The sequence below is a fragment of the Leptodactylus fuscus genome, chromosome 7, assembly GCF_031893055.1.
Source record: "Leptodactylus fuscus isolate aLepFus1 chromosome 7, aLepFus1.hap2, whole genome shotgun sequence".
NCBI classification, from domain to species: Eukaryota; Metazoa; Chordata; class Amphibia; order Anura; family Leptodactylidae; genus Leptodactylus; species Leptodactylus fuscus.
In genome coordinates, this window is record NC_134271.1 from 533,386 (window position 1) to 585,885 (window position 52,500).

Here is a 52,500-nt window from a genome sequence, read left to right on the forward strand (position 1 = left end):
TCGGGCAGAGGTGACGGTCACTTAGACATCAGGTGTCTAGAGAGATCTGTGCAATAGTTTTAGGCCATCAGAATGCTTCCAGAAACAGAAGGGTTAATGGTTTATTCTCTGGAGTGAATGAAGACAAGTAAATGCCCATCAGTATTTGGTGTGACCTTTGCCTTTTGGAGGAGGAGTCTTGGAAGTGATGACCCCGCCCCCCCCCCCACAGATGGAGCCCTGATCTCCCCACCATCCAGTCTGTCTGGGATGACATGAAGAGACAGACGGATTGGAACAAGTAACGTCCACAGAAGAGCTGGGCTTAGTCCTCCAAGATGGCGGCGGGAACAACCTCTCAGCCATTGTATGTTAATGTAGTGTGTACAAATACCTATGCTAGACTGTATAGACAGTGTGCTAAGCCTCTATATACCCCACCTGCTATATATATATATATATATATATATGTTATGTCAGGGGGTAAGTACACTGAGATGTTCTGGTTTCGCCTCTCCTGCCGGTCTGTCCTCTGAGGTCCCTGCACTGTCCAGTCAGACTATTAGGACACGCCTAGTTGTCAGTTCTCTCGTACATTTCCAGGAGGATTGTGCGATGCAGCCTTGTAAGTGCAGATGCTCCAGCGAGTTATATGGGGTTTGTGAGCGTCCTGCCGGGTGATTTATACCCCAAATGGTGTCCAACCCCCCACGTCTACCTGTCTGGGCTATGACCTTCCCTGTGTGAACAAGGTCTTGCAGATAAGAGGCAGTGAGAAAACAAAGGGCAGAAAATGGCGCATTGTGTGAGCGGGAAATGTCAGCATTCATCGTGGCGAGTGCAGCTGGACGGACGGGACATCTGGCACAACGGAAAGGTCATGTTGTCTGTTTAGAGGGTTCCTGTGAGGGGGACGGCGGCTGCTTGTCTATTTCTCTAAATTCTCGTCTCCAGCAAATATCACGGAGCTGATCTAAATACCCGGCGGGCACAGATGTCTGACTACTACCTGCCGACCTGTGTAATGGCAGTCTAATACAAGGATTACACGAGCCGTCTCCTCCTGTATACAGCAAAGTCACCTGAGAGGGAGGAATGGCTGAGATTCTCTAACGGGGTTGGTGGGATAAGGCAGCGCTTTATTTGGTGCAGGAGCAGCAGTAAAGTGCAGTCTAATATCTGCAGGGCTGGGGTGATATGCTGGTTCTGGTGACGGTAACCTATCTATCTGCAGGACTGGGGTGATATGCTGGGTCTGGTGACGGTAACCTATCTATCTGCAGGGCTGGGGTGATATGCTGGTTCTGGTGACGGTAACCTATCTATCTGCACGGCTGGGGTGATACGCTGGTTCTGGTGACAGTAACCTATCTATCTGCAGGGCTGGGGTGATATGCTGGTTCTGGTGACAGTAACCTATCTATCTGCAGGGCTGGAGTGATATGCTGGGTCTGGTGACAGTAACCTATCTATCTGCAGGACTGGGGTGATATACTGGGGTCTGGTGACAGTAACCTATCTATCTGCAGGGCTGGGGTGATACGCTGGTTCTGGTGACAGTAACCTATCTATCTGCAGGGCTGGGGTGATACGCTGGTTCTGGTGACAGTAACCTATCTATCTGCAGGGCTGGGGTGATACGCTGGGCCTGGTGACAGTAACCTATCTATCTGCAGGGCTGGGGTGATACGCTGGTTCTGGTGACAGTAACCTATCTATCTGCAGGACTGGGGGTGATACGCTGGTTCTGGTGACAGTAACCTATCTATCTGCAGGGCTGGGATGATACGCTGGGTCTGGTGACAGTAACCTATCTATCTGCAGGGCTGGGGTGATACGCTGGTTCTGGTGACAGTAACCTATCTATCTGCAGGGCTGGGGTGATACGCTGGTTCTGGTGACAGTAACCTATCTATCTGCAGGGCTGGGGTGATACGCTGGTTCTGGTGACAGTAACCTATCTATCTGCAGGGCTGGGGTGATACGCTGGTTCTGGTGACAGTAACCTATCTAGCTGCAGGACTGGGGTGATACGCTGGGTCTGGTGACAGTAACCTATCTAGCTGCAGGACTGGGGTGATACGCTGGGCCTGGTGACAGTAACCTATCTGCAGGGCTGGGGGGATACACTGGGGTCTGGTGACAGTAACCTATCTATCTGCAGGACTGGGTGATACGCTGGTTCTGGTGACAGTAACCTATCTATCTGCAGGGCTGGGGTGATACGCTGGGCCTGGTGACAGTAACCTATCTGCAGGGCTGGGGGGATATACTGGGGTCTGGTGACAGTAACCTATCTATCTGCAGGACTGTGGTGATATGCTGGTTCTGGTGACAGTAACCTATCTATCTGCAGGGCTGGAGTGATATGCTGGTTCTGGTGACAGTAACCTATCTATCTGCAGGGCTGGGGTGATATACTGGGTCTGGTGACAGTAACCTATCTAGCTGCAGGGCTGGGGTGATACGCTGGGCCTGGTGACAGTAACCTATCTATCTGCAGGGCTGGGGTGATACGCTGGGCCTGGTGACAGTAACCTATCTATCTGCAGGGCTGGGGTGATACGCTGGGCCTGGTGACAGTAACCTATCTATCTGCAGGGCTGGGGTGATACGCTGGGCCTGGTGACAGTAACCTATCTATCTGCAGGGCTGGGGTGATACGCTGGGCCTGGTGACAGTAACCTATCTATCTGCAGGGCTGGGGTGATACGCTGGTTCTGGTGACAGTAACCTATCTAGCTGCAGGACTGGGGTGATACGCTGGGTCTGGTGACAGTAACCTATCTAGCTGCAGGACTGGGGTGATACGCTGGGCCTGGTGACAGTAACCTATCTGCAGGGCTGGGGGGATATACTGGGGTCTGGTGACAGTAACCTATCTATCTGCAGGACTGGGGTGATACGCTGGTTCTGGTGACAGTAACCTATCTATCTGCAGGCTGGGGTGATACGCTGGGCCTGGTGACAGTAACCTATCTGCAGGGCTGGGGGGATATACTGGGGTCTGGTGACAGTAACCTATCTATCTGCAGGACTGTGGTGATATGCTGGTTCTGGTGACAGTAACCTATCTATCTGCAGGGCTGGGGTGATATACTGGGTCTGGTGACAGTAACCTATCTAGCTGCAGGACTGGGGTGATACGCTGGGTCTGGTGACAGTAACCTATCTATCTGCAGGGCTGGGGTGATACGCTGGGCCTGGTGACAGTAACCTATCTATCGGCAGGGCTGGGGTGATACGCTGGGCCTGGTGACAGTAACCTATCTATCTGCAGGGCTGGGGTGATACGCTGGGTCTGGTGACAGTAACCTATCTGCAGGGCTGGGGTGATACGCTGGGCCTGGTGACAGTAACCTATCTATCTGCAGTCTTATATGTATATTATAGCAGTCCTATATGTTGCCATCTGCCCCCTTTACCTCCCCTGATTCCTGAGATTAGGACATGGACCCCGGGCCCTCCCGTCCAGGCTTCAGCAGCTCCGGAAAGGGCCCGGAGTCGGGGAGAGGTCTGGTTTTTGGATGAAAGGCTCAAACATCTGCAAATTCCAGTTTATCGATTTATTCAATAAATTAGGTTTAAAAAAAAAAAAAAAAAGTCTATCGGCCGATGAGGGTTTTATGTGCTTTCTATCATTTGTGATGGGATCGCATGACATTATTACATCCCCCCTCCCACCCCTCACAAGGCTTTGAGTCCTCCTGGTCTGCTGGAGCCTCCGATCGGGAGCTGATGGTTGGAGCGTTGTTATAGGATTCCCAATATTTCGTCGTCCTTGTTCCCAAGGCTTGGCGGATGGAGCCTGAGTTTGCAGTAGGCTCGAGCGGCCCACCCAGAAGGCACGGCAGGAGGTCTGTGTGTTATCTCGAGTGTCCCTGTCCCGGGGTTGTGCCAAGGCACTGAACTCGGGGTGCAATCTGACATGGGCGCTGTAACGGGGCAGGGGGTGGATGTGTAAGGCGGTTTTGTGGATTGTATTAAAACATGTAAAAATCAGTTATATTACTATATAGGAGTGTATCCAAAATCCCAAACACTGAACCCTTAGGCAATGGCCATTTAGCTGCACCAAACTGATGAATGTCTCTGTACAAGGAGGAAAGCTTCTTCTCTAGCAGGCTGGGATTCCCGGAGGACGTCTTAAGATGACTCCTGACAATATTGTCACTTCCGCCTGTTTGTTTGGACGTTTCCCACGTAAGCACCTGAAGGTTGAACTTCATTTGAGGTGTTTCCCAGTAGAGTCCCCATGATTCCCTTCTGGCCATGTAACGCGTCCCAGAATTCCCACTTGTTAACACTAAGTTCGAACCTCTGTAATTTTCACGAGCAATCACATGGTCAGACACACAAGTTGAACAGAACAACTTCCTTAGCAGGATACGAGGACCTCAGTCCGGTGGCATGTCCCTTTTTTTGTTTCGAGAGGGTGTTCATATCTGCTGCCATCTGTAGGTCACACTGCCCCATTCTCCTGCCGTGGTTTGTGGACGGCAGACTGGGAAGCGCTAAGTGATGGAGCCAAAGTGCAGAGGAATCCGGAGAGAAGAGTAAGCCCAGCCCGCCCCAGGCACAGAACATTGACCAGCCATACCCGTGACTGATGTCTTCTGGTAAACCGTAGACTGAGCGCGGATACCGAGACAGCTCAAAGTTGATGCCGGCGACACAGGTGCAAAGCGAGATGATGCAGCAAGTTCCTGTGAGAGATTAATAGACAATTAGGTGCAGAATGTACAAAGGTCCAGAAACCGATAAGGGGCAGAAATCAGGAGGAACTTGGAGAGGTCTCTGCCCCTGTAGACCCTGCAGTGGAATCTCAGCTGCTTTGCCTCAAACCTATGGGATTTATCGGCCACATCTTGTGCTGATCCAGCTGATCATTATCTGATACTATAATCTGATGTGGAGCGAAATGTCGTCTCACCTCCCATGAGGAACAGCAGCCCTGCCACGTACTGCATTAGGTCGTGCTCCTTGCAGCATCCCAAGACGCCTATGAACCATCCAAACAGGATGATGGAGACGGCCATCCCTACGAAGCCAGCCGTCATCCGCCGCAGATCTGGGGAGGAAAGGAAGAGAGGATCATGTGATAGCAGATGGAACTTTGTAGACAGGGTATCAGTATCCAATAGGTGGGGGTCCAACACCAGGACCCCAATGATTACCTGACCCAGCAGCTACTGCACAGGACAGGATCACAAGGGGCTCTGCCCTCCACACAGAAGCGTCCGCAGCCAACTGGGTGCAGTGTCCAGGTGTCGGATCCTGTGGTAGGTCATCAGTATATAAAATGTCACCCCCATGTAAGAAAACACCTTTAAGGCATTCCAAGTTGACCCCATTTCCAGCCAGACATGCTGTGTACCAGGGCAAGCCTCCATCTATACGAGTAGCCGGATTATCGGGACCCTCACACCACGTACTAGACGTCCTTTGTAGTCAGACCTAATCTAATGCTAGAAGCCCCAGAGCAGCAGCATTCAGGGTCCGAGCTGGAGATACTTACGGAGAGCGTGCCACTCGTCTTGGCGGATAGTCTTGGTGACATTGATTGGCAGATTAGATGGCAGCGAGGAGGACGTGTAATGATATCGCACCGGGATACAACGCTGAACGAGTCCTGTAACAGAAGGGAAGGGACAATGGTGAGAACAAACCACAAGCCAGGACCCCACATGGTATAAAGAGGAGACGATTTACCCTATAGAAGCTTTCCTTATGGCATCAATCTGGCAGAACGGGCAATGGGCCATATATATATTGCTACATGTCCAGTGATGTCATTGACCTCATGTCACATAATAGAGAGACCATCACTGGGGTTACGTGGGGGGGGGTCGACCTTTTACATTGGGCCCAGACACGACACCAAAGTGTCCACTATAAATCTAAACAAGGTGACTTTCTAGTTCCATGGCCATGAGAAGCTTCTAGAGGTTCAGCCACATTCCGCAATACAACACAATAGCGAGAGGAAGACGCTGCGAGCCCGCACTGGTGGCAAATGGCGATTTATCTACTGTGTGAACAGAAGGATCAGGAATAATAAAACTGAACATCTCGAACTGACTCCCCACATTGGTCATCAGAGGAGTCAGGTGGCCCCATGTGAAGAAAATGGGGTGTTCAGCCCCAATAATCCAACCTCAGATATGTTTGGTTTCTATTCTAAATCTGATGGAGTCACAAACTGCTCAGACTTAGGACTGACGCCTGGCAGAGAAGGGAAAGATTTCCATAGAGGGGATGTGAGGTCTAGAATAGTATAGTCGCCCAATCATATCCATAACCCAAGCTCTAGAGCGGAGGAAGGGTCAGAGGAATCCCAATATGTCTATTCTAGAGCACGGCCAGAACTACATCCAACGCAACCGTCCATCTACACTATAGAACAGTGTCCTCTAAAACCTATAGATAGGACACTACAGTATATACAATCTGCTCTATAACCTATAGATAGGACACTACAGTATATACAATCTGCTCCTCTATAACCTATAGATAGGACACTACAGTATATACAATCTGCCCCTCTATAACCTGTAGATAGGACACTATATACAATCTGCTCTATAACCTATAGATAGGACACTACAGTATATACAATCTGCTCCTCTATAACCTGTAGATAGGACACTACAGTATATACAATCTGCTCCTCTATAACCTGTAGATAGGACACTATATACCATCTGCTCCTCTATAACCTGTAGATAGGACACTATATACAATCTGCTCCTCTATAACCTATAGATAGGACACTATATACAATCGGCTCCTCTATATCCTGTAGATAGGACACTATATACAATCTGCTCCTCTATAACCTGTAGATAGGACACTACAGTATATACAATCTGCTCCTCTATAACCTGTAGATAGGACACTATATACCATCTGCTCCTCTATAACCTGTAGATAGGACACTATATACAATCTGCTCCTCTATAACCTGTAGATAGGACACTATATACAATCTGCCCCTCTATAACCTGTAGATAGGACACTATATACAATCTGCTCCTCTATAACCTGTAGATAGGACACTATATACAATCTGCTCCTCTATAACCTGTAGATAGGACACTATATACAATCTGCTCCTCTATAACCTGTAGATAGGACACTATATACAATCTGCTCCTCTATAACCTGTAGATAGGACACTATATACAATCTGCTCCTCTATAACCTGTAGATAGGACACTATATACAATCTGCCCCTCTATAACCTGTAGATGGGACACTATATACAATCTGCCCCTCTATAACCTGTAGATAGGACACTATATACAATCTGCTCTATAACCTGTAGATAGGACACTATATACAATCTGCTCCTCTATAACCTGTAGATAGGACACTATATACAATCTGCCCCTCTATAACCTGTAGATAGGACACTATATACAATCTGCTCCTCTATAACCTGTAGCTAGGACACTATATACAATCTGCTCCTCTATAACCTGTAGATAGGACACTATATACAATCTGCTCTATAACCTGTAGATAGGACACTATATACAATCTGCTCTATAACCTGTAGATAGGACACTATATACAATCTGCTGCTCTATAACCTGTAGCTAGGACACTATATACAATCTGCTCCTCTATAACCTGTAGATAGGACACTATATACAATCTGCTCTATAACCTGTAGATAGGACACTATATACAATCTGCTCCTCTATAACCTGTAGATAGGACACTATATACAATCTGCTCCTCTATAACCTGTAGATAGGACACTATATACAATCTGCTCTATAACCTGTAGATAGGACACTATATACAATCTGCTGCTCTATAACCTGTAGATAGGACACTATATACAATCTGCTCTATAACCTGTAGATAGGACACTATATACAATCTGCTGCTCTATAACCTGTAGATAGGACACTATATACAATCTGCTCCTCTATAACCTGTAGATAGGACACTATATACAATCTGCTCTATAACCTGTAGATAGGACACTATATACAATCTGCTGCTCTATAACCTGTAGATAGGACACTATATACAATCTGCTGCTCTATAACCTGTAGATAGGACACTATATACAATCTGCTGCTCTATAACCTGTAGATAGGACACTATATACAATCTGCTCCTCTATATCCTGTAGATAGGACACTATATACAATCTGCTCCTCTATAACCTGTAGATAGGACACTATATACAATCTGCTCTATAACCTGTAGATAGGACACTATATACAATCTGCTCCTGTATAACCTGTAGATAGGACACTATATACAATCTGCTCCTCTATAACCTGTAGATAGGACACTATATACAATCTGCTCCTCTATAACCTGTAGATAGGACACTATATACAATCTGCTCCTGTATAACCTGTAGATAGGACACTATATACAATCTGCTCCTCTATAACCTGTAGATAGGACACTATATACAATCTGCTCCTGTATAACCTGTAGATAGGACACTATATACAATCTGCTCCTGTATAACCTGTAGATAGGACACTATATACAATCTGCTGCTCTATAACCTGTAGATAGGACACTATATACAATCTGCTGCTCTATAACCTGTAGATAGGACACTATATACAATCTGCTGCTCTATAACCTGTAGATAGGACACTATATACAATCTGCTCCTCTATAACCTGTAGATAGGACACTATATACAATCTGCTGCTCTATAACCTGTAGATAGGACACTATATACAATCTGCTCCTCTATAACCTGTAGATAGGACACTATATACAATCTGCTCCTCTATAACCTGTAGATAGGACACTATATACAATCTGCTCCTCTATAACCTGTAGATAGGACACTATATACAATCTGCCCCTCTATAACCTGTAGATAGGACACTATATACAATCTGCTCCTCTATATCCTGTAGATAGGACACTATATACAATCTGCTCTATAACCTGTAGATAGGACACTATATACAATCTGCTCCTCTATAACCTGTAGATAGGACACTATATACAATCTGCTCCTGTATAACCTGTAGATAGGACACTATATACAATCTGCTCTATATAACCTGTAAATAGGACACTATATACAATCTGCTCTATAACCTGTAGATAGGACACTATATACAATCTGCTGCTCTATAACCTGTAGATAGGACACTATATACAATCTGCTCCTCTATAACCTGTAGATAGGACACTATATACAATCTGCTCCTGTATAACCTGTAGATAGGACACTATATACAATCTGCTCCTCTATAACCTGTAGATAGGACACTATATACAATCTGCTCCTCTATAACCTGTAGATAGGACACTATATACAATCTGCTCCTCTATAACCTGTAGATAGGACACTATATACAATCTGCTCCTCTATAACCTGTAGATAGGACACTATATACAATCTGCTCCTGTATAACCTGTAGATAGGACACTATATACAATCTGCTCCTGTATAACCTGTAGATAGGACACTATATACAATCTGCTCCTCTATAGCCTGTAGATAGGACACTATATACAATCTGCTCCTCTATAACCTGTAGATAGGACACTATATACAATCTGCTCTATAACCTGTAGATAGGACACTATATACAATCTGCCCCTCTATAACCTGTAGATAGGACACTATATACAATCTGCTCCTCTATATCCTGTAGATAGGACACTATATACAATCTGCTCCTCTATAACCTGTAGCTAGGACACTATATACAATCTGCTCCTCTATAACCTGTAGATAGGACACTATATACAATCTGCTCCTCTATAACCTGTAGCTAGGACACTATATACAATCTGCTCCTCTATAACCTGTAGATGGGACACTATATACAATCTGCTCTATAACCTGTAGATAGGACACTATATACAATCTGCTGCTCTATAACCTGTAGCTAGGACACTATATACAATCTGCTCCTCTATAACCTGTAGATAGGACACTATATACAATCTGCTCTATAACCTGCAGATAGGACACTATATACAATCTGCTCTATAACCTGTAGATAGGACACTATATACAATCTGCTCCTCTATAACCTGTAGATAGGACACTATATACAATCTGCTCCTCTATAACCAGTAGATAGGACACTATATACAATCTGCTCCTCTATAACCAGTAGATAGGACACTATATACAATCTGCTCCCCTATAACCTGTAGATAGGACACTATATACAATCTGCTCCTCTATAACCTGTAGATAGGACACTATATACAATCTGCTCCCCTATAACCTGTAGATAGGACACTATATACAATCTGCTCCTCTATAACCTGTAGATAGGACACTATATACAATCTGCTCCTCTATAACCTGTAGATAGGACACTATATACAATCTGCTCCTCTATAACCTGTAGATAGGACACTATATACAATCTGCTCTATAACCTGTAGATAGGACACTATATACAATCTGCTCTATAACCTATAGATAGGACACTACAGTATATACAATCTGCTCCTCTATAACCTGTAGATAGGACACTATATACAATCTGCTGCTCTATAACCTGTAGATAGGACACTATATACAATCTGCTCCTCTATAACCTGTAGATAGGACACTATATACAATCTGCCCCTCTATAACCTGTAGATAGGACACTATATACAATCTGCTCCTCTATAACCTGTAGATAGGACACTATATACAATCTGCTGCTCTATAACCTGTAGATAGGACACTATATACAATCTGCTCTATAACCTGTAGATAGGACACTATATACCATCTGCTCCTCTATAACCTGTAGATAGGACACTATATACAATCTGCTGCTCTATAACCTGTAGATAGGACACTATATACAATCTGCTCCTCTATAGCCTGTAGATAGGACACTATATACAATCTGCTGTATAACCTGTAGATAGGACACTATATACAATCTGCTCCTCTATAACCTGTAGATAGGACACTATATACAATCTGCTCTATAACCTGTAGATAGGACACTATATACCATCTGCTCCTCTATAACCTGTAGATAGGACACTATATACAATCTGCTCCTCTATAACCTATAGATAGGACACTATATACAATCTGCTCCTCTATAACCTGTAGATAGGACACTATATACAATCTGCTCCTCTATAACCTATAGATAGGACACTATATACAATCTGCTCCTCTATAACCTATAGATAGGACACTATATACAATCTGCTCCTCTATAACCTATAGATAGGACACTATATACAATCTGCTCCTCTATAACCTGTAGATAGGACACTATATACAATCTGCCCCTCTATAACCTGTAGATAGGACACTATATACAATCTGCTGTATAACCTGTAGATAGGACACTATATACAATCTGCTCCTCTATAACCTGTAGATAGGACACTATATACAATCTGCTCTATAACCTGTAGATAGGACACTATATACCATCTGCTCCTCTATAACCTGTAGATAGGACACTATATACAATCTGCTCCTCTATAACCTATAGATAGGACACTATATACAATCTGCTCCTCTATAACCTATAGATAGGACACTATATACAATCTGCTCCTCTATAACCTATAGATAGGACACTATATACAATCTGCTCCTCTATAACCTGTAGATAGGACACTATATACAATCTGCCCCTCTATAACCTGTAGATAGGACACTATATACAATCTGCTGTATAACCTGTAGATAGGACACTATATACAATCTGCTCCTCTATAACCTGTAGATAGGACACTATATACAATCTGCTCTATAACCTGTAGATAGGACACTATATACCATCTGCTCCTCTATAACCTGTAGATAGGACACTATATACAATCTGCTCCTCTATAACCTGTAGATAGGACACTATATACAATCTGCTCCTCTATAACCTGTAGATAGGACACTATATACAATCTGCTCCTCTATAACCTGTAGATAGGACACTATATACAATCTGCTCTATAACCTATAGATAGGACACTATATACAATCGGCTCCTCTATATCCTGTAGATAGGACACTATATACAATCTGCCCCTCTATAACCTGTAGATAGGACACTATATACAATCTGCCCCTCTATAACCTGTAGATAGGACACTATATACAATCTGCCCCTCTATAACCTGTAGATAGGACACTATATACAATCTGCTCCTCTATAACCTGTAGATAGGACACTATATACAATCTGCTCCTCTATAACCTGTAGATAGGACACTATATACAATCTGCTCCTCTATAACCTGTAGATAGGACACTATATACAATCTGCTCCTCTATAACCTGTAGATAGGACACTATATACAATCTGCTCCTCTATAACCTGTAGATAGGACACTATATACAATCTGCTCCTCTATAACCTGTAGATAGGACACTATATACAATCTGCTCCTCTATAACCTGTAGATAGGACACTATATACAATCTGCTCCTCTATAACCTGTAGATAGGACACTATATACAATCTGCTCCTCTATAACCTGTAGATAGGACACTATATACAATCTGCTCCTCTATAACCTGTAGATAGGACACTATATACAATCTGCTCCTCTATAACCTGTAGATAGGACACTATATACAATCTGCTCCTCTATAACCTGTAGATAGGACACTATATACAATCTGCTCCTCTATAACCTGTAGATAGGACACTATATACAATCTGCTCCTCTATAACCTGTAGATAGGACACTATATACAATCTGCTCCTCTATAACCTGTAGATAGGACACTATATACAATCTGCTCCTCTATAACCTGTAGATAGGGACACTATATACAATCTGCTCTATAACCTGTAGATAGGACACTATATACAATCTGCTGCTCTATAACCTGTAGCTAGGACACTATATACAATCTGCTCCTCTATAACCTGTAGATAGGACACTATATACAATCTGCTCTATAACCTGCAGATAGGACACTATATACAATCTGCTCTATAACCTGTAGATAGGACACTATATACAATCTGCTCCTCTATAACCTGTAGATAGGACACTATATACAATCTGCTCCTCTATAACCAGTAGATAGGACACTATATACAATCTGCTCCTCTATAACCAGTAGATAGGACACTATATACAATCTGCTCCTCTATAACCAGTAGATAGGACACTATATACAATCTGCTCCTCTATAACCTGTAGATAGGACACTATATACAATCTGCTCCTCTATAACCTGTAGATAGGACACTATATACAATCTGCTCCTCTATAACCTGTAGATAGGACACTATATACAATCTGCTCTATAACCTGTAGATAGGACACTATATACAATCTGCTCTATAACCTATAGATAGGACACTACAGTATATACAATCTGCTCCTCTATAACCTGTAGATAGGACACTATATACAATCTGCTGCTCTATAACCTGTAGATAGGACACTATATACAATCTGCTCCTCTATAACCTGTAGATAGGACACTATATACAATCTGCCCCTCTATAACCTGTAGATAGGACACTATATACAATCTGCTCCTCTATAGCCTGTAGATAGGACACTATATACAATCTGCTGTATAACCTGTAGATAGGACACTATATACAATCTGCTCCTCTATAACCTGTAGATAGGACACTATATACAATCTGCTCCTCTATAACCTGTAGATAGGACACTATATACAATCTGCTCTATAACCTATAGATAGGACACTATATACAATCGGCTCCTCTATATCCTGTAGATAGGACACTATATACAATCTGCCCCTCTATAACCTGTAGATAGGACACTATATACAATCTGCCCCTCTATAACCTGTAGATAGGACACTATATACAATCTGCTCCTCTATAACCTGTAGATAGGACACTATATACAATCTGCTCTATAACCTGTAGATAGGACACTATATACAATCTGCTCCTCTATAACCTGTAGATAGGACACTATATACAATCTGCTCCTCTATAACCTGTAGATAGGACACTATATACAATCTGCTCCTCTATAACCTGTAGATAGGACACTATATACAATCTGCTCCTCTATAACCTGTAGATAGGACACTATATACAATCTGCTCCTCTATAACCTGTAGATAGGACACTATATACAATCTGCTCCTCTATAACCTGTAGATAGGACACTATATACAATCTGCTCCTCTATAACCTGTAGATAGGACACTATATACAATCTGCTCCTCTATAACCTGTAGATAGGACACTATATACAATCTGCTCCTCTATAACCTGTAGATAGGACACTATATACAATCTGCTCCTCTATAACCTGTAGATAGGACACTATATACAATCTGCTCCTCTATAACCTGTAGATAGGACACTATATACAATCTGCTCCTCTATAACCTGTAGATAGGACACTATATACAATCTGCTCCTCTATAACCTGTAGATAGGACACTATATACAATCTGCTCCTCTATAACCTGTAGATAGGACACTATATACAATCTGCTCCTCTATAACCTGTAGATAGGACACTATATACAATCTGCTCCTCTATAACCTGTAGATAGGACACTATATACAATCTGCTCTATAACCTGTAGATAGGACACTATATACAATCTGCTCTATAACCTGTAGATAGGACACTATATACAATCTGCTCTATAACCTGTAGATAGGACACTATATACAATCTGCTCCTCTATAACCTGTAGATAGGACACTATATACAATCTGCTCTATAACCTGTAGATAGGACACTATATACAATCTGCTCTATAACCTGTAGATAGGACACTATATACAATCTGCTGCTCTATAACCTGTAGATAGGACACTATATACAATCTGCTCTATAACCTGTAGATAGGACACTATATACAATCTGCTCTATAACCTGTAGATAGGACACTATATACCATCTGCTCCTCTATAACCTGTAGATAGGACACTATATACCATCTGCTCCTCTATAACCTGTAGATAGGACACTATATACAATCTGCTGCTCTATAACCTGTAGATAGGACACTATATACAATCTGCTCCTCTATAGCCTGTAGATAGGACACTATATACAATCTGCTGTATAACCTGTAGATAGGACACTATATACAATCTGCTCCTCTATAACCTGTAGATAGGACACTATATACAATCTGCTCCTCTATAACCTGTAGATAGGACACTATATACAATCTGCTCTATAACCTATAGATAGGACACTATATACAATCGGCTCCTCTATATCCTGTAGATAGGACACTATATACAATCTGCCCCTCTATAACCTGTAGATAGGACACTATATACAATCTGCTCCTCTATAACCTGTAGATAGGACACTATATACAATCTGCCCCTCTATAACCTGTAGATAGGACACTATATACAATCTGCTCCTCTATAACCTGTAGATAGGACACTATATACAATCTGCCCCTCTATAACCTGTAGATAGGACACTATATACAATCTGCTCCTCTATAACCTGTAGATAGGACACTATATACAATCTGCTCCTCTATAACCTGTAGATAGGACACTATATACAATCTGCTCCTCTATAACCTGTAGATAGGACACTATATACAATCTGCTCCTCTATATCCTGTAGATAGGACACTATATACAATCTGCCCCTCTATAACCTGTAGATAGGACACTATATACAATCTGCTCCTCTATAACCTGTAGATAGGACACTATATACAATCTGCTCTATAACCTGTAGATAGGACACTATATACAATCTGCTCCTCTATAACCTGTAGATAGGACACTATATACAATCTGCTCCTCTATAACCTGTAGATAGGACACTATATACAATCTGCTCCTCTATAACCTGTAGATAGGACACTATATACAATCTGCTCCTCTATAACCTGTAGATAGGACACTATATACAATCTGCTCCTCTATAACCTGTAGATAGGACACTATATACAATCTGCTCCTCTATAACCTGTAGATAGGACACTATATACAATCTGCTCCTCTATAACCTGTAGATAGGACACTATATACAATCTGCTCCTCTATAACCTGTAGATAGGACACTATATACAATCTGCTCCTCTATAACCTGTAGATAGGACACTATATACAATCTGCTCCTCTATAACCTGTAGATAGGACACTATATACAATCTGCTCCTCTATAACCTGTAGATAGGACACTATATACAATCTGCTCCTCTATAACCTGTAGATAGGACACTATATACAATCTGCTGCTCTATAACCTGTAGATAGGACACTATATACAATCTGCTCTATAACCTGTAGATAGGACACTATATACAATCTGCTCTATAACCTGTAGATAGGACACTATATACCATCTGCTCCTCTATAACCTGTAGATAGGACACTATATACAATCTGCTCCTCTATAACCTGTAGATAGGACACTATATACAATCTGCTGCTCTATAACCTGTAGATAGGACACTATATACAATCTGCTCTATAACCTGTAGATAGGACACTATATACAATCTGCTCTATAACCTGTAGATAGGACACTATATACAATCTGCTCTATAACCTGTAGATAGGACACTATATACCATCTGCTCCTCTATAACCTGTAGATAGGACACTATATACAATCTGCTGCTCTATAACCTGTAGATAGGACACTATATACAATCTGCTCCTCTATAGCCTGTAGATAGGACACTATATACAATCTGCTGTATAACCTGTAGATAGGACACTATATACAATCTGCTCCTCTATAACCTGTAGATAGGACACTATATACAATCTGCTCTATAACCTATAGATAGGACACTATATACAATCGGCTCCTCTATATCCTGTAGATAGGACACTATATACAATCTGCTCCTCTATAACCTGTAGATAGGACACTATATACAATCTGCTCCTCTATAACCTGTAGATAGGACACTATATACAATCTGCTCCTCTATAACCTGTAGATAGGACACTATATACAATCTGCTCCTCTATAACCTGTAGATAGGACACTATATACAATCTGCTCCTCTATAACCTGTAGATAGGACACTATATACAATCTGCTCCTCTATAACCTGTAGATAGGACACTATATACAATCTGCTCCTCTATAACCTGTAGATAGGACACTATATACAATCTGCTCCTCTATAACCTGTAGATAGGACACTATATACAATCTGCTCCTCTATAACCTGTAGATAGGACACTATATACAATCTGCTCCTCTATAACCTGTAGATAGGACACTATATACAATCTGCTCCTCTATAACCTGTAGATAGGACACTATATACAATCTGCTCCTCTATAACCTGTAGCTAGGACACTATATACAATCTGCTCCTCTATAACCTGTAGATGGGACACTATATACAATCTGCTCTATAACCTGTAGATAGGACACTATATACAATCTGCTCCTCTATAACCTGTAGCTAGGACACTATATACAATCTGCTCCTCTATAACCTGTAGATGGGACACTATATACAATCTGCTCCTCTATAACCTGTAGATAGGACACTATATACAATCTGCTCCTCTATAACCTGTAGATAGGACACTATATACAATCTGCTCCTCTATAACCTGTAGCTAGGACACTATATACAATCTGCTCCTCTATAACCTGTAGATAGGACACTATATACAATCTGCTCCTCTATAACCTGTAGCTAGGACACTATATACAATCTGCTCCTCTATAACCTGTAGATGGGACACTATATACAATCTGCTCTATAACCTGTAGATAGGACACTATATACAATCTGCTCCTCTATAACCTGTAGCTAGGACACTATATACAATCTGCTCCTCTATAACCTGTAGCTAGGACACTATATACAATCTGCTCCTCTATAACCTGTAGATGGGACACTATATACAATCTGCTCTATAACCTGTAGCTAGGACACTATATACAATCTGCTCTATAACCTGTAGATAGGACACTATATACAATCTGCTCCTCTATAACCTGTAGCTAGGACACTATATACAATCTGCTCCTCTATAACCTGTAGATAGGACACTATATACAATCTGCTCCTCTATAACCTGTAGCTAGGACACTATATACAATCTGCTCCTCTATAACCTGTAGATGGGACACTATATACAATCTGCTCTATAACCTGTAGATAGGACACTATATACAATCTGCTCCTCTATAACCTGTAGATGGGACACTATATACAATCTGCTCTATAACCTGTAGATAGGACACTATATACAATCTGCTCCTCTATAACCTGTAGATAGGACACTATATACAATCTGCTCTATAACCTGCAGATAGGACACTATATACAATCTGCTCTATAACCTGTAGATAGGACACTATATACAATCTGCTCCTCTATAACCTGTAGATAGGACACTATATACAATCTGCTCTATAACCTATAGATAGGACACTACAGTATATACAATCTGCTCCTCTATAACCTGTAGATAGGACACTATATACAATCTTCTCCTCTATAACCTGTAGATAGGACACTATATACAATCTGCTGCTCTATAACCTGTAGATAGGACACTATATACAATCTGCTCCTCTATAACCTGTAGATAGGACACTATATACAATCTGCTCTATAACCTGTAGATAGGACACTATATACAATCTGCTCTATAACCTATAGATAGGACACTATATACAATCTGCTCCTCTATAACCTGTAGATAGGACACTATATACAATCTGCTCCTCTATAACCTGTAGATAGGACACTATATACAATCTGCTCTATAACCTGTAGATAGGACACTATATACAATCTGCTCTATAACCTATAGATAGGACACTATATACAATCTGCCCCTCTATAACCTGTAGATAGGACACTATATACAATCTGCTCTATAACCTGTAGATAGGACACTATATACAATCTGCTCTATAACCTGTAGATAGGACACTATATACAATCTGCTCTATAACCTATAGATAGGACACTATATACAATCTGCCCCTCTATAACCTGTAGATGGGACACTATATACAATCTGCCCCTCTATAACCTGTAGATAGGACACTATATACAATCTGCCCCTCTATAACCTGTAGATAGGACACTATATACAATCTGCCCCTCTATAACCTGTAGATAGGACACTATATACAATCTGCTCCTCGATAACCTGTAGATAGGACACTATATACAATCTGCTCTATAACCTGTAGATAGGACACTATATACAATCTGCTCCTCTATAACCTGTAGATAGGACACTATATACAATCTGCTCTATAACCTGTAGATAGGACACTATATACAATCTGCTCCTCTATAACCTGTAGATAGGACACTATATACAATCTGCTCCTCTATAACCTGTAGATAGGACACTATATACAATCTGCTCCTCTATAGCCTGTAGATAGGACACTATATACAATCTGCTCCTCTATAACCTGTAGATAGGACACTATATACAATCTGCTCCTCTATAGCCTGTAGATAGGACACTATATACAATCTGCTCCTCTATAACCTGTAGATAGGACACTATATACAATCTGCTCCTCTATAACCTGTAGATAGGACACTATATACAATCTGCTCCTGTATAACCTGTAGATAGGACACTATATACAATCTGCTCCTCTATAACCTGTAGATAGGACACTATATACAATCTGCTCCTCTATAACCTGTAGATAGGACACTATATACAATCTGCTCCTCTATAACCTGTAGATAGGACACTATATACAATCTGCCCCTCTATAACCTGTAGATAGGACACTATATACAATCTGCTCTATAACCTATAGATAGGACACTATATACAATCTGCTCCTCTATAACCTGTAGATAGGACACTATATACAATCTGCTCCTCTATAACCTGTAGATAGGACACTATATACAATCTGCTCTATAACCTGTAGATAGGACACTATATACAATCTGCTCCTCTATAACCTGTAGATAGGACACTATATACAATCTGCTCTATAACCTATAGATAGGACACTGTATACAATCTGCTCTATAACCTATAGATAGGACACTATATACAATCTGCTCCTCTATAACCTGTAGATAGGACACTATATACAATCTGCTCCTCTATAACCTGTAGATAGGACACTATATACAATCTGCTCTATAACCTGTAGATAGGACACTATATACAATCTGCTCCTCTATAACCTGTAGATAGGACACTATATACAATCTGCTCTATAACCTGTAGATAGGACACTATATACAATCTGCTCCTCTATAACCTGTAGATAGGACACTATCTGCAGGACTGGGGTGATATTCTGGTTCTGGTGACAGTAACCTATCTATCTGCAGGGCTGGGGTGATATGCTGGTTCTGGTGACAGTAACCTATCTATCTGCAGGGCTGGGGTGATATTCTGGTTCTGGTGACAGTAACCTATCTATCTGCAGGACTGGGGTGATATGCTGGTTCTGGTGACAGTAACCTATCTGCAGGGCTGGGGTGATATGCTGGTTCTGGTGACAGTAACCTATCTATCTGCAGGGCTGGGGTGATATACTGGGTCTGGTGACAGTAACCTATCTATCTGCAGGACTGGGGTGATATGCTGGTTCTGGTGACAGTAACCTATCTATCTGCAGGACTGGGGTGATATGCTGGTTCTGGTGACAGTAACCTATCTATCTGCGGGGTTGGGGTGATATGCTGGTTCTGGTGACAGTAACCTATCTATCTGCGGGGCTGGGGTGATGTGCTGGTTCTGGTGACAGTAACCTATCTATCTGCGGGGCTGGGGTGATGTGCTGGTTCTGGTGACAGTAACCTATCTATCTGCGGGGCTGGGGTGATGTGCTGGGGCTGGTGACAGTAACCTATCTATCTGCGGGGCTGGGGTGATATGCTGGATCTGGTGACAGTAACCTATCTATCTGCAGGGCTGGGGTGATATACTGGTACTGGTGACAGTAACCTATCTATCTGCAGGGCTGGGGTGATATGCTGGTTCTGGTGACAGTAACCTATCTATCTGCAGGGCTGGAGTGATATGCTGGTTCTGGTGACAGTAACCTATCTATCTGCAGGGCTGGGGTGATATGCTGGGTCTGGTGACAGTAACCTATCTATCTGCAGGGCTGGAGTGATATGCTGGTTCTGGTGACAGTAACCTATCTATCTGCAGGGCTGGGGTGATATGCTGGGTCTGGTGACAGTAACCTATCTATCTGCAGGGCTGGGGGGATATGCTGGGTCTGGTGACAGTAACCTATCTATCTGCAGGGCTGGGGTGATATGCTGGGTCTGGTGACAGTAACCTATCTATCTGCAGGGCTGGAGTGATATGCTGGTTCTGGTGACAGTAGCCTATCTATCTGCAGGGCTGGGGTGATATGCTGGGTCTGGTGACAGTAACCTATCTATCTGCAGGGCTGGGGTGATATGCTGGTTCTGGTGACAGTAACCTATCTATCTGCAGGGCTGGGGTGATATGCTGGTTCTGGTGACAGTAACCTATCTATCTGCAGGGCTGGGGTGATATGCTGGTTCTGGTGACAGTAACCTATCTATCTGCAGTGCTGGGGTGATATGCTGGATCTGGTGACACTAACCTATCTATCTGCAGGGCTGGGGTGATATGCTGGGTCTGGTGACAGTAACCTATCTATCTGCAGGGCTGGGGTGATATGCTGGGTCTGGTGACATTTAGAATGAAGTGGCTGATAACAGGGGACAATGGATAAGTGCGGCGTTGGCGGAGAGAAGCTGAGCTGTGGTGTAAGTAGCTCTCAGTGAGACCCCCGCGCTCCCCCACATCACCCATTGCCCCTCTTTACTGGTATGGAGACGGCACTGCAGGCATTTGGCCTCCTTACATATAATGGCCATCCTGTGTGCGGGGTACAGGCGGCCGCTTAGTGGATTAGGAGGGATTAGTGGTCGCTCACATGGCCGCGCTCCGGTAGATTGGATTGCTTCGCTGCGCACAATGAGAAATTCCTTTTACACAATTTATTAATATGTCTCGCTGGTGAAGATGAGAAAGCAGCGGCCCCGACCGTCAGGACCAATTCACACCCTGCATGTTAGTGCAGATAAATACACAAAACATCTCATCCACAGGCTGCGGAAAGTGCCCACGTGTAAATACGTCTTGGGCGCAGAATGTCAATTCTTTCAGCACAATCTGCGACAGACAATGAACGTCCGACTCCTTCAGCCACTGGTGTACAAGAGCGGATACTCAACGGACCCCATTAGAGGCAATAGGGCCCGCTGGGAACAGTGTCAGTTACTCTATAGGAGCACACTGAGGCGGCATTATTACTAAACAGGGCACCCAGGGGAGCATTATATAGGACGGTATTTAGGGGGCACTCTGCTGGGACAATATTACTAATAGGGCACCCAGGGGAATATTATTAATATTGGGGTAGGACACTATTACTATTTGCTGGGTACTGTATGGCGCTATTATTCATCTATGCCAGTGGTTCTTAACCAGGATTCGATCGCACCCTAGGCCCTATGCCCGGTTCATTTTGTGTCCCAGTAATAGACCATACACCTATGTCTTGAATTTGGAAATAAATCATATTTGATTTATCACTAAAGAAGGGTTCGGTGAGTGTGCAGATGAGACTGGTGGGGTCGGGACCTCAAACAAGGTTAAGAACCACTGATTCTATACGGTAAATAATAATATATCGTCACATAGTGAGAGTAGTGTGCCCACTATTGCCCCTGATGTCCCCTATTGCCCACTAATGTCCCCTATTGCCCTTGAAACAATGCCAAGGCCAGAGACTGCTCAGGAGGTAGCGGTGATAGCCATGTGTGACCGTCTGTAGTGAGCCTGACTGTAGTGTGCTTGCCTGGAATGAGCCTGCCTGTAGTGTGACTGTGTAGTGAAACCACCTGTAGTGAAGCCACCTGTAGTGAGCCTGCCTGTAGTGAGCTTGCCTGGAATGAGCCTGCCTGTAGTGTGACTTTGTGTAGTGAGGCCGCCTGTACTGTTCTTGTCTGGAATGAGCCTCCCTGTAGTGAGACCGCCTGTAGTGAGCTTGCCTGGAATGAGCCTGCCTGTAGTGTGACTGTGTAGTGAAACCACCTGTAGTGAAGCCACCTGTAGTGAGCCTGCCTGTAGTGAGCTTGCCTGGAATGAGCCTGCCTGTAGTGTGACTTTGTGTAGTGAGGCCGCCTGTACTGTTCTTGTCTGGAATGAGCCTCCCTGTAGTGAGACCGCCTGTAGTGAGCTTGCCTGGAATGAGCCTGCCTGTAGTGTGACTTTGTGTAGTGAGACCGCCTGTAGTGAAACCACCTGTAGTGAGCTTGCCTGGAATGAGCCTGCCTGTAGTGTGACTTTGTGTAGTGAGACCGCCTGTAGTGAAACCACCTGTAGTGAGGCCGCCTGTAGTGTGCTTGCCTGGAATGAGCCTGCCTGTAGTGTGACTGTCTGTAGTGAGGCTGCCTGTAGTGAGCTTGCCTGTAGTGAGGCCGCCTGTAGTGTGCTTGCCTGGAATGAGCCTGCCTGTAGTGAGGCCGCCTGTAGTGTGCTTGCCTGGAATGAGCCTGCCTGTAGTGAGGCCTGCCTGTAGTGAGGCCGCCTGTAGTGTGCTTGCCTGGAATGAGCCTGCCTGTAGTGTGACTGTGTGTAGTGAGGCCGCCTGTAGTGAGCTTGCCTATAGTGAGGCCGCCTGTAGTGTGCTTGCCTGGAATGAGACTGCCTGTAGTGAGGCCGCCTGTAGTGTGCTTGCCTGGAATGAGCCTGCCTGTAGTGTGACTGTGTGTAGTGAAACCACCTGTAGTGAGCTTGCCTGGAATGATCCTGCCTGTAGTGTGCCTGTGTGTAGTGAGGCCGCCTGTAGTGTTCTTGTCTGGAATGAGCCTGCCTGTAGTGAGGCCGCCTGTAGTGAACTTGCCTGGAATGAGCCTGCCTGTAGTGTGACTGTCTGTAGTGAGGCCGCCTGTAGTGAGCTTGCCTGTAGTGAGGCCGCCTGTAGTGTGCTTGCCTGGAATGAGCCTGCCTGTAGTGAGGTCGCCTGTAGTGTGCTTGCCTGGAATGAGCCTGCCTGTAGTGAGGCCGCCTGTAGTGTGCTTGCCTGGAATGAGCCTGCCTGTAGTGAAACCACCTGTAGTGAGCTTGCCTGGAATGAGCCTGCCTGTATGTAGTGAGGCCGCCTGTAGTGTTCTTGTCTGGAATGAGCCTGCCTGTAGTGAGGCCGCCTGTAGTGAACTTGCCTGGAATGAGCCTGCCTGTAGTGTGACTGTCTGTAGTGAGGCCGCCTGTAGTGAGCTTGCCTGTAGTGAGGCCGCCTGTAGTGTGCTTGCCTGGAATGAGCCTGCCTGTAGTGAGGTCGCCTGTAGTGTGCTTGCCTGGAATGAGCCTGCCTGTAGTGAGGCCGCCTGTAGTGTGCTTGCCTGGAATGAGCCTGCCTGTAGTGAAACCACCTGTAGTGAGCTTGCCTGGAATGAGCCTGCCTGTATGTAGTGAGGCCGCCTGTAGTGTTCTTGTCTGGAATGAGCCTGCCTGTAGTGAGGCCGCCTGTAGTGAGGCCGCCTGTAGTGAACTTGCCTGGAATGAGCCTGCCTGTAGTGTGACTGTCTGTAGTGAGGCCGCCTGTAGTGAGCTTGCCTGTAGTGAGGCCGCCTGTAGTGTGCTTGCCTGGAATGAGCCTGCCTGTAGTGAGCCTGCCTGTAGTGTGACTGTGTGTAGTGAGGCCGCCTGTAGTGTGGTCGCCTGTAGTGAAACCACCTGTAGTGAGCCTGCCAGTAGTGAAACCACCTGTAGTGAGCCTGCCTGTAGTGTGGTCGCCTGTAGTGAAACCACCTGTAGTGAGCCTGCCTGTAGTGTGACTGTGTGTAGTGAGGCCGCCTGTAGTGAGCTTGCCTGTAGTGAGGCGGCCTGTAGTGTGCTTGCCTGGAATGAGACTGCCTGTAGTGAGGCTGCCTGTAGTGTGCTTGCCTGGAATGAGCCTGCCTGTAGTGTGACTGTGTGTAGTGAAACCACCTGTAGTGAGCTTGCCTGGAATTGAGCCTGCCTGTAGTGTGACTGTGTGTAGTGAGGCGGCCTGTAGTGTTCTTGTCTGTAATGAGCCTGCCTGTAGTGAGGCCGCCTGTAGTGAACTTGCCTGGAATGAGCCTGCCTGTAGTGTGACTGTCTGTAGTGAGGCTGCCTGTAGTGAGCTTGCCTGTAGTGAGCTTGCCTGTAGTGAGGCCGCCTGTAGTGTGCTTGCCTGGAATGAGCCTGCCTGTAGTGAGGCCGCCTGTAGTGTGCTTGCCTGGAATGAGCCTGCCTGTAGTGAGGCCGCCTGTAGTGTGCTTGCCTGGAATGAGCCTGCCTGTAGTGAGGCCGCCTGTAGTGAGCTTGCCTATAGTGAGGCCGCCTGTAGTGTGCTTGCCTGGAATGAGACTGCCTGTAGTGAGGCCGCCTGTAGTGTGCTTGCCTGGAATGAGCCTGCCTGTAGTGTGACTGTCTGTAGTGAGGCTGCCTGTAGTGAGCTTGCCTGTAGTGAGGCCGCCTGTAGTGTGCTTGCCTGGAATGAGCCTGCCTGTAGTGAGGCCGCCTGTAGTGTGCTTGCCTGGAATGAGCCTGCCTGTAGTGAGGCCTGCCTGTAGTGAGGCCGCCTGTAGTGTGCTTGCCTGGAATGAGCCTGCCTGTAGTGTGACTGTGTGTAGTGAGGCCGCCTGTAGTGAGCTTGCCTATAGTGAGGCCGCCTGTAGTGTGCTTGCCTGGAATGAGACTGCCTGTAGTGAGGCCGCCTGTAGTGTGCTTGCCTGGAATGAGCCTGCCTGTAGTGTGACTGTGTGTAGTGAAACCACCTGTAGTGAGCTTGCCTGGAATGATCCTGCCTGTAGTGTGCCTGTGTGTAGTGAGGCCGCCTGTAGTGTTCTTGTCTGGAATGAGCCTGCCTGTAGTGAGGCCGCCTGTAGTGAACTTGCCTGGAATGAGCCTGCCTGTAGTGTGACTGTCTGTAGTGAGGCCGCCTGTAGTGAGCTTGCCTGTAGTGAGGCCGCCTGTAGTGTGCTTGCCTGGAATGAGCCTGCCTGTAGTGAGGTCGCCTGTAGTGTGCTTGCCTGGAATGAGCCTGCCTGTAGTGAGGCCGCCTGTAGTGTGCTTGCCTGGAATGAGCCTGCCTGTAGTGAAACCACCTGTAGTGAGCTTGCCTGGAATGAGCCTGCCTGTATGTAGTGAGGCCGCCTGTAGTGTTCTTGTCTGGAATGAGCCTGCCTGTAGTGAGGCCGCCTGTAGTGAACTTGCCTGGAATGAGCCTGCCTGTAGTGTGACTGTCTGTAGTGAGGCCGCCTGTAGTGAGCTTGCCTGTAGTGAGGCCGCCTGTAGTGTGCTTGCCTGGAATGAGCCTGCCTGTAGTGAGCCTGCCTGTAGTGTGACTGTGTGTAGTGAGGCCGCCTGTAGTGTGGTCGCCTGTAGTGAAACCACCTGTAGTGAGCCTGCCAGTAGTGAAACCACCTGTAGTGAGCCTGCCTGTAGTGTGGTCGCCTGTAGTGAAACCACCTGTAGTGAGCCTGCCTGTAGTGTGACTGTGTGTAGTGAGGCCGCCTGTAGTGAGCTTGCCTGTAGTGAGGCGGCCTGTAGTGTGCTTGCCTGGAATGAGACTGCCTGTAGTGAGGCTGCCTGTAGTGTGCTTGCCTGGAATGAGCCTGCCTGTAGTGTGACTGTGTGTAGTGAAACCACCTGTAGTGAGCTTGCCTGGAATTGAGCCTGCCTGTAGTGTGACTGTGTGTAGTGAGGCGGCCTGTAGTGTTCTTGTCTGTAATGAGCCTGCCTGTAGTGAGGCCGCCTGTAGTGAACTTGCCTGGAATGAGCCTGCCTGTAGTGTGACTGTCTGTAGTGAGGCTGCCTGTAGTGAGCTTGCCTGTAGTGAGCTTGCCTGTAGTGAGGCCGCCTGTAGTGTGCTTGCCTGGAATGAGCCTGCCTGTAGTGAGGCCGCCTGTAGTGTGCTTGCCTGGAATGAGCCTGCCTGTAGTGAGGCCTGCCTGTAGTGAGGCCGCCTGTAGTGTGCTTGCCTGGAATGAGCCTGCCTGTAGTGAGGCCGCCTGTAGTGAGCTTGCCTATAGTGAGGCCGCCTGTAGTGTGCTTGCCTGGAATGAGACTGCCTGTAGTGTGCTTGCCTGGAATGAGCCTGCCTGTAGTGTGACTGTCTGTAGTGAGGCTGCCTGTAGTGAGCTTGCCTGTAGTGAGGCCGCCTGTAGTGTGCTTGCCTGGAATGAGCCTGCCTGTAGTGAGGCCGCCTGTAGTGTGCTTGCCTGGAATGAGCCTGCCTGTAGTGAGGCCTGCCTGTAGTGAGGCCGCCTGTAGTGTGCTTGCCTGGAATGAGCCTGCCTGTAGTGTGACTGTGTGTAGTGAGGCCGCCTGTAGTGAGCTTGCCTATAGTGAGGCCGCCTGTAGTGTGCTTGCCTGGAATGAGACTGCCTGTAGTGAGGCCGCCTGTAGTGTGCTTGCCTGGAATGAGCCTGCCTGTAGTGTGACTGTGTGTAGTGAAACCACCTGTAGTGAGCTTGCCTGGAATGATCCTGCCTGTAGTGTGCCTGTGTGTAGTGAGGCCGCCTGTAGTGTTCTTGTCTGGAATGAGCCTGCCTGTAGTGAGGCCGCCTGTAGTGAACTTGCCTGGAATGAGCCTGCCTGTAGTGTGACTGTCTGTAGTGAGGCCGCCTGTAGTGAGCTTGCCTGTAGTGAGGCCGCCTGTAGTGTGCTTGCCTGGAATGAGCCTGCTTGTAGTGAGGTCGCCTGTAGTGTGCTTGCCTGGAATGAGCCTGCCTGTAGTGAGGCCGCCTGTAGTGTGCTTGCCTGGAATGAGCCTGCCTGTAGTGAAACCACCTGTAGTGAGCTTGCCTGGAATGAGCCTGCCTGTATGTAGTGAGGCCGCCTGTAGTGTTCTTGTCTGGAATGAGCCTGCCTGTAGTGAGGCCGCCTGTAGTGAACTTGCCTGGAATGAGCCTGCCTGTAGTGTGACTGTCTGTAGTGAGGCCGCCTGTAGTGAGCTTGCCTGTAGTGAGGCCGCCTGTAGTGTGCTTGCCTGGAATGAGCCTGCCTGTAGTGAGGTCGCCTGTAGTGTGCTTGCCTGGAATGAGCCTGCCTGTAGTGAGGCCGCCTGTAGTGTGCTTGCCTGGAATGAGCCTGCCTGTAGTGAAACCACCTGTAGTGAGCTTGCCTGGAATGAGCCTGCCTGTATGTAGTGAGGCCGCCTGTAGTGTTCTTGTCTGGAATGAGCCTGCCTGTAGTGAGGCCGCCTGTAGTGAACTTGCCTGGAATGAGCCTGCCTGTAGTGTGACTGTCTGTAGTGAGGCCGCCTGTAGTGAGCTTGCCTGTAGTGAGGCCGCCTGTAGTGTGCTTGCCTGGAATGAGCCTGCCTGTAGTGAGCCTGCCTGTAGTGTGACTGTGTGTAGTGAGGCCGCCTGTAGTGTGGTCGCCTGTAGTGAAACCACCTGTAGTGAGCCTGCCAGTAGTGAAACCACCTGTAGTGAGCCTGCCTGTAGTGTGGTCGCCTGTAGTGAAACCACCTGTAGTGAGCCTGCCTGTAGTGTGACTGTGTGTAGTGAGGCCGCCTGTAGTGTGGTCGCCTGTAGTGAAACCACCTGTAGTGAGCCTGCCAGTAGTGAAACCACCTGTAGTGAGCCTGCCTATAGTGTGGCCGCCTGTAGTGAAACCACCTGTAGTGTGACTGTGTGTAGTGGGGCTTCCAGGGTGCTGAGTTAGGCCTTGTGCAGCGCTCGTACCATCACCAGTCAGTCCTCCATATACTCCCAGGCTGGACTGGAATAGCTTTTCCTATTATTTTCCTAAAACATAAGTGCAGTAGAGGAGTATATAGCATCTGCCGCCCCCCTCTATAGACAGTCGGACCCCTCTCCAGGCCCCCCTTGCTATGGGGAGGGGGCTGAGCAGTCACCAGTGTTTTGGCAGATCCCCCTCTCACGTCTTGTAGGCGAGATCTGAAGTCCAGGAGAAGGAACCATTACCTGTAGCGACTCATTGACCATTGTGCCCAATAATAGGGAGGTCTTTGTTTGCTTTGGAGGCCCCTGCCCATTATTACATGAAGAGTCCATTGAGTATGAAGCGTGTAATACTTCACCTCACCTCTGGTGGCGCTACAGCCAAACGTGTACATGAATAAATGGGGTTATACATTATTAGGCCGGGTTCACACAATGTATTTTGGCACGTAATGTGCCACGTAGACGCCGCGGGAGCTTTTGTGGGCCGTGTACACTCCCATTGTTTTCAATGGGAGCCGGTACCGTATACGCGACGCTATTTTGTGGCCGTGATTTTGCCATTGACTTAGAGAAGTTCAAAAATGGTGACCTGGCCCCCGTCTGGAGGGAATAGTAGGCTCCAGTCAGGAGCCCACCAGGCCAATTGCAGCTCTTACCCGGACACCGTCCCACACAGGGGGTGCTGAGGCAAATTGGAAAGGATAGATAGAAAAACCGGGAAGCGACAGGGCGCTAATGGCAGCAAAATCCGTAATAAGAGAAAAGAGGATGACAAGTGTGTAATACCTGATCTGACCTGTGGGGGCGCTGCAGGGTCACCTATAGATAACAAGCAGGGGTCCCCCTATATCAGGGGGCTTTGTAAAACTACAACTCCCAGCATGCAATGAACAGCAGAGCAGCTATGAATGCTGGGAGTTGTAGTTACACAACAATGGGAACAAAAGCAACGCAAGACGGAGACAACCCCTTACTCACCCAACTTTCCTAAGACCCTGGTTATGTGACCCTCCTCATATTATTAGCGACAGACTGCACTGCGCCCAATAACTTGTATCCCCTCCCCCACCGTAAGGAAAGCGACTTCTGACAACTGACAACAGTAAAGACATGAATATAGCGCACGTGTGAAGAGCCTCAGAAAGGGTTAACAAGCACAGATCTGTGACACCGCCCTACGGGGCCGCACTGTGGGACCGTCAGCACCATGGACAGCGGCGGACAGCGGCAGCCTCTCCCCCCCCCCTCCCCGCTGCAGTAATAGAAACTACAACTCCCAGCATGCACTGACAGCCCCCCCCCCCCCCCCCCCCCGGGAAACGGGGACCGAACAAAAGTAATAACACCAATAATTGTGTAAAAACCCAAAGGGACAGAAAACTGCCCTACAAAGCATGATGGTCCCTACAGTTAGTTGGTCCCTACGGTTGTGTAATCTCTTTGGTTGGGTAGTCCCTATAGCTCCGTAGTCCCATAGTTTAGGTAGTCTTTATGGTTGCTTTATCCCAATGGTTGGGTAGTCCCTATTGTTGGATAGTCCCTACGGTTAGTTGGTCCCTATTGTTGGATAGTCCCTACAGTTAGTTAGTCCCTAGGGTTGGATAGTCCCTACGGTTAGTTATTCCCTAGGGTTGCATAGTCCCTCGGTTAGTTAGTCCCTAGGGTTGGATAGTCCCTACGGTTAGTTAGTCCCTAGGGTTGGATAGTCCCTACGGTTAGTTGGTCCCTATTGTTGGATAGTCCCTACGGTTAGTTGGTCCCTAGAGTTGGGTAGTCCCTAGGGTTAGGTAGTCCCTAGGGTTAGGTAGTCCCTAGGGTTAGGTAGTCCCTAGGGTTAGGTAGTCCCTAGGGTTGGGTAGTCCCTACGGTTAGTTGGTCCCTAGTGTTGGGTAGTCCCTACGGTTAGTTGGTCCTTATGGTTGGATAGCCCCTACGGTTAGTTGGTCCCTATTGTTGGGTAGCGCCTACGGTTAGTTGGTCCCTAGTGTTGGGTAGTCCCTATAATTAGTTGGTCCCTAGTGTTGGGTGGTCCCTGTTCTTGGGTAGTCCCTACGGTTAGTTGGTCCCTGTTCTTGGGTAGTCCCTACGGTTAGTTGGTCCCTGTTCTTGGGTAGTCCCTACGGTTAGTTGGTCCCTAGTGTTGGGTAGTCCCTATGGTTAGTTGGTCCCTAGTGTTGGGTAGTCCCTACGGTTAGTTGGTCCCTATTGTTGGATAGTCCCTATGGTTAGTTGGTCCCTAGTGTTGGGTAGTCCCTATAATTAGTTGGGCCCTAGTGTTGGATAGTCCCTATGGTTAGTTGGTCCCTAGTGTTGGGTAGTCCCTACGGTTAGTTGGTCCCTATTGTTGGATAGTCCCTATGGTTAGTTGGTCCCTAGTGTTGGGTAGTCCCTATAATTAGTTGGGCCCTAGTGTTGGATAGTCCCTATGGTTAGTTGGTCCCTAGTGTTGGGTAGTCCCTACGGTTAGTTGGTCCCTAGTGTTGGGTAGTCCCTATAATTAGTTGGGCCCTAGTGTTGGGTAGTCCCTACGGTTAGTTGGTCCCTAGTGTTGGGTAGTCCCTACGGTTAGTTGGTCCCTAGTGTTGGGTAGTCCCTACGGTTAGTTGGTCCCTAGTGTTGGGTAGTCCCTATAATTAGTTGGGCCCTAGTGTTGGGTAGTCCCTACGGTTAGTTGGTCCCTAGTGTTGGGTAGTCCCTACGGTTAGTTGGTCCCTAGTGTTGGGTAGTCCCTATAATTAGTTGGGCCCAAGTGTTGGGTAGTCCCTACGGTTAGTTGGTCCCTAGTGTTGGGTAGTCCCTACGGTTAGTTGGTCCCTAGTGTTGGGTAATCCCTATAATTAGTTGGTCCCTATTGTTGGATAGTCCCTACGGTTAGTTGGTCCCTAGTGTTGGGTAGTCCCTATAATTAGTTGGTCCCTATTGTTGGATAGTCCCTATGGTTAGTTGGTCCCTAGTGTTGGGTAGTCCCTACGGTTAGTTGGTCCCTAGTGTTGGGTAGTCCCTACGGTTAGGTGGTCCCTAGTGTTGGATAGTCCCTACGGTTAGTTGGTCCCTAGTGTTGGGTAGTCCCTACGGTTAGTTGATCCCTAGTGTTGGGTAGTCCCTACGGTTAGTTGGTCCCTGTTCTTGGATAGTCCCTATAATTAGTTGGTCCCTAGTGTTGGGTAGTCCCTATGGTTAGTTGGTCCCTAGTGTTGGGTAGTCCCTATGGTTAGTTGGTCCCTAGTGTTGGGTAGTCCCTACGGTTAGGTGGTCCCTAGTGTTGGATAGTCCCTACGGTTAGTTGGTCCCTAGTGTTGGGTAGTCCCTACGGTTAGTTGATCCCTAGTGTTGGGTAGTCCCTACGGTTAGTTGGTCCCTGTTCTTGGATAGTCCCTATAATTAGTTGGTCCCTAGTGTTGGGTAGTCCCTATGGTTACATATTATGGCGTCATAAGACAGACATGCACCTCTTTGGATTCCATTACCGTGCAGCTTATGGTTAGATGGTCGGTAACGTTTCAGACACTTTGTGTGATGTCATAGATCATGTGATTCTGGACCAAAATTTAATGTGATGACGCTGAGCTGTGAGGACCGCCCCCTGACGGAACAGGGCAATGTTAGAGTGTAGTCAGGGGGGCCATGACAGTGAGGAGATATATATATATAATACCGCACCTAAATGAGGACATGAAAGGTCCTATATGTTAGCTACTCGGAATGGTGGTGCAGCAGCTTGGCTGTGAGATAGAGTGGCGGTATTGTAGCATAGTGGTGGGATGGTGTGGCCGTGCTCTGCATAGTGGTGCTCTACGTAGCGGTGTGATGGTGTGGCCGTGCTCTATGTAGCGGTGCGATGGTGCTCTACGTAGCAGTGTGATGGTTTAGCGTTGCGATGGCGTGGCGATGTGATGGTGTGGCCGTGCTCTATGTAGTGGTGCGATGGTGTGGCCGTGCTCTATGTGGCGGTGCGATGGTGCTCTACGTAGCGGTGTGATGGTGTGGCCGTGCTCTATGTAGTGGTGCGATGGTGTGGCCGTGCTCTATGTAGTGGTGCGATGGTGTGGCCGTGCTCTATGTGGCGGTGCGATGGTGCTCTACGTAGCGGTGTGATGGTTTAGCGTTGCGATGGCGTGGCGATGTGATGGTGTGGCCGTGCTCTATGTGGCGGTGCGATGGTGCTCTATGTAGCGGTGTGATGGTTTAGCGTTGCGATGGCGTGGCGATGTGATGGTGTGGCCGTGCTCTATGTGGCGGTGCGATGGTGCTCTATGTAGCGGTGTGATGGTTTAGCGTTGCGATGGCGTGGCGATGTGATGGTGTGGCCGTGCTCTATGTAGCGGTGCGATGGTGTGGCTGTGCTCTATGTAGCGGTGCGATGGTGTGGCTGTGCTCTATGTAGCGGTGTGATGGTGTGGCCGTGCTCTATGTAGCGGTGTGATGGTGTGGCCGTGCTCTATGTAGCGGTGTGATGGTGTGGCCGTGCTCTATGTAGCGGTGTGATGGTGTGGCCGTGCTCTATGTAGCGGTGTGATGGTGTGGCCGTGCTCTATGTAGCGGTGTGATGGTGTGGCCGTGCTCTATGTAGCGGTGTGATGGTGTGGCCGTGCTCTATGTAGCGGTGTGATGGTGTGGCCGTGCTCTATGTAGCGGTGCGATGGTGTGGCCGTGCTCTATGTAGCGGTGCGATGGTGTGGCCGTGCTCTATGTAGCGGTGCGATGGTGTGGCCGTGCTCTATGTAGCGGTGTGATGGTTTGGCCGTGCTCTATGTAGCGGTGTGATGGTGTGGCCGTGCTCTATGTAGCGGTGCGATGGTTTGGCGGTGTGATGGTGTGACGGTGCTCTACGTAGCGGTGTGATGGTGTGGCCGTGCTCTATGTAGCGGTGCGATGATTTGGCGGTGTGATGGTGTGGCTGTGCTCTATGTAGCGGTGTGATGGTTTGGCGGTGCGATGGTGTGGCTGTGCTCTATGTAGCGGTGTGACGGTGCTCTATGTAGCGGTGCGACGGTGCTCTATGTAGCGGTGCGATGGTGTGGCGGTGCGATGGTGTGGCGGTGCGATGGTGTGGCGGTGCGATGGTGTGGCGGTGCGATGGTGTGGCAGTGCTCTATGTAGCGGTGTGATGGTGTGACGGTGCTCTACGTAGCGGTGTGATGGTGTGGCCGTGCTCTATGTAGCGGTGCGATGGTTTGGCGGTGTGATGGTGTGGCTGTGCTCTATGTAGCGGTGCGATGGTTTGGCGGTGTGATGGTGTGGCCGTGCTCTATGTAGCGATGCGATGGTGTGGCTGTGCGCTATGTAGCGGTGCGATGGTTTGGCGGTGTGATGGTGTGACGGTGCTCTATGTAGCGATGCGATGGTGTGGCTGTGCGCTATGTAGCGGTGCGATGGTTTGGCGGTGTGATGGTGTGGCCGTGCTCTATGTAGCGGTGTGATGGTGTGACGGTGCTCTATGTAGCGGTGCGATGATTTGGCGGTGTGATGGTGTGACGGTGCTCTACGTAGCGGTGTGATGGTGTGGCCGTGCTCTATGTAGCGGTGCGATGGTTTGGCGGTGTGATGGTGTGGCCGTGCTCTATGTAGCGGTGCGATGGTTTGGCGGTGTGATGGTGTGGCCGTGCTCTATGTAGCGGTGCGATGGTGTGACGGTGCTCTATGTAGCGGTGCGATGGTTTGGCGGTGTGATGGTGTGGCCGTGCTCTATGTAGCGGTGTGATGGTTTGGCGGTGTGATGGTGTGGCCGTGCTCTATGTAGCGGTGTGATGGTGTGGCCGTGCTCTATGTAGCGGTGCGATGGTTTGGCGGTGTGATGGTGTGGCCGTGCTCTATGTAGCGGTGTGATGGTGTGGCCGTGCTCTATGTAGCGGTGCGATGGTGTGACCGTGCTCTATGTAGCGGTGCGATGGTGTGACCGTGCTCTATGTAGCGGTGCGATGATTTGGCGGTGTGATGGTGTGACGGTGCTCTACGTAGCGGTGTGATGGTGTGGCCGTGCTCTATGTAGCGGTGCGATGGTTTGGCGGTGTGATGGTGTGGCCGTGCTCTATGTAGCGGTGCGATGGTTTGGCGGTGTGATGGTGTGGCCGTGCTCTATGTAGCGGTGCGATGGTGTGACGGTGCTCTATGTAGCGGTGCGATGGTTTGGCGGTGTGATGGTGTGGCCGTGCTCTATGTAGCGGTGCGATGGTTTGGCGGTGTGATGGTGTGGCCGTGCTCTATGTAGCGGTGTGATGGTGTGGCCGTGCTCTATGTAGCGGTGTGATGGTGTGGCCGTGCTCTATGTAGCGGTGCGATGGTTTGGCGGTGTGATGGTGTGACGGTGCTCTATGTAGCGATGCGATGGTGTGGCCGTGCTCTATGTAGCGGTGTGATGGTGTGGCCGTGCTCTATGTAGCGGTGCGATGGTTTGGCGGTGTGATGGTGCTCTATGTAGCGGTGCGATGGTGTGACGGTGCTCTATGTAGCGGTGCGATGGTGTGACGGTGCTCTATGTAGCGGTGCGATGGTGTGACGGTGCTCTATGTAGCGGTGCGATGGTTTGGCGATGTGATTGTGACACGAGACTAATATCGTCAGTCTTGCGGTTGGGCATTGGGGGGGGATGGACATGTCTGAGGGTCCCGCCATAGGGGCAGCAGAGGCGACACGTCCGGACCCTTCCATTGATGCCGCTAACGTGGACGTCCCCTCACATAACATTACAGATGGTGCAGCCGTGGCCCCCCCACACCCCGGATCCAGGTAATGGCGTCCTGCACCATCCAATAATACAGGGGCCCCCTATAGAGGGGCCCCGGGGACAGGCGAGCCCCTACCTCTTGTAATGAGCTCCTCCGTGTCCTTGTCGAAGCCTTCCCGGTGACATCTCCTCCAGAGCCCGGAGACCGTGGAGTTAAAGCGGCGGCTACAATGGGAGTCCAGGGCCAGGTAGGGGCGGGGGCCCGGGGCCACTTCATCCCCGGCTCTGGAGATGACCCGCAGCTCCCCCCGGCCCTTGGCGTGGCCTCCTCCGCGGAGGGGCAGGTGTTGCCCGGGGGTGTACATGTAGCCGGGGTCGCTCCGCTTCCCTCCCGGTTTCCTGCAGCGGTCCCGGTGTCTCCGGGCATCAGTCTCGTACCAGTGGTCGGTGCAGAGGGCCACAGCCAGCAGAGCCAGAGCACACAGGGCAAGGCACAGACCGGCACCGGCCAGCAGCCTCATCGCTTCACCGGGGGTGTCGGATCACACCCCGGGCACCGGCCCCAGCATCAGCGCTGTGAGGGAGAGAGATGAGGAGGAGGCCGAGGGGAGGAGCCAGACTACAGGCCGCCCCGACACAGGCAGTGTATACGGCTGTATACCGGGGACTGGGGGTGTATACAGATATATACCGGGGGTGTATACAGATATATACCGGGGACTGGGGGTGTATACAGATATATACCGGGGACTGGGGGTGTATACAGATATATACCGGGGACTGGGGGTGTATACAGATATATACCGGGGACTGGGGGTGTATACAGATATATACCGGGGACTGGGGGTGTATACAGATATATACCGGGGGACTGGGGGTGTATACAGATATATACCGGGGACTGGGGGTGTATACAGATATATACCGGGGACTGGGGGTGTATACAGATATATACCGGGGGTGTATACAGATATATACCGGGGGTGTATACAGATATATACCGGGGACTGGGGGTGTATACAGATATATACCGGGGACTGGGGGTGTATACAGATATATACCGGGGGTGTATACAGATATATACCGGGGACTGGGGGTGTATACAGATATATACCGGGGACTGGGGGTGTATACAGATATATACCGGGGACTGGGGGTGTATACAGATATATACCGGGGACTGGGGGTGTATACAGATATATACCGGGGACTGGGGGTGTATACAGATATATACCGGGGACTGGGGGTGTATACAGATATATACCGGGGACTGGGGGTGTATACAGATATATACCGGGGACTGGGGGTGTATACAGATATATACCGGGGACTGGGGGTGTATACAGATATATACCGGGGACTGGGGGTGTATACAGATATATACCGGGGACTGGGGGTGTATACAGATATATACCGGGGACTGGGGGTGTATACGGCTGTATACCGGGGACTGGGGGTGTATACAGATATATACCGGGGACTGGGGGTGTATACGGCTGTATACCGGGGACTGGGGGTGTATACAGATATATACTGGGGGTGTATACAGATATATACCGGGGACTGGGGGTGTATACGGCTGTATACCGGGGACTGGGGGTGTATACAGATATATACCGGGGACTGGGGGTGTATACAGATATATACCGGGGACTGGGGGTGTATACAGATATATACCGGGGACTGGGGTGTATACGGCTGTATACCGGGAACTGGGGGTGTATACAGATATATACCGGGGACTGGGGGTGTATACAGATATATACCGGGAACTGGGGGTGTATACAGATATATACCGGGGACTGGGGGTGTATACAGATATATACCGGGGACTGGGGGTGTATACAGATATATACCGGGGACTGGGGGTGTATACAGATATATACCGGGAACTGGGGGTGTATACAGATATATACCGGGGACTGGGGGTGTATACAGATATATACCGGGGACTGGGGGTGTATACAGATATATACCGGGGACTGGGGGTGTATACAGATATATACCGGGGACTGGGGGTGTATACAGATATATACCGGGAACTGGGGGTGTATACAGATATATACCGGGGACTGGGGGTGTATACAGATATATACCGGGGACTGGGGGTGTATACAGATATATACCGGGGACTGGGGGTGTATACAGATATATACCGGGGACTGGGGGTGTATACAGATATATACCGGGGACTGGGGGTGTATACAGATATATACCGGGGACTGGGGGTGTATACAGATATATACCGGGGACTGGGGGTGTATACAGATATATACCGGGGACTGGGGGTGTATACAGATATATACCGGGGACTGGGGGTGTATACAGATATATACCGGGGACTGGGGGTGTATACAGATATATACCGGGGGTGTATACAGATATATACCGGGGGTGTATACAGATATATACCGGGGGTGTATACAGATATATACCGGGGACTGGGGGTGTATACAGATATATACCGGGGACTGGGGGTGTATACAGATATATACCGGGGACTGGGGGTGTATACAGATATATACCGGGGACTGGGGGTGTATACAGATATATACCGGGGACTGGGGGTGTATACAGATATATACCGGGGACTGGGGGTGTATACAGATATATACCGGGGACTGGGGGTGTATACAGATATATACTGGGGGTGTATACAGATATATACCGGGGGTGTATACAGATATATACCGGGGACTGGGGGTGTATACAGATATATACCGGGGACTGGGGGTGTATACAGATATATACCGGGGACTGGGGGTGTATACGGCTGTATACCGGGGACTGGGGGTGTATACAGATATATACCGGGGACTGGGGGTGTATACAGATATATACCGGGGACTGGGGGTGTATACGGCTGTATACCGGGGACTGGGGGTGTATACAGATATATACCGGGGACTGGGGGTGTATACAGATATATACCGGGGACTGGGGGTGTATACAGATATATACCGGGGACTGGGGGTGTATACAGATATATACCGGGGACTGGGGGTGTATACAGATATATACCGGGGACTGGGGGTGTATACAGATATATACCGGGGACTGGGGGTGTATACAGATATATACCGGGGACTGGGGGTGTATACAGATATATACCGGGGACTGGGGGTGTATACAGATATATACCGGGGACTGGGGGTGTATACAGATATATACCGGGGACTGGGGGTGTATACAGATATATACCGGGGACTGGGGGTGTATACAGATATATACCGGGGACTGGGGGTGTATACAGATATATACCGGGGGTGTATACAGATATATACCGGGGGTGTATACAGATATATACCGGGGACTGGGGGTGTATACAGATATATACCGGGGACTGGGGGTGTATACAGATATATACCGGGGACTGGGGGTGTATACAGATATATACCGGGGACTGGGGGTGTATACAGATATATACCGGGGACTGGGGGTGTATACAGATATATACCGGGGACTGGGGGTGTATACAGATATATACCGGGGACTGGGGGTGTATACAGATATATACTGGGGGTGTATACAGATATATACCGGGGACTGGGGGTGTATACAGATATATACCGGGGACTGGGGGTGTATACAGATATATACCGGGGACTGGGGGTGTATACGGCTGTATACCGGGGACTGGGGGTGTATACAGATATATACCGGGGACTGGGGGTGTATACAGATATATACCGGGGACTGGGGGTGTATACGGCTGTATACCGGGGACTGGGGGTGTATACAGATATATACCGGGGACTGGGGGTGTATACAGATATATACCGGGGACTGGGGGTGTATACAGATATATACCGGGGACTGGGGGTGTATACAGATATATACCGGGGACTGGGGGTGTATACAGATATATACCGGGGACTGGGGGTGTATACAGATATATACCGGGGACTGGGGGTGTATACAGATATATACTGGGGGTGTATACAGATATATACCGGGGACTGGGGGTGTATACAGATATATACCGGGGACTGGGGGTGTATACAGATATATACCGGGGACTGGGGGTGTATACGGCTGTATACCAGGGACTGGGGGTGTATACGGCTGTATACCGGGGGACTGGGGGTGTATACAGATATATACCGGGGACTGGGGGTGTATACAGATATATACCGGGGACTGGGGGTGTATACAGATATATACCGGGGACTGGGGGTGTATACAGATATATACCGGGGACTGGGGGTGTATACAGATATATACCGGGGACTGGGGGTGTATACAGATATATACCGGGGACTGGGGGTGTATACAGATATATACCGGGGACTGGGGGTGTATACAGATATATACCGGGGACTGGGGGTGTATACAGATATATACCGGGGACTGGGGGTGTATACAGATATATACCGGGGACTGGGGGTGTATACAGATATATACCGGGGGTGTATACAGATATATATCGGGGACTGGGGGTGTATACAGATATGTACCGGGGACTGGGGGTGTATACAGATATATACCGGGGACTGGGGGTGTATACAGATATATACCGGGGACTGGGGGTGTATACAGATATATACCGGGGACTGGGGGTGTATACAGATATATACCGGGGGTGTATACAGATATATACCGGGGACTGGGGGTGTATACAGATATATACCGGGGACTGGGGGTGTATACAGATATATACCGGGGACTGGGGGTGTATACAGATATATACCGGGGACTGGGGGTGTATACAGATATATACCGGGGACTGGGGGTGTATACAGATATATACCGGGGACTGGGGGTGTATACAGATAAATACCGAGGGTGTATACAGATATATACCGGGGGTGTATACAGATATATACCGGGGACTGGGGGTGTATACAGATATATACCGGGGACTGGGGGTGTATACAGATATATACCGGGGGTGTATACAGATATATACCGGGGACTGGGGGTGTATACAGATATATACCGGGGACTGGGGGTGTATACAGATATATACCGGGGACTGGGGGTGTATACAGATATATACCGGGGACTGGGGGTGTATACAGATATATACCGGGGACTGGGGGTGTATACAGATATATACCGGGGACTGGGGGTGTATACGGCTGTATACCGGGAACTGGGGGTGTATACAGATATATACCGGGGACTGGGGGTGTATACAGATATATACCGGGGAACTGGGGGTGTATACAGATATATACCGGGGACTGGGGGTGTATACAGATATATACCGGGGACTGGGGGTGTATACAGATATATACCGGGGACGTATACAGATATATACCGGGAACTGGGGGTGTATACAGATATATACCGGGGACTGGGGGTGTATACAGATATATACCGGGGACTGGGGGTGTATACAGATATATACCGGGGACTGGGGGTGTATACAGATATATACCGGGGACTGGGGGTGTATACAGATATATACCGGGGACTGGGGGTGTATACAGATATATACCGGGGACTGGGGGTGTATACAGATATATACCGGGGACTGGGGGTGTATACAGATATATACCGGGGACTGGGGGTGTATACAGATATATACCGGGGACTGGGGGTGTATACAGATATATACCGGGGACTGGGGGTGTATACAGATATATACCGGGGACTGGGGGTGTATACAGATATATACCGGGGACTGGGGGTGTATACAGATATATACCGGGGACTGGGGGTGTATACAGATATATACCGGGGGTGTATACAGATATATACCGGGGGGTGTATACAGATATATACCGGGGACTGGGGGTGTATACAGATATATACCGGGGACTGGGGGTGTATACAGATATATACCGGGGACTGGGGGTGTATACAGATATATACCGGGGACTGGGGGTGTATACAGATATATACCGGGGACTGGGGGTGTATACAGATATATACCGGGGACTGGGGGTGTATACAGATATATACTGGGGGTGTATACAGATATATACCGGGGGTGTATACAGATATATACCGGGGACTGGGGGTGTATACAGATATATACCGGGGACTGGGGGTGTATACAGATATATACCGGGGACTGGGGGTGTATACGGCTGTATACCGGGGACTGGGGGTGTATACAGATATATACCGGGGACTGGGGGTGTATACAGATATATACCGGGGACTGGGGGTGTATACGGCTGTATACCGGGGACTGGGGGTGTATACAGATATATACCGGGGACTGGGGGTGTATACAGATATATACCGGGGACTGGGGGTGTATACAGATATATACCGGGGACTGGGGGTGTATACAGATATATACCGGGGACTGGGGGTGTATACGGCTGTATACCGGGGACTGGGGGTGTATACAGATATATACCGGGGACTGGGGGTGTATACAGATATATACCGGGGACTGGGGGTGTATACAGATATATACCGGGGACTGGGGGTGTATACAGATATATACCGGGGACTGGGGGTGTATACAGATATATACCGGGGGACTGGGGGTGTATACAGATATATACCGGGGACTGGGGGTGTATACAGATATATACCGGGGACTGGGGGTGTATACAGATATATACCGGGGGTGTATACAGATATATACCGGGGGTGTATACAGATATATACCGGGGACTGGGGGTGTATACAGATATATACCGGGGACTGGGGGTGTATACAGATATATACCGGGGACTGGGGGTGTATACAGATATATACCGGGGACTGGGGGTGTATACAGATATATACCGGGGACTGGGGGTGTATACAGATATATACCGGGGACTGGGGGTGTATACAGATATATACCGGGGACTGGGGGTGTATACAGATATATACTGGGGGGTGTATACAGATATATACCGGGGACTGGGGGTGTATACAGATATATACCGGGGACTGGGGGTGTATACAGATATATACCGGGGACTGGGGGTGTATACGGCTGTATACCGGGGACTGGGGGTGTATACAGATATATACCGGGGACTGGGGGTGTATACAGATATATACCGGGGACTGGGGGTGTATACGGCTGTATACCGGGGACTGGGGGTGTATACAGATATATACCGGGGACTGGGGGTGTATACAGATATATACCGGGGACTGGGGGTGTATACAGATATATACCGGGGACTGGGGGTGTATACAGATATATACCGGGGACTGGGGGTGTATACAGATATATACCGGGGACTGGGGGTGTATACAGATATATACCGGGGACTGGGGGTGTATACAGATATATACTGGGGGTGTATACAGATATATACCGGGGACTGGGGGTGTATACAGATATATACCGGGGACTGGGGGTGTATACAGATATATACCGGGGACTGGGGGTGTATACGGCTGTATACCAGGGACTGGGGGTGTATACGGCTGTATACCGGGGACTGGGGGTGTATACGGATATATACCGGGGACTGGGGGTGTATACGGATATATACCGGGGACTGGGGGTGTATACAGATATATACCGGGGACTGGGGGTGTATACAGATATATACCGGGGACTGGGGGTGTATACAGATATATACCGGGGACTGGGGGTGTATACAGATATATACCGGGGACTGGGGGTGTATACAGATATATACCGGGGACTGGGGGTGTATACAGATATATACCGGGGACTGGGGGTGTATACAGATATATACCGGGGACTGGGGGTGTATACAGATATATACCGGGGACTGGGGGTGTATACAGATATATACCGGGGGTGTATACAGATATATATCGGGGACTGGGGGTGTATACAGATATGTACCGGGGACTGGGGGTGTATACAGATATATACCGGGGACTGGGGGTGTATACAGATATATACCGGGGACTGGGGGTGTATACAGATATATACCGGGGACTGGGGGTGTATACAGATATATACCGGGGACTGGGGGTGTATACAGATATATACCGGGGGTGTATACAGATATATACCGGGGACTGGGGGTGTATACAGATATATACCGGGGACTGGGGGTGTATACAGATATATACCGGGGACTGGGGGTGTATACAGATATATACCGGGGACTGGGGGTGTATACAGATATATACCGGGGACTGGGGGTGTATACAGATATATACCGGGGACTGGGGGTGTATACAGATAAATACCGAGGGTGTATACAGATATATACCGGGGGTGTATACAGATATATACCGGGGACTGGGGGTGTATACAGATATATACCGGGGACTGGGGGTGTATACAGATATATACCGGGGGTGTATACAGATATATACCGGGGACTGGGGGTGTATACAGATATATACCGGGGACTGGGGGTGTATACAGATATATACCGGGGACTGGGGGTGTATACAGATAAATACCGGGGGTGTATACAGATATATACCGGGGGTGTATACAGATATATACCGGGGGTGTATACAGATATATACCGGGGACTGGGGGTGTATACAGATATATACCGGGGGTGTATACAGATATATACCGGGGACTGGGGGTGTATACAGATATATACCGGGGACTGGGGGTGTATACAGATATATACTGGGGGTGTATACAGATATATACCGGGGACTGGGGGTGTATACAGATATATACCGGGGACTGGGGGTGTATACAGATATATACTGGGGGTGTATACAGATATATACCGGGGACTGGGGGTGTATACAGATATATACTGGGGGTGTATACAGATATATACCGGGGACTGGGGGTGTATACAGATATATACCGGGGACTGGGGGTGTATACAGATATATACTGGGGGTGTATACAGATATATACTGGGGACTGGGGGATGTTGGCAGAGAGTCTTTGGTAGTAGACGGCCCTCACAGCTGAGTATTTGGTGCAGTGTAGCAGGAAGTGGGTCTGGTCTTCTAGGGCCCCCTGGTCACAGTGCTGGCACAGTCTCTTCTCCCGTGGCTTGTACGTCTGCCTGTATCGCCCCGTCTCTATCTCTAGGTTGTGGGCGCTCAGTCTGTACCGGCTCAGGGTCTGTCTGTGCTTGGGGTGGCGTATTCTCTCCAGGTAGGTGGCCATGGTGTAGTCCCTTTGTAGGGATTGGTACACATTGGTGAGTTTCTTGGAGTTATTTATTTCATTTCTCCATTCTTCAATGTACCGCTCTCTGTTTGCCTCTGTGGTCGCCTTTATTTCGGCCTTGGTTATCATCTGTTGGTGTTTTTGGTTTGGTGGTTGGCTGCTGTTTGGTTGGTGAATGTCTGGTTTGCTCAGGTGGCTTAGCCATGCTTGGTGGTGGTAGGAGTCGCTCCCCTGGATGTGTGCCTGGAAAGCTAGCGCCCTCTTCTGTATGGTGAGCCATAGGGGGAGTCTGCCTAGCTCTGCCCTGCAGGCCATGTTGGTGGTGTTGCGATGGACATGGAGCAGGTATTTGCAGAACTCCAGGTGGAAGTTCTCTGTTGGGCTGGAATCCCACCTTGACTGGTCTGGGTAGGTGGCTGGGCCCCAAACCTCACTGCCATAGAGAAGGATCGGGGAGATGACAGCGTCAAATATCTTCATCCAGACCCTCACTGGTGGTTTGAGGTGGTACAGTTGTCTTCTGTCTCCTATCTATCTATCTATCTATCTATCTATCTATCTCCTATCTATCTATCTATCTATCTATCTATCTATCTATCTATCTATCTATCTATCTCCTATCTATCTATCTCCTATCTATCTATCTCCTATCTGTCTATCTATCTATCTATCTATCTATCTATCTATCTATCTATCTATCTCCTATCTATCTATCTATCTATCTATCTCCTATCTATCTATCTATCTATCTATCTATCTATCTATCTATCTTCTATCTATCTATCTATCTATCTATCTTCTATCTATCTATCTATCTATCTATCTCCTATCTATCTATCTCCTATCTATCTATCTATCTATCTATCTATCTATCTGTCTGTCTGTCTGTCTGTCTGTCTATCTATCTATCTATCTATCTATCTCCTATCTATCTATCTCCTATCTATCTATCTATCTATCTATCTATCTATCTCCTATCTATCTATCTATCTATCTATCTATCTATCTATCTATCTCCTATCTATCTATCTATCTATCTATCTATCTATCTATCTATCTCCTTCCTATCTATCTCCTATCTATCTATCTATCTATCTATCTATCTATCTATCTATCTATCTATCTCCTATTTATCTATCTCCTATCTATCTATCTATCTCCTATCTATCTATCTATCTATCTATCTATCTATCTATCTATCTATCTATCTATCTATCTCCTTCCTATCTATCTCCTATCTATCTATCTATCTATCTCCTATCTATCTATCTATCTATCTATCTATCTATCTATCTATCTATCTCCTATCTATCTATCTATCTATCTCCTATCTATCTATCTCCTATCTATCTATCTATCTCCTATCTATCTATCTATCTATCTATCTATCTATCTATCTATCTCTTATCTATCTATCTATCTATCTATCTATCTCCTATCTATCTATCTATCTATCTATCTATCTCCTATCTATCTATCTATCTATCTATCTATCTATCTATCTCCTATCTATCTATCTCCTATCTATCTATCTATCTATCTATCTATCTATCTATCTCCTTCCTATCTATCTCCTATCTATCTATCTATCTCCTATCTATCTATCTATCTATCTATCTATCTATCTATCTCCTATCTATCTATCTCCTATCTATCTATCTATCTATCTATCTGTCTGTCTGTCTGTCTGTCTGTCTATCTATCTATCTATCTATCTATCTATCTATCTATCTCCTATCTATCTATCTATCTCCTATCTATCTATCTATCTATCTATCTCCTATCTATCTATCTATCTATCTATCTATCTATCTATCTCCTATCTATCTATCTATCTATCTATCTATCTCCTTCCTATCTATCTCCTATCTATCTATCTATCTATCTATCTATCTATCTCCTATTTATCTATCTCCTATCTATCTATCTATCTATCTCCTATCTATCTATCTATCTATCTATCTATCTATCTATCTATCTATCTCCTTCCTATCTATCTCCTATCTATCTATCTATCTATCTATCTATCTATCTATCTCCTTCCTATCTATCTCCTATCTATCTATCTATCTATCTATCTATCTATCTATCTATCTATCTATCTCCTATCTATCTATCTATCTATCTCCTATCTATCTATCTATCTATCTATCTATCTCCTATCTATCTATCTCCTATCTATCTATCTATCTCCTATCTATCTATCTATCTATCTATCTATCTATCTATCTCCTATCTATCTATCTATCTATCTATCTATCTCCTATCTATCTATCTCCTATCTATCTATCTATCTCCTATCTATCTATCTATCTATCTATCTATCTATCTATCTATCTATCTCTTATCTATCTATCTATCTATCTCCTATCTATCTATCTATCTATCTATCTATCTATCTATCTATCTATCTCCTATCTATCTATCTATCTATCTATCTATCTCCTATCTATCTATCTCCTATCTATCTATCTCCTATCTATCTATCTATCTATCTATCTATCTATCTATCTATCTCCTTCCTATCTATCTCCTATCTATCTATCTATCTCCTATCTATCTATCTATCTATCTATCTATCTATCTGTCTGTCTGTCTGTCTGTCTGTCTATCTATCTATCTATCTATCTATCTCCTATCTATCTATCTATCTATCTATCTCCTATCTATCTATCTATCTATCTATCTATCTATCTCCTATCTATCTATCTATCTATCTATCTATCTATCTCCTATCTATCTATCTATCTATCTATCTATCTATCTCCTATCTATCTCCTATCTATCTATCTATCTATCTATCTATCTATCTATCTATCTCCTATTTATCTATCTCCTATCTATCTATCTATCTCCTATCTATCTATCTATCTATCTATCTATCTATCTATCTATCTCCTTCCTATCTATCTCCTATCTATCTATCTATCTATCTATCTATCTATCTCCTATCTATCTATCTATCTATCTATCTATCTCTTATCTATCTATCTATCTATCTATCTATCTATCTATCTATCTCCTATCTATCTATCTATCTATCTCCTATCTATCTATCTATCTATCTATCTATCTATCTATCTATCTATCTCCTATCTATCTATCTCCTATCTATCTATCTATCTCCTATCTATCTATCTATCTATCTATCTATCTATCTATCTATCTATCTATCTATCTATCTATCTCCTTCCTATCTATCTCCTATCTATCTATCTATCTCCTATCTATCTATCTATCTATCTCCTATCTATCTATCTATCTATCTATCTATCTATCTATCTATCTATCTATCTCCTATCTATCTATCTCCTATCTATCTATCTATCATCTATCTATCTATCTATCTATCTATCTATCTATCTCTTATCTATCTATCTATCTATCTATCTATCTCCTATCTATCTATCTATCTATCTATCTATCTCCTATCTATCTATCTATCTATCTATCTATCTATCTATCTCCTATCTATCTATCTCCTATCTATCTATCTATCTATCTATCTCCTATCTATCTATCTATCTATCTATCTATCTATCTCCTTCCTATCTATCTCCTATCTATCTATCTATCTCCTATCTATCTATCTATCTATCTATCTCCTATCTATCTATCTCCTATCTATCTATCTATCTATCTATCTATCTATCTATCATCTATCTATCTATCTATCTATCTCCTATCTATCTATCTATCTATCTATCTATCTGTCTGTCTGTCTATCTATCTATCATCTATCTATCTATCTATCTATCTATGTATCATCTATCTCCTATCTATCTATCTATCTATCTATCTATCTATCTATCTATCTATCTCCTATCTATCTATCTCCTATCTATCTATCTCCTATCTATCTATCTATCTATCTATCTATCTATCTATCTATCTATCTATCTCCTTCCTATCTATCTCCTATCTATCTATCTATCTCCTATCTATCTATCTATCTATCTATCTATCTATCTATCTATCTATCTCCTATCTATCTATCTCCTATCTATCTATCTATCTATCTATCTATCTATCTCCTATCTATCTATCTCCTATCTATCTATCTATCTATCTCCTATCTATCTATCTATCTATCTATCTATCTATCTCCTATCTATCTATCTATCTATCTATCTATCTATCTCCTATCTATCTATCTCCTATCTATCTATCTATCTATCTCCTATCTATCTATCTATCTATCTATCTATCTATCTCCTTCCTATCTATCTCCTATCTATCTATCTATCTCCTATCTATCTATCTATCTATCTCCTATCTATCTATCTCCTATCTATCTATCTATCTATCTATCTATCTATCTATCTATCTATCATCTATCTATCTATCTATCTATCTCCTATCTATCTATCCATCTATCTATCTGTCTGTCTATCTATCTATCATCTATCTATCTATCTATCTATCTATGTATCATCTATCTCCTATCTATCTATCTATCTATCTATCTATCTATCTATCTATCTATCTATCTCCTATCTATCTATCTCCTATCTATCTATCTATCTATCTATCTATCTATCATCTATCTATCTATCATCTATCTATCTATCTATCTATCTATCTATCTCCTATCTATCTATCTATCTATCTATCTATCTATCTATCTCCTTCCTATCTATCTCCTATCTATCTATCTATCTATCTATCTATCTATCTATCTATCTATCTCCTATTTATCTATCTCCTATCTATCTATCTATCTCCTATCTATCTATCTATCTATCTATCTATCTATCTCCTTCCTATCTATCTCCTATCTATCTATCTATCTATCTATCTATCTCCTATCTATCTATCTATCTATCTATCTATCTATCTATCTATCTATCTCCTATCTATCTATCTATCTATCTCCTATCTATCTATCTCCTATCTATCTATCTATCTCCTATCTATCTATCTATCTATCTATCTATCTATCTATCTATCTATCTCTTATCTATCTATCTATCTATCTATCTCCTATCTATCTATCTATCTATCTATCTATCTATCTCCTATCTATCTATCTATCTATCTATCTATCTATCTATCTATCTATCTCCTATCTATCTATCTCCTATCTATCTATCTATCTATCTATCTATCTATCTCCTTCCTATCTATCTCCTATCTATCTATCTATCTCCTATCTATCTATCTATCTATCTATCTATCTCCTATCTATCTATCTCCTATCTATCTATCTATCTATCTATCTATCTATCTATCTATCTATCTGTCTGTCTGTCTGTCTGTCTGTCTGTCTGTCTGTCTATCTATCTATCTATCTATCTATCTATCTATCTATCTATCTCCTATCTATCTATCTATCTCCTATCTATCTATCTATCTATCTATCTCCTATCTATCTATCTATCTATCTATCTATCTATCTCCTATCTATCTATCTATCTATCTATCTATCTATCTCCTTCCTATCTATCTCCTATCTATCTATCTATCTATCTATCTATCTATCTATCTATCTATCTCCTATTTATCTATCTCCTATCTATCTATCTATCTATCTCCTATCTATCTATCTATCTATCTATCTATCTATCTATCTATCTCCTTCCTATCTATCTCCTATCTATCTATCTATCTATCTATCTATCTATCTATCTATCTCCTTCCTATCTATCTCCTATCTATCTATCTATCTATCTATCTATCTATCTATCTATCTCCTATCTATCTATCTATCTATCTATCTGTCACGGGATGGTTAGAGTCTATACTATAGGCAATGTGTAATATATATTTCATGTGGAATGTATTCTCTAACCTGTTGTAAACATCAGTGTGTAGTTGGCTGATTCGGGTCTAGTGTGTTAGCACATTGTATGCAAATACCTCTAACTAGTGAGGACAATGGGTGGAGATAATCTGATCAGTGTCTCCAAGAAGATGTTGGATGGTGCATTGTCCATAGTAGACAGGGAGTCTGCTCTCCTTGGTATAGGTGAGGGGGGAAGGATCTGTGACTCAGCCCTTCCCACCCCCAGATATAGGAAGTAACAGTTTAGTATATAGATGTAGCTGGCTGTTAGTATGTGTTAGCCGGCCTGTGCACAGCTCTGCAGAGAGCCAGGACTTAGTTACAGGACCAAGGAACCAAAGTTATCATTGGATTGTGACTTCTGTGGACTTATTGTTATTACGGTTGATGTGACCGCCACCGGCTACTAACTTTGTGGATTACAATAAATTGCTGTTGTCTCCCGACCTCTTGCGTCCGTGTTGATTCAAAAGACCATCCGGAGGAAGACGTATACCTTTGCTCCGTGACAACTGGTTGGCAGCGGTGGGATCAACAGCGGATAGCGAGATGGACTACAGCAGCCCAGCGATTAATGGAGCCACAACCTCAGAATACAGGAACTGGACTATGGCAAGTCTACAAGTAAGGGCCCGGGAACTAAACCTGAGTTACCAGGGAAGAACGAAAGAGCAACTGATCGAGGCACTGGAGGAGATGACCCTGCAAAGCGACCATGAGGAGGGCTGCCCCCAGGAGACAGTAGAGATACAGGAGTGGCAGGTACAGACCCAAAAGAGCAGATGGGTTGTTTTGTATGAGGAGGAATTGGCAGTGCTGGGGCTAGGAGCAACTGCAGAGCAAAGGAGTAGAGCATTACAGAGGGCTCAGGAAACGGAGAAGGAGGAACAGAGAATGGCGCATGAAAAGGAAAGAATGGCGCATGAAATGCGAATGGCTGAGATAACTATGAGGAATTATAATCAAACGTCGACCCCCAGCCCAACAGTGAGAGAACCACCATATGTCTCCCATAAACACTTCAAGACCTTTGATGAAGCGGCTGGGGATGTTGATGGATATTTTCAGGACTTCGAACACCAGTGCCGCCTGATGGAAGTCCCAGAGAAGGATTGGGTCCGGTATCTGGTGGGGCACCTACGAGATGGGGCTGCGGAAGCTCTCAGAGCCATGGACCCTAGTGATCAGCGGGACTATGAGGCCATTAAAAGAGCGGTGCAGAAGTATTATGCAGTCACTCCAGAGACCTACCGAGTTCAGTTCCGCTCTTTGTCTTACAATGGGGGAAGCTCCTTCCACATGTTCGCCCACAAGTTGAAGCAAGCATGCAAGCGCTGGCTAGAAGGAGAGGAGGCTGTCACAGTCGATAAGATCCTCCAAGTCATACTTAAGGAACAGTTCTTTTCCCAGTGCCCCGCTGAGATCCGTGAGTGGGTGCTGGAACGGAACCCAGCCACAGTTGAGCAAGCTGCTTCTCTTGCAGATGAGGGCCTGACCATCAAGCCGCAGTGGAAGAGGTTGTTTGCAGAGGAGCGGAAAACTACCACAGTCCGCCAGACACCCTTCAGCCAGCCAACCACCTTTCGTGCCCGGCCTCAGGATTACAATTCCCCCTCTACCCCTGCCCCAGCCCATCGGCCTCCAGCTATGAACAACCCTGTCCCTAGACAACGACCTACTGGAAGAATGCTAGAGCGCAGATGTTTTGGGTGCGGGCGGCCTGGACATTTGCAAGCTAGTTGCCCTGTTAACATGGGGGCACGGGCCACCGTGGCATCCCGGCCTATTCACTACCTGGGAACCACTCCTAGGACAGAAAGTTTGGCCCCATTTCCAGATGACTCCATGAATGACACATCTGTTCCACCTCCAGGGGTCTATGGGATTCAGCCTTCCGCCACACATCCCGCAAACCTTCAGAGGAAGCACTTGCAGGAGGTCCTACTGGATGGCCGAACAGTTGTTGGATTCCGGGACTCGGGAGCTTTCCTAACGGTAGCGGACCCCCGAGTTGTGCGACCCGAGGCCCTAGAGGAGGGTCCTGGCATTTCTATCAAGTTGGCAGGGGGTACTCAAAGACGTATTCCTAAAGCTACCGTGGAACTCGACTATGGTTATGGACCAAAACGATGCACAATTGGTGTGATGAGCGGGCTGCCGGCCGATGTTCTGTTAGGCAACGATGTTGGAAATCTACAGTGCCACTTTGTGGGAGCAGTGACCCGAAGCCAAGCTCAGGGAGAAGCCAACATGGATCCACCGGATTTTCTGACAGATGCCAGCCCTTCAACCCTACAACTTTACCATTCAGTACCGCCGAGGGAACCAACACCAGAACGCGGATGGGTTATCCCGGCAGGAGGACATATGAGCTATAGAGACTGATGTGCATTCCCCAATTTACCTGTGTAGGCCAATTGTGTCATGCACATGTTTTGAGAGGGGGAGGGGTTGTCACGGGATGCTTAGAGTCT

The 52,500-nt window shown here is 46.3% G+C and overlaps 1 protein-coding gene across 1 annotated transcript; it reads right to left on the reverse strand.

The window, feature by feature from the left end:
* Positions 1–3,656: 3,656 nt before the first annotated feature.
* On the reverse strand, positions 3,657–35,832 carry LOC142214389 (transmembrane protein 178B-like). Its single transcript, XM_075283333.1, is given in 5 exon segments — positions 3,657–4,545; positions 4,548–4,685; positions 4,913–5,050; positions 5,498–5,611; positions 35,398–35,832. Coding segments are annotated over 5 exon segments (879 nt in total). The 5' UTR covers positions 35,783–35,832; the 3' UTR covers positions 3,657–4,441.
* Between the last annotated feature and the right edge of the window lie 16,668 nt (positions 35,833–52,500).